At 36.6% G+C, this 72,089-nt stretch overlaps 2 long non-coding RNA genes, 1 other non-coding gene and 1 pseudogene across 3 annotated transcripts; 1 reads left to right on the top strand and 3 right to left on the bottom strand.

Moving 5' to 3' along the window:
- Nucleotides 1-1,710: 1,710 nt before the first annotated feature.
- LOC131169541 (uncharacterized) lies at nucleotides 1,711-3,043 on the bottom strand. Its single transcript, XR_009140477.1, has 2 exons — nucleotides 2,510-3,043; nucleotides 1,711-1,932 (listed from the first exon to the last, which is right to left on the bottom strand). It is a non-coding gene; the product is annotated as an uncharacterized LOC131169541 (long non-coding RNA).
- A 6,267-nt stretch (nucleotides 3,044-9,310) lies between these two features.
- LOC131183796 (uncharacterized) lies at nucleotides 9,311-10,706 on the bottom strand. Its single transcript, XR_009151800.1, has 3 exons — nucleotides 10,618-10,706; nucleotides 10,111-10,169; nucleotides 9,311-9,532 (listed from the first exon to the last, which is right to left on the bottom strand). It is a non-coding gene; the product is annotated as an uncharacterized LOC131183796 (long non-coding RNA).
- A 12,567-nt stretch (nucleotides 10,707-23,273) lies between these two features.
- Nucleotides 23,274-65,651, bottom strand: LOC110652846 (tubulin alpha-2 chain-like; annotated as a pseudogene).
- Nucleotides 42,731-42,838, top strand: LOC131169965 (small nucleolar RNA R71). The gene has a single exon (XR_009140910.1). It is a non-coding gene; the product is annotated as a small nucleolar RNA R71 (small nucleolar RNA).
- Nucleotides 65,652-72,089: the final 6,438 nt, after the last annotated feature.

The raw sequence follows: 72,089 nt of genomic DNA, 5'->3' as shown, positions 1-72,089 counted from the left end.
TAAAAACTTGCAAATACGTTAAAAAGTCTTTCCTTTCTCCCAAATACTAAAAAGTTATGAATGTTTAAAAATTGTGAAAAACTTAACTTTGAAAAATTTTACTTTATAAAATTTTATTTTACTCTACCTCCTTCCAAACGGAATGTCAAAATATGGAAAAAACAAATACTATTTTAAGGAAATTGAGATACTTAAAAATATCATGTATACTAATATATAAACATTATAAACAATTTATAATTCTAAATTATCTCTAACCATAATGGTCAGCAATTATCTCTCCTCCTTATGTACAGTATAAAATTATTTTCTCTACATGTAAAAAATTATTTTTTATATAGAATAAAGAATGATTCAATTTACACATTACTTGAGAGAGGAAAGAGAAATGCTAAATAAGCGCCACATGCTATGATGAAACTGTTTAGATTAGCATTTGACTAGAAAATCGGTAATTGAAAATTAGAGAGATTTTAGTATATAAAATTTAAAAGTTAAAGAGATTTTATATTACATATTTAAATTGAGAAACTGTGATATTATAATTATATAAGCGGTTACTAAAATTTATCCAAATATTGTTTTATTTATTTATTTATATACTGTGAAAATTATTTGCTCTATTTTATAAATTATTTTGGAAAATTACCCACCATGGCAATTTTTGGACACAAGCGATCCTCAATATCATTGAAATAAGTAAAATTGAAAATGACAATATGATTTTTTTTTTTGGGATATTGATAAACACTATTATGTCTTTAATTTCCAATAATCATTCTGTTAGAATTTGATAAAATAGTCGACTCCTCATAAATATTAATTATAAATTCGTCCATAATTTTCTAATTGAAATGTCTTCTGACCAAATATCAATATGACTAGTAAGATCGAATGAAATTAAAATTGGAAAAAGCTGTTCCTTGTTATGTAATCAAACTTGCTTAATCAAATAATAATAACATTGATTTTTGTTTTGATAAATTTAATTTAATTAATGATTTTTGAATAGAATTCCCTTCCATTGTGTTCCATGGCCAGTGAAATCATATATATGTACAATGGACTTCAGAGCGAGGGAATACCAGAAGGTCATTTTCGAAGGTTATTCGGTGACTGCAATCAAAGCAACCCAAGGAGCCTCCAACATTAAGGAATTGTGCTGGATACTTCACACTTAACTGCAGAGTTAATTTTCATCATGTCAATAGGGTAAAAAAAGGCAGCTCATGATTTAGCTAAAAAAATATCCTTCTACTATAATCCTTTGACGTAAATCAGTCTAACAATTTTTTTTTTTTAATCATTTGAAGGTCTTTCAATAAATCTTGCATTAAAAAAAAAAGTCAATTCTTAAGCGTCTGTTCCAAATCCATCAATTGGATCCTTGCGTAATATAATATAATATCATTATATTACTAAAATAAAAATATAAATAGTATAATATAATAATTTTTTTGTCACGACCCAACCTATGGGCCGGACCGGCACTAGGACCTGGGCCAGCCTAAAGCCCCCGAGGCCTTAGTAAGCCTAACTGTTCATTTACCCAATGCTGAGGCCCATTTGGGCCCAATTTCAAGAAAACAAACGGACAGAGTCCGGCCATAAAATGGACTTACCAACGGGGAGTTTTTGACTCACCCGACCTGTAAACACAATAAACAATCCATTGGGGAGCTCAGCTCACCCTCCACATACTCATCAACATAATAATAAATGGGAGCTCAGCTCCCTCATCCAATCCATCAAAACAGACTTAAAATATTAAGTTTACAGATCCAACATGATAATAATATTACAGACCAAATTCAAATAATTACTGCTAACACATGCGGAAATTCTAGGAGTAATTAAAATTACATAAATATTAATAAACAACCTGCGAAGTAGAAAGGCAGGTTAACTCAGAACAAAATATCCTCCTGTGGCCTGTAAAAATTTTTGAACAGGAGTGAGCGTTCGACTCAGAGAGTAAAATATCAATTTTAACCATAATCTCTATAACTATCTCAGAACTAATGCACCTGTAGAGTGAAATGCAACATCAACATCATATTCACATCATAGCATCAAAAAGGTAATTTGGAGCACTCACACACCCTGTAGCATCAATCATAATATATTGGGAGCTGATCCCCTATACAGCTCTCTTAAATCCAACTCGTGCGGCCAAGAACTCAAGTCGGACTTTCGCTTAATAAACCAAATCGAGGGTCCCAGCGAAGAACTCAAGCCGTGACTACCCCTCGAAGGAACGGGTCCCAGCGAAGAACTCAAGCCGTGACTACCCCGTCCTATCCATAGTCCACACCACATCACACGCACGCCAACGCACGCACACTGCTCCAAATTACCACAACAACACTCATGGCACATTAACAGTTATGAATGCAACATAATTCGTGCCTAGAGTTTAACTACATAAATATATGCATATAAGTGATGCATGGGCATGCTAAACATATAATAATATCGAAATTACAATTAAAATTAATATTTTACTCACAAACTTGACGACAAATTACTGTGGCGGCTGGGCGGAGGAAGAAGGCTGTCCCGGCTCACCTGACAATTACATTACATCTATTTAATAAATTTGACTCAATACAAACAAAGAAAAAGATCAAGTACGTCCTAAGTCGTGCCGAAAATCCGGCAGAGTCTCCCCTATACCTAGGACCTACCCAACCTGCAAAAGGGCTAAAAAAACGCACTTCTATATTCACAATCCATATATCAACAGTTCAATCATATCACACAGCCCCTCCTGGGCCCATCAAATCAATCATCCATCACAATACGCAAAATTTCAATTTAGTCCTTATTATTGATCATTTTTGCAAAAACTGCCCAAACAAGCTCTAAAAATTATAAAACTTTGCCCCGCGGTCCTTAGCAATATTACTAAGCTATTGCAAAAAGAATCGTAATTTTCTAAGCTACCACGAATATTTTATGGATTTTTAATCCTATTTAAGCACTAGAAAATTACGAAAAAACAAGGTTCGGGTTTACCTTTGCCGATTCCGACTTCGGGAACGCGCTCGAGACGTCTGACAATGGGGGCTAGCTAAAACCTCGGTCCAATTCGGAGACTTTTCGATGAGTGCATGCGGCACGAAATTTGCGAACCGGTGAATCGTCAATTTCCGAATCGAGGATACCTACACGAAGCCCATAACACGGGGGTTAGTACATAAATTTTTCAGAATTTTCTAAGCTCATTTAATGGTCGAAAATACACTGCGAAGTTCCGTGGGACCCACCGAAAAACGGTGTCGGAAAAATTCGAAATTTATGTCGTTGCGAAGCTCTCGACGAATGGAGCGTGCTGGTGGCCTCGGTTTCCTCGTGGGATTCACGGTTTTCGAGAAATCTAGCCCAAAAGTCGAAATGGGCTAAAATCTTCCCGAGCAAAAATCGGACAATCCGCTCGATGGATTTCGGCGTTCTTGGTGTCTATGGAAAGCTCTCGCCGAGTAGATGATTTTGGACACAAGACCCGGTCCAATCGGTGGCCGGATCGGCCGGATTTGGCCGGGGAAGCCGAAACGCCGCGCGCGCGAGGAAGGGAGATCGCGCGCGTTTTCCGGCCGTTACAGGCGGCTAGTGGCTGGGACGGTGGGGCCGGCCAAGGGAGGACGCAGGAGGCGGTGGCAGGGGAGAGGAGAGAGAAACGAGAGAGAGAAGAGGGGAGAGCCATCGCGCGCGGGAGAAGAAAAAGGAAGAAGGAAAAGGGCCGGTCCGATTCGACCGGTCCGATCCGGTCCGATTCGATTCGGCCGGTTCGATTCAGGATACAAAATTTTGAATTTTTACTCTGCCTCGGGACCGAAAACGAGGTCCAAAAATTCTGAAAAAAATTCCATAAAACTCAGAAAAATACGTAGACTCCAAATATATTTTTAGTTTTGCCACGTGGTCTTTAAATTAATTTTTAAAAATCATCAAAGTTTATATTTTCGGAAAATCGAACCCGATTTTTAAAATCCGAAAAATCTCAGAAAAATTCCAAAAATTCAAATAAAATTAAAATACAAAAAATACTCATAAATAATAAAATTTTGGGGTGTTACATTCTTCCCCCCTTACAGAAAATTCGTCCTCGAATTTTTACACAAGGCAGAATAAAGTACATGATTATACATTGAACAAGTAAGGGTACTTGCTACGCATGTCCCGTTCTGACTCCCAGGTGCACTCTTCCACTGACTGACTCCTCCACAAAACCTTAACCATAGGGATCTGTTTTGATCTCAGCTGTCTCACTTGGTAGTCCACTATGGCTACAGGCTGCTCCTCAAATGTCAAATTTTCTTTTAGCTCTATCACATCCGGCTGCAGTACATGAGAAGGATCGGGAATGTATTTCCTGAGCATGGAGATGTGAAACACGGGATGAACGTGAGAAAGGTTGGGTGGTAGCTCCAACCGGTAGGCAACTGCTCCAACTCTATCCGTAACCTCAAAAGGTCCGATATACCGAGGTGCCAACTTGCCCTTCTTTCCGAATCTCATGACTCCCTTCATTGGAGATACCTTCAGGAATACATAGTCGCCTTTGCAAACTCCACATCCCTCCGTCTGGGTGCATAACTCTTACGCCTCTTGAAAGTTGTTTTGATCGTTCTCGATTAAGGAACCATCTCAAGTGTCTTGCACTAGGTCTATATCATGCACCTTCGCTTCCCCCATTTCTGTCCAACACAGAGGAGACCTACACTTTCTTCCATATAGTGCCTCATAGGGTGCCATCCTATGCCGGAGTGATAATCGTTGTTATAGGCAAACTCCACTAAAGCTAGCCGCTCATCCCATTGACCTCCAAAATCCAAGACACTCATGCGAAGCATGTCTTCGATGTTTGGATTGTCCTTTCTGTCTGATGCATGCGAGGGTGGAAGGCTATCTGAAGTTCAATCGTGTGCCAAGAGCCTCTGCAACTTTCTCCAAAACCGAGAAGTGAATCTGGGCCTCTCATGCGATATTATGGAAGTTTAACTCCATGCAATTTGACTATTTCTCGAATGTAGAGCCGGGCATCTTGTGCCCTGAGAATATGTAGTCTTCACAGTAAGAAGTGAGCGATTTGGTCAAGCGGTCTACAATTACCCATATCGAATCATATCCTCGCGTGGTACGAGGCAACCAGTCACAAAATCCATAGTGATCATTTCCCACTTCCATTACGGGATAGGGAGCTCTTGCAGCTTCACGACGGTCTCGGTGTTCAAACTTCACCTTCGACAAGTCAAGCACTTGGACACAAAGTCCGCTATGTCTCTCTTCATGCCATTCCACCAATAGCTATCTTTCACATCATGGTACATCTTGGTGGAACTCGAGTGGACATCATGCAGTGTGTAGTGTGCCTCTCGCATGATTTCATTCTGAGGTTGTCCACATCGGGCACACATATCCTAGAACCTTGTACTAGGGCACCATCATTGGCAAATCCAAACTCACCACCTTCACCTTCTTGTACTCTTTCTATGATCTTCATCAATTGTTGGTCTCTGTCTTTGGGAAACTCTAACTCTGTCCCTCAAGTCCGGCCTCACCGAAAAGTGAGCCAACAATACCCTCATCCGAAAGATCTAGGATTAAACCTTGATCCATCAACTCATGTACCTCTGAATCAATGGTCTCTTCTCTCTTGAAATGTGCGCCAAAGCTGTAAGATTTTCTCGCTCAAGGCATCTGCTACAACATTGGCCTTCCCAGGTGGTACCGATGGTGCAATCATAGTCTTTCGAAGCTCCATCCATCTCCTCTGTCTCAAGTTTAAGTCCCTCTGTTGGAAGATGTACTTTAAACTCTTGTGGTCGGTGTATATCTCGCACACTTCGCCATACGAGTAGTGTCTCCAGTTTTTGATTGCAAAGATTACAGCCATTTCCAAATCATGGGTGGGGTAGTTACGCTCATGCCTCTTGGTGCCTTGAAGCATAAGCTACTACCTTCCCATTCTGCATCAAAACACACACCTAGGCCAACTCGAGGCGTCACAATACAGTGTATCCTTCACCACTCACGGTAGTGTCAACACAGGCGGTGGTTAGACACTCCTTGAGCTTCGGAAACTCACCTCACGATCATCTGTCCAAATGAATGGAACATTCTTCTGGTCAACTTAGTTAAGGGAGCCGCTATCCTGGAGAAATCTTGTACAAAACGCCTATAGTAGCCAGCTAAACCCAGAAAACTTCGCACCTCAGTGACTGTTGTAGGCCTAAGCCAATCAGTTACAGCTTCAACTTTCTTGGGATCCACTTGAATACCGTCTCTAGAAACCACGTGTCCCAAGAATGAGATGCTTTCTAGCCAAAATTCACATTTCGAAAATTTGGCGTATAGCTGGTGCTCCCTCAAAGTCTGCAACACCATCCTCAAGTGCCACACGTGTTCTTCCTCGGTCCGAGAGTATACCAGAATGTCATCTATGAATACGATGACAAAACGGTCCAAAAATGGCTTGAACACCCTGTTCATCAAGTCCATGAAGGCTGCTGGTGCATTAGTGAGTCCAAAAGACATCACCAGGAACTCATAATGACCATATCTTGTCCTGAAAGCCGTTTTGGACACGTCCTCATTCCTGATTCTCAATTGATGGTAGCCTGACCGCAGGTCTATCTTGGAAAAGAATCTAGCTCCTTGGAGCTGATCAAACAAATCATCGATCCGAGGAAGTGGATACTTGTTCTTCACAGTGACCTTGTTCGGTATGCGTAGTCGATACATAACCTCAATGACCCATCCTTCTTTCTCACAAATAGAACAGGAGCACCCCAGGGTGAAGTGCTCGGACGTATAAAACCCTTGTCCAAAAGCTCCTGTAGTTGCTCCTTCAGCTCTTTCAATTCTGCTGGTGCCATCCTGTAAGGTGGCATCGATATGGGGTTGTACCCGGAATAACATCAATGCAGAACTCTATTCCCCTTTCTGGTGGCAACCCTGGAAGCTCTTCAGGGAAGACATCCATGAATTCTCTGACAACAGGAACATTTTCCATGCTGACATCTTCTACAGATGTATCTCTCACCAATGCCAAATACCCTTGGCATCCACGCCTCAACATTTTTCTGGCACTAATCGCTGACACCAAATTATACGGAGCCACGCTCCTGTCACCATCAAAGCTAAACTCTTCCACACCAGGTATGTGGAAATACACCTTTTTGTTCCTGCAGTCTAAGGTGGCATAATGAGTTGCCAACCAGTCCATCCCCAGGATTACATCGAAATCCATTACTGGTAGAGGAACCAAGTCTGCTGGGAGGATCTTTCCATCCACTACCACTGGGCTACCCGGAAATACCATGTCTACATCTATGTTGTCACTAAGTGGGGTAGCTACTGACAAAGGGCACTCTAAAGTTGTAGGGTTTCTACCCAACCTCATGGCAAACACAGGGGAGACAAATGAGTGCGTAGCACCCGGATCTATCAAAACACGAGCCTCATAAGAACATACCAGAAGAATACCTGCCACAACTGCATTTGAAGCTTGAGCATCCTGGTGGGTCAGGGTGAAAACCCGAGCTTGACCCCTACCCTGAGTGGCGTAACCACGACATCGACTTCTACCTCTGACCGCCTCCAAATCCACGTCCCCCTTGTCCTCGGCCTGTTGAACCGATCGCCTGCCATGTTGGAAGCGCCCGGATACAACTGTCGAGGAACATTCGCAACAGAACCCTGTGACCCCATCTGTGGCTCGCTGAACATGGGGCATTCTCTAGCAAAGTGACCCGGTTGGCCACACCTGAAGCATACTCCTGATCCCATCAAACAAGGTCCTGAATGTCCTCTTCCACACTGTGCACAAGGTGCCAAGGAGGATCCTGAGCCAGACCAGGCTGCATGTACCGAGCTGTGACCCCGCTGGATCCGTACCACAGTGCAGATCCTCGTGGTTTGTGTTTAAAACCACTTTTCTTGTTCCTACTCTTTCCTCTGTAATTACTCTGGCCACCACTATCCAGAGTACCCATGGAAGGGACACCTGAGGAACCCTCTGCTCTGTTTTTCTTTGCTCTTCCGCTGTTATCTACAGCATAACTAATCTCAATCTGTCTAGCTCGATCAACTACCACGTCAAAAGACTGATCAGACATCATGGCCAGGTTCGCATACCTCCTGTCAAGCCCCTTTAGGAATCTTTTCACCTTCATAGTCTCTGTAGATACTGCTGTAGGGGCATATCTGCTCAATTCCAGAAATTCTGTAGCATATTCATCTACAGACCTGCCATTCTGTCTTAAGGCCTCAAAGGCCCACTGCTTCTGATCTCTGAAGCTTTCTGGCACAAACCGATTGATAAAAAGTTCCACAAACTGAGCCCATGTCAAACCCTCCATCCGGGGTAACACGTAGTCATTCATCCATTGCCTAGGCATGGGCCCCATGACGTGCTGCATACACTCTATCAATCTTCTATCACCAATCGTAATCGTTCTGCCGTCATGCAGGAATCCAAAAACCGATATGCATCGTCTGACACATCATAGGTACCAGGCACCAACTTCTTGAAATTTATGATCTGTTTGTAAGATTCCTCTCTTGGTGCGGTGGACTGCTGCTGCTGTGGAGGGTGGACCATATACTGCGCCATCATGTCGATGGTTCTCTGCAGACCAGCTAGAGTAGCTGCCATGGGGTCCATAGGACCCTGTGCCATGAAAGACTGTTCCTGAACTGTGGGTAGCTGCTCTTCTACTTGAGCAGCTCTAGGCCTCCTACCCCGCCTCCTGGGCGCCTCATCTGTCTTGACACCTTGTCGTGCACATCCGCTCGTGCGATGGCGCCTCTCACCTTCTACGCATTTTCCTGAAATTCAGCAGCATTAGCCCACAAAATTCAAAACTGCACATTACATAGCTCTATAGACTCATATTTATACATAACATATGGAGCAGAAACTAGAAGCAAAGATGACAATGCAAGACGAATGTGGACCCTATATTTCCGCATGTGACTCCAAGTAGACTCTTCCCAACACTTTAGACAACATTCCCTAAGAATCGAAAGCCTAAGCTCTGATACCACATTTGTCACGACCCAACCTATGGGCCGGACCGGCACTAGGACCTGGGCCAGCCTAAAGCCCCCGAGGCCCGTAGTAAGCCTAACTGTTCATTTACCCAATGCTGAGGCCCATTTGGGCCCAATTTCAAGAAAACAAACGGACAGAGTCCGGCCATAAAATGGACTTACCAACGGGGAGTTTTTGACTCACCCGACCTGTAAACACAATAAACAATCCATTGGGGAGCTCAGCTCACCCTCCACATACTCATCAACATAATAATAAATGGGAGCTCAGCTCCCTCATCCAATCCATCAAAACAGACTTAAAATATTAAGTTTACAGGTCCAACATGATAATAATATTATAGACCAAATTCAAATAATTACTGCTAACACATGCGGAAATTCTAGGAGTAATTAAAATTACACAAATATTAATAAACAACCTGCGAAGTAGAAAGGCAGGTTAACTCAGAACAAAATATCCTCCTGTGGCCTGTAAAAATTTTTGAACAGGAGTGAGCGTTCGACTCAGAGAGTAAAATATCAATTTTAACCATAATCTCTATAACTATCTGTAACTAATGCACCCTGTAGAGTGAAATGCAACATCAACATCATATTCACATCATAGCATCAAAAAGGTAATTTGGAGCACTCACACACCCTGTAGCATCAATCATAATATATTGGGAGCTGATCCCCTATACAGCTCTCTTAAATCCAACCTGGTGCCAGCGAAGAACTCAAGCCGGAGTTTCGCTTAATAAACAAAATCGAGGGTCCCAGCGAAGAACTCAAGCCGTGACTACCCCTCGAAGGAATGGGTCCCAGCGAAGAACTCAAGCCGTGACTACCCGTCCTATCCATAGTCCACACCACATCACACGCACGCCAACGCACGCACACTGCTCCAAATTACCACAACAACACTCATGGCACATTAACAGTTATGAATGCAACATAATTCGTGCCTAGAGTTTAACTACATAAATATATGCATATAAGTGATGCATGGGCATGCTGAACATATAATAATATCGAAATTACAATTAAAATTAATATTTTACTCACAAACTTGACGACAAATTACTGTGGCGGCTGGGCGGAGGAAGAAGGCTGTCCCGGCTCACCTGACAATTACATTACATCTATTTAATAAATTTGACTCAATACAAACAAAGAAAAAGATCAAGTACGTCCTAAGTCGTGCCGAAAATCCGGCAGAGTCTCCCCTATACCTAGGACCTACCCAACCTGCAAAAGGGCTAAAAACGCACTTCTATATTCACAATCCATATATCAACAGTTCAATCATATCACACAGCCCCTCCTGGGCCCATCAAATCAATCATCCATCACAATACGCAAAATTTCAATTTAGTCCTTATTATTGATCATTTTTGCAAAAACTGCCCAAACAAGCTCTAAAAATTATAAAACTTTGCCCCGCTGTCCTTAGCAATATTACTAAGCTATTGCAAAAAGAATCGTAATTTTCTAAGCTACCACGAATATTTTATGGATTTTTAATCCTATTTAAGCACTAGAAAATTACGAAAAAATAAGGTTCGGGTTTACCTTTGCCGATTCCGACTTCGGGAACGCGCTCGGGACGTCTGACAATGGGGGGCTAGCCAAAACCTCGGTCCAATTCGGAGACTTTTCCGTGCAGTCCGTTCGGCGAAATTTGCGCACCGGTCAATCGCCGAATTTCCGCGAATCGAGGATACCTACACGAAGCCCATAACACGGGGGTTAGTACATAAATTTTTCAGAATTTTCTAAGCTCATTTAATGGTCGAAAATACACTGCGAAGTTCCGTGGGACCCACCGAAAAACGGTGTCGAAAAAATTCAAAATTTATGTCGTTGCGAAGCTCTCGACGAATGGAGCGTGCTGGTGGCCTCGGTTTCCTCGTGGGATTCACGGTTTTCGAGAAATCTAGCCCAAAAATTGAAATGGGCTAAAATCTTCCCGAGCAAAAATCGGACAATCTGCTCAATGGATTTCGGCGTTCTTGGTGTCTATGGAAAGCTCTCGCCGAGTAGATGATTTTGGACACAAGACCCGGTCCAATCGGTGGCCGGATCGGCCGGATTTGGTCGGGGAAGCCGAAACGCCCCGCGCACGAGGAAGGGAGATCGCGCGCGTTTTCCGGCCGCTGGCGGTGTCAGTGGGGACAGTGGGAGGCGTCGGCGAGGGAGGACGAGGGAGGCGGTGGCCAGGATGGGAGGAGAGAGAAACGAGAGAGAGAAGAGGGGAGAGCCATTGCGTGCGGGAGAAGAAAAAGGAAGAAGGAAAAGGGCCGGTCTGATTCGACCGGTCCGATCCGGTCCGGTTCGATTCGGCCGGTTCGATTCAGGATACAAAATTTTGAATTTTTACTCTGCCTCGGGACCGAAAACGAGGTCCAAAAATTCCGAAAAAAATTCCATAAAACTCAGAAAAATACGTAGACTCCAAATATATTTTTAGTTTTGCCACGTGGTCTTTAAATTAATTTTTAAAAATCATCAAAGTTTATATTTTCGGAAAATCAAACCCGATTTTTAAAATCAAAAAAATCTCAGAAAAATTCCAAAAATTCAAATAAAATTAAAATACCAAAAATACTCATAAATAATAAAATTTTGGGGTGTTACATTTTTTATTTGAATATTTAATTTATTTATAATATTAATAATAGGTGGTAATGGTTATAATGATTGGTAGTTAAGTGGTAATGATGACTAAGTGATGATAGTGGTGGCTAAGTGATGGTGATGGTGGCGACAACAATAATTAGATGGTGATGGTGGTGGCGGTGGCGGTGGCAGTGACAGTAAAGTGAGGTGGTGTTGGTGGTAGTGACTAAGTAGTGGTAAATGTGATAATAGCTAAGTAGTGGTTACGAATTTACAGTGGTCAAATTATGGTAATAATAATGTTGATAACAAAATGGTGATGTTGATGGTGGTGGTTGTGATGGTGGTGGTAGTGATAACAGAGTAAGAGCAAGGATGACAAAATAGTAGTGGTGATAGTATTGATAATAAATAAAAAAAATCAAAACAAATAATCATAATTACATTCATTTTATATATAATGAGTTAAATGTAACTAATTATATTACTTAATTATTATTTCATTATATCAATTTTTTTTGTGTTATCAAATACGTAATTAAATATTTAATGTCATGGCTATTACATTGCAACTTTTATTACGTCATACCTTATTTCACTTATGCCTACGCTTAGCAGCATCTTCTTTGTGTTGATTATTCAGTTCATATCACTAAATCAAAATAAAATTTAACTAGAAATGCTCTGCAATTATTCATCCCTTAATGTAAGTAATGGTATTGAATAGCTCAATAATAATAATAATAATAACCCTAGCCAACATGACATATTTAACTCTCCCTCCCCTACATAAATTTTGATTCCTGAAAACCAAAACCCTCTCCAAAACTTGTAACGCATGAAGACTTCTTTCACTCAACACTTGCATGTAGACGAAATTTCTTTTCCCTATATTGTGCATGGACCATTAGAGCCTATTGACCTTGTGTAGCTCAAAATGAGCATTGATTTAATAATAACCAAACTCAACTAGAATCTATCTAACTCAATTTCAAGTGATGTGTAGATTCTTTCTCTTATTCATGAAAAATCTTTGAGGTTGCATCTAAGGAGGAAGGACACTCAAATGCATTCCAAAGATGAGTCCAAGTTGAGAAAGAACAAGATTATGAAAGTTAAGACTCGAAGTGAAGGTATGAAAGTCATAGAGTTAAGAATTGAGTCTTAGAACTTGTGTAAAAAGAATAGATGAAAATTTTAGTTAATTGGAGCTCAAAAATCTTTCTTTTAATTACTTTATAAAATTTTCTTTTATCATGACCTTGGATATTTATATTGGAATATATATATTTCTCTTAAAGTCTAAATCAGATTTTTAAAGATTGAAATTTTTCTGAAAAATTTGAAACAGGTATCTGGTAAATTAGTTTAGTAAACTTATTTGCTAAAATATTAGTTTGCTAATTTTTTTGCTAAAATTATAGTTTGCTACTGTTGCCAAAATTTTCATTAGTTTACTAAATGATCAGAGTTACTCTACTTCATGCAAAAAGACAAAATAACGACTATTTTGCCTAGAATGGAGTGTGTAACGTTCCAAAAGGTTTCAAACAGTCTAAAATGACTTGGGACTATAAATAGACTTTCTTTACTTCATTTTACACTTAATGAAAGCTTACAATTGCAAGTCCAATTTTCATTTTTCATTTATTGCTTTCATTCAAGAGCTTTAACGTGTTTGAGCTACCATTGGCAAATCAACTCATCTCTTCTTTATAGTTTGATTTGTATTGAGTGAAAGTGAGTGTTAAAATATTAAATTGCATTTAAGAGAGGTTGTACAAGTACCTTTTGAAGCTTGTGAGTGTGAGTGCTTGAGATAGCACTTGTTAAGGTTTCAAGCTACCTTTATAAAGGCTTGGTGTTGAAGAATTTGTAAAGGCTTTTAGTTTCTTGCCTTTAAAAGAGCAAATAGTGGAGAGAAGACTCAAAGAGGGTTCTTTGAGAGAGTGGATGTAGGCTAGTTAAGCCGAACCACTATAAAAATCATTATGTTTGATTTCTCTAACCTTAATTTCTTTACTCTTGTGTAATTTAATTTTTATGCATGATATTGAATGTTGATTAAATAGATTGAGTTGATATACTTGAAGATATATTGAATAGGTTGAGAAATTAATTAAATATTTTGTGATGCATGTTATGTCAAAAATTGCTATAAATATTGATTGAGGCTTGAATTGCAATTTAGGGACACATTCTTGAAACACATATCACTTTCACTATATATAGGAGCACCTAGTTGAACAGAGTCATAATTTTTCATTAGGCTACAAGCAAGGGCCGAAATTTTGTTTAAGTCCAATTCACCCCCCTCTTAGACTATTTTGGGACAATAAATTAGTATCAAAACTTGTCTCTCTTGCTTAAGGTGTCACAACCTTGGAGTGATCCCCAATGGCTGGTTCATCTAGCAACACTGCCAGTATACTCGCACCACTAGCTGAAGGCTACTCAATTACTATACCACCACTCTTTAATGGCACAAATTATTCATTTTGGTAAGTTAGAATGAGCAATTTTATACAATCCGTGGATATTAACGCATGGAGAATTATTAAAAATGATCCATATGCTCCACAAAAAGATGGTGAAGGAAACACCAAAGTTTCTAAAATTGAAGATGAATATGATGACAATGATTGGAAAAAATTTTCTGTAAATGCTTAAGCTATTAATATTTTGCATTGTTCACTTGACCTTAATGAACACAATCGTGTTTCAGGATGTCAATTTGAGGTCACTTATGAAGGAACGGATGTTGTTAAGGAATCCAAAGCAAACCTCCTTATCTGAGATTATGAGCTATTTGAGATGAAACCTGGTGAATCAATTGCCGATATGAGTACAAGGTTTACGGATCTTGTCAATCTCCTCAAAGCACTTGGTAAAAGATTTGAGAAAGCTAAACTTGTGAAGAAAATTTTAAGATCACTTCAAAAATCTTGGGAAGCAAAGACTATGGTTATCCAAGATACTAAGGATTTTAGAACATTCACCTATGATGAGCTTATCGGATCTCTTATTGCACATGAGATGGTATATAAGAAAGATGAAGTTGAAAATGAGCAAAAGAAGAAGAAAAACATTACTCTCAAGTCCAACAAGGATGAAGAGAAGAAGAAAGGGGTTGTACTTAAAGTTGACTCAAGTGACAACTCAAGTGCTTCAAGTGATGATGATGAAGAAATTGTTATGCTTGCAAGGAAATTCAAAAGAGCATTTAAGAAGGGAGGAAGTAAATACAAGAAATTCTTAAAAAAGTATACTCCCAAGGATAAACATTTCAAGGAATCAAAAGAAGAGGTTGTATTTTATGAATGTCATAAACCGGGACATATCAAGCCCAAATGTCCATTGCTCAAAAAGAAGAAAGGAAAAGAAGACAAGAGCAAGAAAGCTATGAAAGTTATATGGAGCAATAGTGAAGAATCTTCATATGATGAATCAAGTGACAAAGAGACTGCTCATCTTTGTATGATGGCATTTAAAGAGAAAGCCGAAAGTTCACAAAAGGAAGAAGAAAGTGATAATAAGGTAAATTCTCTTGAACCCCCTAATGTAGAGGAACTTGAACTTGCATTTGCTAAAGTGTATGATGAGTATAGAAACTATAAGAGAAAATGCACTAAAATGAATTTAGAAATTAAATCATTGAGATCACAAAATATTGCTATGTCCAATGTGTATAAAGAAAAAAAATTTTACAAAGGACAAATTGCTTTGTTTAAAGTACTAGATTTGGAGTTGAAAAACTCACAAGAAACTTGTGAAAAGCTCATTAAGAAAAATAAGGTTCTTCAAGCTAAAATAGAATCTTTGACAAATGATTTGGCAAAATTTATGTACTTCTTAGAAACCAAAGAATTTCAAATGAAAAATATGGAATTGGTTTTGACTGTTTCATGACCTATGGTAAATACAAGAATCATTTCATTAAAGCATCTACATCCTCCTTGCTTAATGTCACATGTTATTATTGCAATCAAAGAGGTCATATGATTAGTTCTTGTGCACTTAGGAAAGGTTTCCTTAAGGTAATGAAGATATGGGTGCCAAAGGGAACCTTACCTAAAGTCACTAACCTCCAAGGACCCAAAGTTGTTTAGGTACTTAAAGCAAAATTATTAAATTTCAAGTTTGCTTCAAAGGGATGAAGAAAAGTGAAAAATGGTATATAGATAGTGGTTGTTCAAAACACATGACCGGTGAAAAGGACAAGTTTTCAAAAATCACAATGGTAGATGAAAGACATGTGAAATTTGGAGAAAAAGGAAAAAGAAAATTAATTGGAAATGGCACAATTGGAACCAAACCTTGCATTGAAGATGTGTCACTTGTTGAAGGTTTGAAATACAACTTGCTAAGTGTAAGCCAACTTTGTGATAGAGGTTTTGACGTAAAGTTCACTTCTTCTCATTGTACAATCAATAACCTAGATAATGACACATTGTTCATTGCCAATAGATCTAATAATGTTTACTTGCTTGACATGAATAACTTTGAAACTAATCATGGTACATGTTTAGTATCTTTTGATAATTTTAGTTATTTATGGCATAGAAGATTAGGACATGCAAGCATGCAAACACTTTCAAAATTGTCTAAGAAAGAACTTGTTAAAGGTCTTCCTAAGATTAACTATGAAAATGAATTTCAATGTAGGGCATGTGCACTAGGAAAGCATACTAGAGTATCTTTTAAATCTAAAAATATTATTTCTACTACTAGGCCATTAGAATTGCTTCATCTTGATTTGTTTGGACCCGTGTCTCTTGCTAGTCTAGGTAGAAAGACATATGCTTTAGTTATTATTGATGACTATTCAAGATACACATGAACATTCTTCCTTGCTCATAAATATGAAACTTTTGAGAAATTCACCTCTTTTAGTAAAATGGTTCAAAATGAAAAAGGTTTTTACATGACATCTATAAGTACTAATCATGGAACTAAATTTGACAATCATTTATTTGAAGAATAGTGTGATAAACATGGAATTAATCATAATTTTTCAGCTCTAGAACTTCACAACAAAATGGGGTTATAGAAAGGAAAAAAAGGACTTTGCAAGAGATGACTAGAACCATGTTGAATGAAAATAATTTGCCGAAGTATTTTTGGGCCGAAGCTATTAACATTTCTTTCTATGTTTTGAATAGAATTTTAATCAGACCAATTTTTAAAAAGACCCCCTATGAGCTTTGAAAAGAAAGAAAAACCAAATATTTCATATTTTAGAGCATTTGGATGTAAATGCTATATCTTAAATAACAAGAATGATAACTTGAAGAAATTTGATGCTAAATCCGATGAAGGAATCTTTCTTGGGTACTCAACAAAGAGTGAAGCATATAGGGTGTTTAATAGAAGAACACTAGTTATTAAGGAAACTATTCATGTTTTGTTTGATGAAGCTAACCCTTCTATTAGAAGGAAAGATGTTTTTGATGATAATAATGAGCAGGTGTTTGAAAAAGAAAATGTAAAATCAAGTCAAGAAATAGAACAAAATGATGACAAAGTTGAAAAAACTCAACGAGATACCACAACAGACGTCCATAATGCCAACAATGATCAAATCAATGAAGAAATGCCAAATCTGGAAGAATTACAAGTGTATGAACCCCAACATGAAGATTTACCTAAAGAATGGAGATTCCATAGAAATCATCCCAAAGAAGAAATCATTGATGATCCATTTCAAAGGATGATGACTAGAGCACAATTGAGAAAATATTTTGGTAATGTTGCCTTTATTTCACAAATTGAACCTAAATATTTTGAAGAAGCTAAAAATGATGAGAGTTGGATTCTTGCCATGCAAGAAGAACTTAATCAATTTGAGAGAAACAAGCTTAGGAATTTGGTTCCTAAACCTGAAAATCATTCAATTATTGGAACTAAATGGGTTTTTAGAAACAAAATAGATGAAAAAGGCAATGTTTTTAGAAACAAAATAGACTAGTGGCTCAAGTCTACAACCAAGAGGAATGTATTGATTTTGATGAAACCTTTGCTCCGGTTGCTAGAATTGAAGCTATTAGAATGTTGTGTGCCTTTGCATGTTACAAGAATTTTATGCTTTATCAAATGGATGTTAAAAGTGCATTTTTAAATGGTTATATTGATGAGGAAGTGTATGTTGCAGAACCTCTGGGCTTTGAAAATCATGAGCATCCAAATCATGTTTGTAAACTTACTAAAGCCTTATATGGTTTAAAATAAGCTCCTAGAGCATGGTATGAAAGGCTTAGTAAATTCCTTTTACAAAATGATTTTCAAAGAGGCAAAGTGGACACAACACTTTTTGTTAAAAAGCATCATAATGATATACTCATTGTGCAAATATATGTTGATGATATAATTTTTGGAGCTACTAAAGAATATATTTGCAAGTAGTTTTCCAAGATTATGCAGAATGAATTTGAGATGAGCATGATGGGAAAGCTCACATTCTTCCTTGGTCTTCAAATTAAGCAAATGAAGGATGACATCTTCATAAATCAATCAAAGTATATCAAGGATATATTGAAGAAATTTAAAATGGAAGATCTAAAGAGCATTGGCACTCCTATGAGTTCAAAAATTCAAATGGACAACGATGAAAAAGGTAAAGAAGTAGATACAAAGCTTTATAGAGGTATGATTGGCTCTTTCTTATATCTTACTATATTTGGACCAGACATACATTTTAGTGTTTGCTTGTGTGCAAGATTTCAATCATGTCCAAAAGAATCCCATCTAAGTGCAGTTAAAAGAATTTTCAAATACCTCATTGGTACACATTCAATTGATTTATGGTATCCAAAATGTGAATCATTCAATCTTGTTAGTTATAGTAATTCAGATTTTGCTGGAAGTAGATTGGATAGAAAAAGTACTTCAGGTACTTGTCAATTTCTTGGTTTTGCACTAGTTTCTTGGCATAGTAAGAAACAAACTTCAGTGGCTCTGTCTACAGCTAAGGCTGAATATACAGCTACTGGTAATTGTGTTGCTCAAATTTTATGGATGAAACAAAAATTGGAAGATTTTGGTTTAAAATATAATCTTGCTCTAATCAGGTGTGATAACACAAGTGCCATAAACTTGTTCAAAAATCCAGTCTAACATTCAAGAACAAAACATATTGAGATTTGACACCATTTTATTAGAGATCATGTTCAAAATAGAGATATCAAATTTGAATTTGTTGCTTCTGAAAATCAACTTGCAGATATTTTTACAAAACCACTCAATGAGGAAATATTTTGCAAAATTAGAAGGGAAATTGGCATGAGTGAACCATTTGCTTGAAAATTAATTCATATAGATTTAATATATTTGCATATTGTTTAATTTATGAGTGATTTGCTGTGATATTAATTTGCTATGAAAACTCTATATAACAATAGCTAACTTAATTTTGTACTCGTGAAAATTAGTTTACTAAGTTGTATACTATTTTTGCGTGCCTAAAATTAGTTTGTTGTATCTTATGCTATTCAAATTTTAAGTTTAAAAGTGTCTGTGCTTAGAACTTTCTGCACACCAATCAATGCACTTACTCATTCACATTTTTTTTCTTTTTTACTATATCATATATATATATACATTAAAATAAAAATAAAATTCAAATAAAATAAACTAGAAGAGGGAAAATGCGGGACTCAAGAAAAATTAATTTTATATCTTCTCAAATATGCCCACTGCTACACGAAACCTTAACCCATCAACATTCTATTTCTCTCTCCCTCGCCATACTCGACTCCTCTCTCACCTTTTTATTGTTTCTTGGTACCAATCTTACCCATTTTTTTTCATCAAATTTTTCTTTATTACACTGACCCATCTTCATCAAGCGCCTCTCTCACTCTCTAATTATCTCTTAAAACCCTAATCCTTCATTCATTCCTCATTGCGCCGGAACCCATTTTAAATTCCAGATTCCTCACTGCTTTTGGTTCGCCATCTATGGCTTGCACCAAGCGTAAAACCCCAGCCGCAGCCTCGTCGTCCTCCTCTTCATCTGAAGAAATCCCAGTTGCTGTCTTAAAGAAGAAATTGAAAGAACAGAGGAAAATACCATAAATTGATTCTAATGATGCATCATCTGATTCATTTGAAGAAGTTGAGCCTACAGTCATGGTACAAGAAAAGCGAAAGGGAAGGAAAGTGTGTGGGATTCAACATTCAGCGTGAACAGGCTGCTTCAAAATCCTCTGGTTCTCTTGTTCACAAAGTGCTTCTAGATTGTAAGTACATAAAGTGGGAAAATTTTGATCAGGTTGATTTTCAATTTAAGGAACTCTTTGAATTTCAAGAATGGGTGACTGTGTGTGAATGCACTGATGCTTATTATCCTAGACTAGTCCAAGAATTTTATAGAACTTTAAAAGTTGTTGATGAAAAAGATAGATTTAAGATTTCTTTGAATGACAAATTGTATGTGGTTTCTGTTGAATTGATTGCCAAAGCCTTAAAATTGCTGAATGACGGAAATAGAATTTCTGCTCATAGAGATGTTGCTAGAGTTCCAGGTTTAATTTGACTGAATTTGAGAGAGAAGTCTTTCCTACTAACACCCACATCAGTGAAAAATCCACTAGCACTAAGGCCCTTTAGCACATTAAGATTATTCACAGTATGGAGAATTACGTATTTTTTCCTAAATCTGGGAGCTATGGATATTTGAGTTATTTGGACATGTGCATCATGTGGCATATTGTTAATAAAGTGCGGATGAATTTAGCCTATTTGATTTTCAAAAATATGTGTAAAGCTTATGGAATTGGCAAATTACCATATGCGCACCTCTTAACTGCCTTGTTTAGAGAATTGGATATAAATGTCTCTAAGGAGAGTTCTAGGGCAGATTTAATTGTACTTAGAGAAATTCATTCTGATAATGATGGTAGAAAGAAATGTTTTGAAAAAAGTGGATCTTCTAAAGCCAAAGTTGATTCTGATTTCAAAAATGAGATTATGAGTGAGCTTCAAGGATTAAGAACATTTATTAATGAGAAATTCAGTACATCTAATCAGTCTATTGAACTTCTTAGGAAATTTGTGGATATTGTTGATTACAAAGTAAGTCATTTACTTACTCAAAATGAGGATTTAAAGAAACAGATTGCAGATCTTAAGCAGGCACAGGGAACTGATTTTGCAACTAAAGTTGAGACTGATGCACATGTAGGTAATCATTCTACTCATAATGATAATGCTTTTGATCATGGTAATGTTGAGTGTGGAGGTACTGGGCTTGGTGAGTCTACTGCTGCTATAGAGCATGAAAATGAATAGATTACAGAACCTGCAGTTGAACCTACTGTTGAGCATGATAGTGAACAGATTTTAGAACATTTAGTTGTACCTACTGCTGAACTTGAAAGTGAACAAATTGTAGAACCTGTAGTTAAGTCTACACATAAGAAGGAAGCTTCTCTAAAGGATCAACAGGAGAGTGCTCCACCTGAACTTTCTACAACTGAAGCTTCTCAGGCTAAGAGGAGTAGGAAAAGAGTTAAGTCTATAGTGACAAATCCATATCAATGCCTATCTACTGCTCTCTAAAACCAATCTAATGAGGATGAATCATAGGAGCATGATTCTCGTGATGCTTTGGCTATCCAAGTCTCTCAGCCACCTACTGCCAAACCTTCCAAGAAGAAGATAGTGCCTTCCAAAGCTGTTCGAAGGAGCAGAAGACTTAATGTTTAGATAATGACCTGCTCTTTTAGTTTACTAATATGTTTCCTACTGTTGTTAGATGGTTTTTCAGTTTGCTACTGTTCACTTTTCTGTTTTTCAGTTTGTGCTTACTTGGTTCTTTTTGGATTAATATCTCCTGTTTCCTTTTTGGTTGATGACAAAAAATGGTAGAATGGATGTGTGCTTTTGTTTTGGGAGAATGGATGTGTGCTTATGTTTTAGAAGTGTGTATGCAAACTATTGTGGCTTATGTGTGCAAACTATTAAGTTTAACATTTTTCATATTGAAATTGTGGATATCTTATGAATATTTTTTGTAGCATAAATTCAGGGGGAGTAATTCCCACATACTGACATGCTTGGTTATACATAAACTTACGCACACTTTTATTTATTCTTGATTGATGATTCAATTGAGTTTTGTCATCATCAAAAAGGGGGAGATTATTGACCCTGTGTAGCTCAAAATGAGCATTGATTTTGATGATAATAAAACTCAACTAGAATCTATCTAACTCAATTTCAAGTGATATGTAGATTCTTTCTCTTATTCATGAATTATTCATGAATAATCTTTGAGGTTGCATCTAAGGAGGAAGGGCACTCAAATGCATTCCAAAGATGAGTCCAAGTTGAGAAAGAACAAGATTATGAAAGCTAAGATTCGAAGTGAAGGTATGAAAGTCATAGAGTTAGGAATTGAGTCTTAGGACTTGTGTAAAAAGAATAGATGAAAATTTTAGTCAATTGGAGCTCAAAAATCTTTCTTTTAATTACTTTATAAAATTTCCTTTCATCATGAGCTTGGATATTTCTATTGGAATATATATATTTCTCTTAAGGCCTAAATCAGATTTTTAAATATTGAAATTTTTCTGAAAATTTTGAAACAGGCATCTGGTAAATTAGTTTGCTAACTTGTTTGCTAAAATATTAGTTTGCTAATGTTTTTGCTAAAATTATAGTTTGCTACTGTTGCAAAAAATTTCATTAGTTTACTAAATGATCAGAGTCACTCTACTTCATGCAAAAAGACAAAATAACGCCTATTTTGCCTAGAATAGAGTGTGTAACATTCCAAAAAGGTTTCAAATAGTCTAAAATAATTTGGGACTATAAATACACTTTCTTTACTTCATTTTACACTTAATGAAAGCTTATAATTGCAACTCCAATTTTGATTTTTTATTTATTACTTTCATTCAAGAACTTTAAAGTGTTTGAGCTACCATTGGCAAATCAACTCATCTCTTCTTTATAGTTTAATTTGTATTGAGTGAGAGTGAGCATTAAAATATTAAATTGCATTTAAGAGAGGTTGTACAAGCACCTTTTGAAGCTTGTGAGTGTGAGTGCTTGAGATAGCACTTGTTAAGTTTTCAAGCTACCTTTATAAAGGCTTGGTGTTGAAGAATTTGTAAAGGGCTTTTGGTCTCTTGCATTTAAAAGAGCAAATAGTGGCGAGAAGACTCAAAGAGGGTTCTTTCAGAGAGTGGATGTAGGCTAGTTAAGCCGAATCACTAAAAATCATTAAGTTTGATTTCTCTAACCTTAATCTGTTTACTTTTGTGTAATTTAATTTCTATGCATGATATTGAATGTTGATTGAATAGATTGAGTTGATATACTTGAAGATATATTGAGTAGGTTGAGAAATTAGTTAAATATTTTGTGATGCATGTTATGACAAAAATTGCTATAAATATTGATTGAGGCTTGAATTGCAATTTAGGGACACATTCTTGAAACACATATCACTTTCACTATATATAGGAGCACCTAGTTGAACAAAGCCATAATTTTTTATTAGGCTATAAGTAAGGACCAAAAAATTGTTTAAGTCCAATTCACCCCCCTCTTGGACTATTTTGGGACAACAGAGCCTTTTTCCTACTCTGTCACAACCTAAAATTCTACTCCTTTCTAGCATTCACCTTCAAAACAACCACATCAACGAGTTCCAAATTTCCATGCCTTTCTCTGGCCGTCTCAAAGGCAAACAACACAATATCACAGATGCATTCATTTTCTACCATCAAAATAATGATGCTAGTACAAATATCATCTAAAAGGAACATTCCAACCACAAAATATTACTAGTATAATAGCGGTACAAGCTGATTGAAAAACTTTTGCCGCTTCTTCACTAAATGCAAAACATAACCCATGGTCCATAGCTATTGCAAGATGCAACCACCACAAAGGTGAAGAGCTTTAGGAAAAATAATAGGTAAAAGCAGTATTAAAAATAATAACAATAGTAATAAAGAGGGAGAGAACTAGCAAGCAAACTAACGGTTGATCTCCCCCCAGCACTCCTCGTCCTCACCATTATCACCTCAGCAGATTCAGCTCCAACCTCCTCATAATCCTTCTCAAGGGCAGCAAGATCTTCACGAGCTTCAGAGAACTCACCTTCCTCCATACCCTCACCGACATACCAATGCACAAATGCCCTCTTAGCATACATAAGTGTCGACACCATATTTCGGCCGATCCCTAGAATCAATAAAAATTCTTCTTTGAACAGCTAATCTCGTTTCCGATCCCTCTTTAGGCGGTCACATTTCCGATCTCTCCTCACAAAAATTGAATTAATGCTGAGTCCTCATATTCATTAAGCCTCGCCAAATCATTTACCGACCTCTCAAACCCGTTGTCGAATTTCCGGACCTGTCAAGTGTATTCCTGATCTCTGTTGATAAATAAAATGAACTGGCACTAGATCTTTTCCTACCAGTTTTATTGACGACCTCCTTTTCGGAAGATAAAGAGCTAAAGATTGGGTTAGGTTTAACGAGGGTTCCAATCTTAAGTGTTCAAGTTAAATTTTCAATTTTAACCAAGTCCCGTTCAGCATTTCTCCCCCACCGATCTCATGCTTATTGTGCTTTCCGATCTTTTATACTTAGATTAATAATGGCATTTAGTTCATGTTTCGCTATGCTCATACAATCAAATACTTAGGCAAATTCGAAGATTTTCCAATCACATCCATTCATTGAACAAAAGAGATATTCCATTTCATTTCATAATTTGTACAAGTTATTCGGTGGGGATCACCCCGGCTGATTTACATTCTGCTCGCTCTCTCTCTTCCTCGCCCTCCTCCTCACTATCTTCACCATCGCCCGGGAGCAGTCGTCCATCCAAGAAAAGTCCTCTTGAGGATAGCGCTTTTGAAGTTCGGCCAAGAGATCCTTATGAGCATTCACATAGGCTCCGCTATTCAGACACCATCTCTTCATCCTTTTCCTTGAGCTCTTTTTCTTTCTCCGAAAGCTCTTTATCCTTCGCGTTAAGCTCCTCTACAAGTTGAGCGACTGAGCGGCCGTTGGCACTGAAGTGCGGATTTCTCGAGAGCCGTTCACTTTCGGCCAAGTCACGAGACCTTTCGGCCGGTGGTCTTCATGGTACTTCGCCGTCCCTCGACTTGAGATATATAATCCGGCGGATGAGAGTTGGGATCGGAGGAAGTCAATTCTGATTTTTCTTCCCAACCTCCTTACCCATTGAATCTTTTCTCGAATCATGGTGCGGTTCACGGACACTCCACGTTTAGGCTCATGGTTCGAGTCAAGATATCATCGAGACCATTCAGGATAGCTTTGTCCGATCCTCTTGAAAGAAGATGGTAGATCCGGGACTTTGGCAAAATCGGAGTTCTCCCTAACGATCGGTTATTCTTCAAGCGATCGATCAAGATGTCGGCGCCACGAGAAGAGGTCCTCGAGAAGATTGAGAAGGCTCCTTTCCGTGCTTGGAATAGCGAGAGAGGCGGGGCTGCTCTTCCGATCTAGGAGGAGATCGGCGACCTCAATGGTCGTGGACAGAAGGTTGAGGCGGGTCTCTTTGTATCTCCCGTGTTCGTGGCCGGGTGTTTGAAGACGTTCAACGCTTCATCTCCTTTACCTTAGGAGATCTCTCTTTCCTTATTCCGCTTCCTAGAACCCTCACCACCCGCCATAACTACACAGAAAAGAGGTTAGTGAGATCGCTAAGATCCAGAGAACTGAGATATAGAAAATACCAATGCCGAGGTCAGAGAGCGGAAGTTCGCGATCTCGGCGGTGATCGATTGCATGGTCCAATGGTGCGATTCGGCGATCACCGCATTTGGACAGAATATTTTAGAGTGGTGGCACGACTTTTAGCTCCATCACTATCAAGCTTTCCTCTTGACTCGGGGTAAAGTGCTTGAGCGAGGGCCCTGGTACCACCAACTACGAGGAAAGTCCTCAGCGGCTCGGATCTTTACTCCTCGGAATGAAGAACCGGTTCTTCCAATTCTTAAGGGATGAGGCAGATCGGAAAAGAGTCATAACGAGGCTTCACGAAAGAACCGGTGTTCGTCATCCTTTCGGCGAGTTAGTGCATGCATTTCGGCGAACACCTTAGCCGTAGGTCGATTCCCTTAGCTCGGCATAGACCTCGGAAAGCTACCAAGATCCGCCACGAGTTGGGGTGGATTTGAACAATGGATGCTCGGTGAAGTTTTAGGACCTCCTTATAGAAATCGGCTAGAGGGAACCTCGGGCCGGCCTTTAATCGTTCCTCGTACACCATGACCATGTCATTCTCTTCAAAAGAGTGATCGACACGAAGATCGCCATGGCACTTGATCACTCATATGAATCGGGACAAATATTGTATTCTTGAACAAGCGATTGCAGATCAGATTCCAAGAACCGACGGAAGCTCGTCTATAGGAAGGTCTCTCTCCTTGAAGGTGGTGCAAGCCTTGATGGTATGACCAGGCCAGGCCTAGGCGAGAGACCCTAGGGGTTTAGGTTGCCTGGGCCCGATCGCTTCTTCTTCATCGACGATGACCATGAGAACCGAATGGAAGGAGGGCTCGCCGCTCTCGACCTTCGGCACCGCTCATTTTCAAAAGAAACAAAGAACTTAAACTAAAAGAGGATTAAAGCCCTTACAGAGTCCGATCGTCGGAAGAGCTGGAGAAAAGGAGAGAACTTTGAAGTTGTGAGCGGGGATTGAAAATGGAATGAGAGAACAAGCGGCTAACCCACCCACCCCTATTTATACTAGTCCGAGCATTTAATGCTCGCGAGGTTCTAGGCCGCATCGATTGGTGGGACTCGGCGGTATTACGACACTTTTCTCAAATATCCGAATGTTACGAGATCGGTTAATTGGAGATCGGCATAATAAGTTAAATATTTTGAATAAAGGATCGATTAAGTGTCATTCGGGTAAAGAACCAGATCGGATAACCACATTAGAGATCGGAAAATAATCAATGCAAAAATAATAAGATGATAACAGAAAAAATAAAGTCTTTATTTTCAAAAGATCGGATTACATCATTTGGGCGATCTCTAGGGATCGGATTACACTAACATTGGATCACATCATTTCGTGATCTCTAGGGATCGGATTGCATTGAAAATAAAATACATCATTTGGGCGATCTCTAGGATCGGACTACAATAAAGGTCTAACTACATCATTTGGGCAATCTCTAGAGATCGATTACATTTCGATTACATCATTTGGGCGATCTCTAGAGATCGGTGGAACATCCTATCTAAAAGGCCTATGTCAAAGCCTAGTCTTGTGGTGAATCAAAAGATGTGTTCGATCAGAGACCGGCTATTGACATCGGACGGATGTACGGCTCGATGGGGTGATTATGACTCCCATGAAGATCAGAGACATAGTCACATATGTTACCACTCGAAAACGACCACCTCTAGGAACAACCAATATGGAGGAAAAACGCTGACGGAACACCCAATGAGATGGGAAGCCGAATGAACTCAGTTGAGCGACTCGAGATCGGTACAACCGAGGTCCGCAATACTGGTCGGTCAAATCCAGTTCTCTCACCATCGTAAGTTAAGGTCATGCGATCACCGGATCATAAATTTTCATCGGTAAGTAAAGAAGTTCATCGGAAAAGATCAAAGCCACGTTATAGCGAACTTCCACCGAGCAGATAGTACAGGGAAAGTAAGAAAAGAAGAGAGGAAAGTCAGGTGAAGAAAATGTATCAGTCGACATGGGTATATATAGGGGGAAATGGGAATTTAATTCTGAGGGGATAACGAAGCGGACGCTTCTAGAATCGAGATGTAATTAATGCTTTGACCGAATCCAGGTCGATCAAGGGATAAAAGAGATCGGAGATAGGAAATCAGCATGAGAGATCGGAATAGGAGCTAGGAGGGATCGGAAGACAAAAAGAATAAGACAAATTCCAATAACCGCCGAATCGTGAGTCGAGGTAGTTAAAGCGTGGCGAGATCTCCACCGCACGCCTAAGAATCGCCGCAATCTCGACAGTGCGTGGTATGTCATGTGATCCTGTACATCCCAATCTCCACCGTTGATCTCACTTGTAAGGATGAATCTGGAACCCTTGGATCAAAAGAGAAGACGACAATACCAGCGTTTTTCACTCTTAGCCCTCAGATCGTTCAGGACAAGAGGATTCAAGACCGCGATTAAAAGAGGAAAAGGACAAATATTCGAGAAGCGATCTCGACCATTCGTTTTGATTCTCTTTAATTCCTGAACATCCGATCATGTACTTCAAAATCTTGACCCTCCATCTCCTCAAAATAAATCGACCCTTCATGGGAGCACCCGATTCCTATAAATACTGCATGAAAAAGCTTTCAAGGACGGACAAAAATATAGACAAGAGGTCGCTATTATCGTGGAGGAACTCAAACTTCATTCAGTTTGTTACTCTGCTTTGTTTTGTAGTGATCAAAAAGACTTTTGAAACTAGTTTTGAGTGTTTTCTTGGAAAAGATTTTGAATCTGGAACTCTACATTTCCAGCTTTGTTCATTATCTGGTCATACTCTCGCCATCTCTGCTTTCTTTTCCTCTGCTCAAGCTCAACTTCCTTCCACCGGTTCTTACCGGTTACCTTTTAGCTAAAGCATCTCTCGGTTTCACGCAGGACATCAACTCTCAGTTGGTTAATCCGCCATCTTCATCACTATTTACCACCTCATAGTTATTTCAATACATTTGGCTCCTCACGACATCAACTCTCGGTGATCAATCCGCCATCTTCATCACTATTTACCACCTCACGCTTATTTCAATATATTTGGCTCCTCACGGTAAGAGTTCATATTCTTGTTTTATTAAGTATTTGCGTTTACTTTTCGCACTTTCTTTGTTCTCTTTACGCTGCGGTTTTCTTTAAGTTTATTCTAAGCAAAAATCTCAAAGAACGTTACTCTCGAATTATCTCTTTAGTGATCGGTCCATCATTTCGTCAATTTCGTCATTTCGAATACGAGCTTTTAGCTCCTAATAGCGTGTAAGTGGTCAGGCAAAATATAGGTATCTGAAACATAAGGGCCTCTTTTAAAAGAGAAAGCTTGAATAACACGTCAGGAAAATAGCCAAACTATTAGGCTGACGTGAACGGGAATTCGCAAGATACCATAAAGAGGAATAAAACCAAAATAAACTAGACAGATCGGACATTAATAGGTATGCGTGAAATGACTACATGGAAGGTCGGTAAATCAAGTTTAGTATTACCCATTTAGTCATAGGGTATCAAGAAACCTTATCTCCAGCATTTTTGAATGCCAGAAACCTTAGTTTTAGGTTCTTGTGACATGTAGCTGAAATTGAAATTCGGGAGATCGGCAAAGCCCCTTCCAGGCTCCTGCTAATCCGAAAGAGATCGGAGGAGAGTTCTTATCCGGTCTCAGCTTAAAATTTTAATAAATGCTTAATAGAGATTGGAGGAGAGTTCTTATCCGGTCTCAGCTTAAAATTTTAATAAATACTTAAAAGAGGTCGGAGGAGAGTTCTTATCCGATCCCAAATTAAAATCTCTAATTAATATTTAATAGGGATCGGAAGAGAGTTCTTATCCGATCCCCAACCAAAATTTTAATGAATATCTAAAAGAGGATCGGAGGAGAGTTCTTATCCGATCTTCTAAATTAAATTTTAAATAAAACATTCCTTTTCAAGTAAAATTAACATGCAAAAGTAATTCACTAAGGTTGTCTCATTTACTTATGTATCTGGGTGATCCTAATCAGTGAAAAATCAAACATTCCTTTTACCAAAAGGACTAACATTCCCATCCGAGCCCTTCTAACTAATTTATAAAGGACGCAAAATTAAATCTACCTACCCTTATTAAGGGACGAGGTGGGGTGCCTAACACCTTCCCCACCCGTTTACGGACCCCGAACCTAGAATCTCTGTCTTGAAGTGGTTTCATTCTTTATTTATCTTCTCAAATGGTTTTCTTTAGTTCCCCTCAAAACTAAGGTGGCGACTCCTCACTCTTTCCCACTTCGGTGAGTGATCGTCCGGGCGACCGCAAAATCCCATTGCGACAATGAGGTCAAACTTTTGGTCAATTCTAGTGAGGACCTCAGCAACACTAGTGGAATTTGAGATCATGCACACAGCCCTCTGCACCTTGGCAAGATCAAAACCAGGAACAACAATTGGTGGCTGGTAGTTGATACCACACTTAATGCTAGTTGGGCACCAATCAACAAATTGGATGGTGCGCTTAGTCTTGATGGTTGCCACCGCTGCATAGACATCCTTGGGCACCACATCACCTCTGTACATCAGGCAGCAAGCCATGTATTTACCATGGCGAGGATTGTTGGATTTTTTATTTAAAATTTTAGATTGAAAAAAAATATATAATGATTAAAAAATTCTTTTTGATCCAGTAAAGTCTGTTCCCTATTTTTTGGGAACTAATTCTTTTTAATGTTACTTGTTTGCTACTTTTAAAGATTAGTGGCCTAATATCTCTGATTAGTGGACTAAAACTAGAGTTTTAGTCGTTGAAAAATGCATATATTTTTCAATTCATGAACCACCTATTATCGTCGCATGCTCTCCACTTCCATCTGACTTTTAATCTTGTTTTCTTCTATCTCCCATGAATTGATTGTTATATATTCATTCTATATTTATGTATTTATTACATCTTCCAGCATTGTTTTTTACTCTACTGAATGAAGCAATTTTTCTATCTGATATTTTGGGTATATCGACCAATAAATTCTGAGCATTGAGAATAATCAGTTCAAGGAACTCTTAGTTGCACACAAGAGCTCCAACGGGTTGAAGTATCTTGTGAGAGGAACATGGTTGATTAATTACTTGGTGCAAACGGGCCGTTTCCTCTCAAAGGGTAGTGCCAGAAATCAGTGTGCTTCAATCCACAAATTCACAGGCTACTCTAATATGTTTTTTTCTTTATTTTATATTATTATTATTTGAATTTTATTGTTTGTTTGTGGTCCATATTTGTAGTTTTTTTTTTAATCTGATAGTTAATTTGGTATTAATTTTCTATCAATCTTTGAGAGGAACCGTGTTTGATTGTTGAAATGGATGTGTTGAAATCTTTGTCTAGTGATGCGTCCCTACCGCAAGTGCACGGGTCGTACAAGTAGTATAGAAAATATATCGATCCCACGAGGAGTTGTGTTAATGATTGAATTTTTGATATAAAAAGTTGAGTAAATTGAAGTATTTTTGAAATTGAAGTAATGAATTGATGGGTAATGGAGTATGAAATCTAAATATGCAAAATTAATATTCTATTCAACAATGTATTAATTAAACTAAAATTGCATCAAATTGAAATAAGCAAGTTCAAATATGGCAATATTCAAAATGGCAAGTGATTAAATTCGATTAGAAATTAATAATGGTAAAAAGGCGATTCCGGAGTTCGGGATTTCATATTCGAGCTATTTTGGGATTTTAAATTGGTTATCCAATCTTATGAAACTTATGGGTTTTAAGGAGATTAATTCTTAAATCCTTTGAATTCCCTTTCGAGTGAGACAAAGAGTGCCTTAATCAAACTAATCCTACTTTCGTGGAGTTAGAATTAATTAAGACCCATTAAGTTCTTTAATTAATCTATGAATCCTCTTAATCCTTAGCCTATTTCTAGGTCTAAGTTAATTAAGTCCAATTTCTTGATTATCTATCACAGGGCCTTCTCCTTTCGGTGCTTCAACCATGGATTAAGAACATCACTTAATGGGATCCTACACTAAGCATGTCATTAAGCATACAAGAAATGAATAAAACTCATTAAGACCACAAAATATGGATTACCCAATCAAAATCCACAAAATATCTCAAATATTACAACCCTTACTCCAGAATCAAAGCTAAAACTACTCACTATCCATAATGCTTACAAGATATATTGAGTTTAAATGGAAATAAAGCTTTAATCTAAGCTAAGGAATAAGAAATTAAACACTAGAAATGTAGAAAAATATAAGGAAAGAAAGAAATATGCAAATCTTGGTTGAAAATGGTGTGGAAGGTGAAAGTGACTCCTCAAATTCTGCCTCTCTTCTCCTTTCCTTTTCTGCTCCTTGTCTCTTTTTTCTAAAATGGGAAAATGAGACTATTTATAGCATTTTTCTGACATGGAGCCCTAAAATGGTATGTTCTAGGAGGAATTATTTGAGGGAATCTCCTGCCAGCTCATTAATGAACTCTTTATGGGATTGCATAAGTGGACTGCATAAGTTATGCGATCCCTTATCTGATTTTACTGGTTCTGAGTCACTTATGCGAAACTGCATGACTTGGTGCATAGGTTATGCACAATTCCGTGAAGGTGCATAAGGGAGGCGAGAATGTGCATAAGCTATGCAGTCTCCTTATGCACATTTCGGCTGGTTCTGGAACAGTGATCTTTCTCCTTATGCAGATCTGCATGGCTTATGCGGCAAGTTATGCACAGTTTGGTCAATGCATATTTCAGCTTGAAAACCTGTTTTTGACATCTTTGGCTGTAGAAGACACTCCTCAATGGCAAAATTCTCTTCAGTCCTTCAAAAACACCATTTTTTCCTACAAAACAAAGTAAAAATTACAAATTAATGCAAAGTTAACAACTATGAAAAACTAACTAATTAACTAATGAAATTAGCTAAAAATGACTAATAATCAAATAAAAATGGTTATAAAATTAGACCTAAATGACTATGCAAACTGTATGCATCAAATACCCCCAAACTCAAGCTTTTGCTTGTCCTCAAGCAAACTTTAGAATGTGATGCAAAGTTTTTAGGGGTGCCTTATCCAAAGAGCTATGAAAATTACCAATTGAAGTAACTTAACACACCTTCAGCCATACCAGCAATCCATATACCCATCCTTCAAAATGCAAAGAATTTAATGCTTATCCAAGCTTTCACCGCTTAGCCATCAAGTCAATTATCATTCAAAATCCCCAAACCAATCAATCAAAAGAGAGGGTCATGCTCAAAAGGAATTCTAGAACAATCAATAGTCAAAGTGTCTCTATATGGAATGATGGAATTGAATGAATGAATGAATAGTTTTCCAATCCCATAGGCAAATTCCCTACTCCTATCTCCACTAATGTAGCAAGTACTATCAAGAGATCAAAGGTCTTTTTAGGGATGTAATGGGGCCATGGGATTCAAAAAGAGGCTAAGAAGAAAGATGGGTAAAAAGTATTCAAAGCATGAGAATATTTTCAATCTTGACAACATAAGGTACATTTCTTATTTTATTATACTTTTTTTTTTCTCTTTTTTTTTTATATATATATATGGAGGAGAGAAATACATAATGAGAATTGTCAAGTGCTAGCATAGTTTACAAAACACATAAAAATGGAGGAACATTTTGATACTTTAAACTTGTATCTTGCATTTTCTTTTAATGCTTGTCCCTAGAATTTGCCACCCCCAAACTCATTCCTTTTAATACTTTGGGTGGATTTCTTTCATTTTGAATGACAATGGTGAAAAGCACAAATACTAGCACTTTTTACAAGATGACAAGCATTTCTTCTCCCTTTTATTGTATATTTTTTTTCTTCTTCTTTTTTTTTATTTTTATTTCTATTATTTTTAGAAAGTGTACCTAATATTCAATATTATTCTCATGAAAAGGGTTGGAGTGTTTGGTTCATTGGCTAGGTAGCAATAAGGGTTTCAAGAAAAATTAGGAATAAAAAGGTTCAAAGGGGTTTGCAAGGGTTAATTTTAATTAGGAAAAAGGCCAAAGGTTTAAAATGAGAGGGTTTAAATCAAAGAATGCCTAATCATCTCTCTTTTCAAGTACAAGCTGGTATTTCGCCTTGAAAGGTTTAGAAAATTTGTTCTAGGATTGGTGAGACATCATTTGACTACCTTATATCCAATAACTCCCTCTAAACACTTCCTTCTCCAAATGACTAGTTGGGTGGCTTTTTGGCTAAGAAGATATAGGCAAGGGATAGACACTTCAAAACCTTGCACCTTTTAGGAAACTTTCAATCCACAAACCCAACTAAAGGGTGAGTCAAATCACTCTCATAGGTAACTTTTCAAAACTCAAGGGATTTGGCAAAAGATTTTAATGCATGGTGCATGATTCCTAAAATGAGTAATGCATTAACTAAATGGAGGGAGTCTATTTGTATGCAATGTGTACAATTTCTAAGTGATGTATAATGTGTGTGTAAATGTGTTATGTATATGTATGTGTGGAAATATATGTAAAATATTTACAATATATGTAAATGAAATGGGATGAGATGTTCCTATACTCAAAATGTGAAAAATGAAGCAAAAATCAAAATGTTAAAGCCAAAAATCAAAATGTGCACCCCCAAACTCAAAATTGGACATTGTCCTCAATGTCTCAAGTAGTGGATAACCAAAACTCAAAGCAAATAATATGGACCAGGAATTGTAAAAATTAAGAGCAAAAAGAAAGAGTTACCTAGGTGCAGAACATGTGCATAAGTATACAAAAGCTGCTGCATGGGAATTGGCAAAGGGAAATTTACAACCAGCAGTAGAAGCATTAAAATATATGCAGAGTATGGGCAAATATGTACAAAAGGGGAATAAGTACAATGAAAATCAAAGAAGACTAATGTAATAGCTATCCAATAAAACTTCAAGAAACACAGAATTTAAAACAAACTAATTCAAAAGAAACATAATTCAAAGCAAACTATAAATGTATGAACATATTTACAAAGAAAAGGTCCTACAAGTTTGATCAAAAGTAAAACAGAAGCTAATCTAGTTCTATTGTTTTGCCCTTGTCCAAAGATGTTGCTAAGGGGCTGGTGGCTTCGCTACTTGTCGAAATGATGGTGCTGGAGGAGGTGATGGAGGTGGGGGTGGCATGCCCAGAAAGATCATGAGTTGCTTCACCATTTCCTTCAATTCTTTCTGCTTGTCCCTGGTTTCCATGACAAGGTCAAATAGGTGATCATGACGATCCTTGAGTGTATCAAGACCAGTGTCAAGCTTCCTATCCACAAAGTATATATCATCACTAAGCCTGTCAAGATAGGTGAATAAGGCTTTAGTGTTGAATGCAGGAGGGGCTGTGGAAGAGGAAGGTTCAGCTGTAGGAGGTATGGGCTGAGCAGAGGCTGCTGGGATGTCCTGTGCAGGCTGAGGGGGTGGGGTAGGTGTAGTAGGGTGCTGTGGGACTGATGGGAAAGGTTGTGTTTCTGGTTGTGCAATGGGCCCAGTTTCTGCTGCAGGTTGAGCAGTATCAAAATATGACAAATTGAACCCTGTTTTGGTTAAGTGTGCAGTATCAAAATATAAAGTGTCCACAAGTGCTGGTATTGAGTGCTCTGCAGGATTAAAACCAAAATGCTTGGCTATGACAGTGATGAGCCCACCCAAAACAATGTCACCTATGGATTTGGTGGCAATATGCAGCACATGCTCACAAAAGAAATAACCAGGAGAAACCTTAACTTTGTGAAATGCACACCATAACATAAATAGTTCAGATTTTCCCACAAAGACTGAACTAGTCCCTCTGCCCAATATGGTGCTAGCAATCAGCCTATGAATAAACCTAAGTGCAGGGTCAAGTATTTGGGATGTTTTTGATTTTCCAGCAGAGAAAGTTTGAGGTTGGTTTGTGATGATTCTCCAAAATTGGGCAGCATTCCAAATGCTCTTGTTGGCTACCTCTATTCCAGTATGTGGTACTCTAAATAACCCATCAATTGCAAAACCAAAAATGCTATGAAATTGGTCCAATGACAGCTCTCTATTTTGCCCCAAGCATCTAAATTTTATAATTGGTTTATGGTCTACATCATGCAATTTAAGGGTAGCAGAGAATGAAGAAATAAACTCCAAAACTATAGTTGGATAAACTATCTCCTGTTTATGCACAAATTCCATCCAACCCATACCGTCAAGATATGCAACTACATTGTCAAATAAACCAAGAGATTGTAGAGAATCAGCAGATATATACCTAGTGGGTTGTACCCTTCTATCCTTGAGTCGCTTAAAAGCTGCTTTTTGAATTGTATCAGGAAGAGGCCAGGGTAGCTTTGATACATATGAGGTCACCAAATTGTCTTTTTGCTGGAAGAGGGTGTAGAGGCTGGAGCTTTTGGCTTTTTGGGTGGCGGTTCCGACAATGGGGTGGGTGGGTCTTTGCGTTTGGACAGAGGAGGGGCAGAGGACATGGGTCACACAGATTTTGACCGGATTTTACGTTTGTATGTGGTTGGGGGAGGTGGTGGGGGTGTCGCTTGTGGAGGAGAATTGGGAGTGGGGGGTATCGTTGACAATGGCGAGACTTCGAGAGGAGAAGCTAGACGGGAATGGGGAGGCGACTCCATTGCCGATGAAGAAGATGGAAGAGATAAGGGGAAAAGAAGAATGAGAATTAGGGCAAATGTAGTGAGAATCGAAATGGAGAAGAAGGTGTGAGGAGGAGTTATGCCGGAATGAGGATTGTGAGAGAAGAAGAACAGTGAACAGGGTTTATCGGGGTGAAGGTGGGAAAGAAAAAATTTTTGCCGAAAGGAAAAAAAATTGATTTAAACGGGTTTGTAAAAGACTGCATAAGGGGAAAGTGGATGTGCATAGCTTATGCACCAGCTTATGCAAGTGTTGCCCTGTTTTGAAGTTCAGAAAAATATGTCATGCAGAAGTGCATAGGCCATGCACGCTGCTTATGCAGGTCTCGGCAACTTTTGGTGTTTGGGGAGTGAAGTTATGCGGGAGTGCATAAGTCATGCACTCCCCTTATGCACCTCTCGGCAGCTTTCAAAATTTGGAATTTTCGGTTATGCAGTAATGCATAAGCTATGCACTCTGCTTATGCAGGTCTCGGCAACTTTTGAAATTTGGGTTGGTGGTCATGCAGATGTGCATAAGCTATGCACTCTGCTTATGCACCCCTCGGCAAGTTTGGTTTTTCTGGGTTTCTGGTCATGCAGAAGTGCATAAGTCATGCACTCTGCTTATGCACCCCTCGGCAGGTTTGGAGATTCAAAGTTTTTGGTCATGCGGAAGTGCATAAGTTATGCACCCTGCTTATGCACCCCTCGGCAAGTTTGGTTTTTCTGGGTTTCTGGTCATGCAGAAGTGCATAAGTCATGCACTCTGCTTATGCACCCCTCGGCAAGTTTGGAGATTCAAAGTTTTTGGTCATGCAGAAGTGCATAAGTTATGCACCCTCCTTATGCAGACTTCGGCAGAGAAAGAAAATGCAGAATTTGAAGTTGTGCAAATGTGCATAAGTCATGCACTCACCTTATGCAAGTTTTGACAGATATGAAATTTGACAAAATGAGGTTATGCAGAACTGCATAGGCTATGCACTCTCCTTATGCACTTGCAGTAAGGGTGAAAAATGGCAAGAATTGTGGTTATGCAGGATTGCATAAGCTATGCAGTTGCTTATGCACAATTCAACAAGATTAAGATTGCAATGGAACATGAATTGCAAGGGTGAAAAATACCCTAGAATGAAGAAATATAATTCCATGAAGTATAAACTATGAGAAATTTTCACCAAAAACACATCAATATATACAAAGTTCATCAAAAATGCATCATACAAGCATGTAAAAATGGATCCTACATAAAAGACCTTTGAGAACTATGCCATTTTGACTCAAATTCTGCAAATCAACATTTAGCACATTAAAACTCAATAAAATCTGCATGAAGTTGCATCTATTCACAAGTGATGACCTCTCCAAGTTTTGCCAAGAAAATGCAGCATTTCTACCTTGAATCCTACAACCCAAAGAAGCTCAAAACTGCAAAAATGACTCACTTACCACCATATTAAGATTAAAAGCACACATACTTAAAAGTCACACACCTAACCTCACCAAAAACACAAGGCATTTGCTGCAGACACCCTTTTTGCTGCAGATTCCATTTTTTTTTTTTTTTTGCTCTGCATAAACCAGATAGCAGCCCAAGGACAGAATCTATCTGCTGCAGATTGCACTTTGCCTCTGCATAAACCAGATTGCAGCTCCTGCACAGGTTATGCAGCAAAAACCAATCAGTTCTTTTGAAGGACAAAATTTTCAAGTTAAGAATCACTTCCCTAACAGTTCACCAGCCTTTCTTAATTGAATTACATCTACAAGGGACAAGATTTAACAATGTCAAAAATTGAATTTGGGGAGATTTAAGATAAAAACAAAATCAATGAAAATGAAAGTAAATTAGCAAAAGCAAAATAAAAGGACTTGGGATGCCTCCCAAGAGGGCTAATTTATAGTCCTTAGCTGGACTTTTCATGAATTTCACTGAAAAGAGGTGAGGGATTGGAGAGCTTGTAACAGCTTGCTCCTATTATTGGGTCTCCAGTTATGTAATGTTTCAATCTATGCCCATTAACTTTAAAATTCCCAGATTTTTCACTCTAAATTTCAATTGCTCCATAAGGGAAAACCTTAGAAACTCTATATGGACCAGTCCACCTTGACTTGAGTTTTCCAGGGAACAATTTCAATCTTGAGTTGAACAACAAAACTAAATCACCTTCTTTGAATTCCTTTTTCCTCAGATGCTTATCATGCCAAACTTTAGTTCTTTCTTTATAAATACGGGCACTTTCATAAGCATCCATCCTCAATTCCTCAAGCTCATTAAGTTGTAACAACCTTTTCTCACCAGCTTGCTTAAGATCAAAATTCAAGGTTTGAATGGCCCAATATGCTCTATGTTCTAGCTCCATAGGTAAATGACAAGACTTACCATACACCAACCTAAAGGGAGTAATTCCTATAGGGGTTTTGTAGGCAGTCCTATATGCCCATAAAGCATCATCTAGTTTGATAGACCAATCTTTCCGAGAATTGTTCACTGTTTTCTCCAAAATATGCTTGAGCTCTCTGTTAGAAATTTCAACTTGTCCTGAAGTTTGAGGGTGGTATGGGGTAGCTATCTTGTGCACTACACCATACTTCCTCATTAAGCTCTCAAATTGCTTATTACAAAAATGGGAACCCCCATCACTAATTATAGCCCTAGGAGCTCCAAATCTGCTCAAGACAAATTTCTTCAAGAATTTCACTACCACTCTAGCATCATTAGTTGGAGTTGCAATAGCTTCCACCCACTTTGACACATAGTCAACCCCAACTAAGATGTATCTATTACCATTTGAAGGAGGGAATGGCCCCATAAAATCTATTCCCCAAATATCAAATAATTCCACTTCAAGAATATTATTTAGGGCATTTGATCTCTTTTGACAAATTTCCACTCCTTTGACATTTATCACAATCCGACACAAATTTCCTCATATCCTTAAAAGATTTGGCCAAAAGAAACCAGCTTGCAAAATTTTACTAGCTGTTTAGAGATTCCAAAATGTCCTCCATAATCAGAAGCATGGCAATGATGCATAATACTCTGTACCTCCTCTTCAGGAATACATCTTCTAATTAGACCATCACAACATCTCCTAAAGAGTAAAGGATCATCCCATCTATAAAATTTCACCTCATGCAAAAACTTTTTCTTTTGTTGCCATGTCATACCTAGAGGTAAAACTCCACAAGATAGATAATTCACAAAGTCTGCATACCAAGGTAGTTTAGCAACAAGAGAGAAAAGTTGTTCATCCAAGACAAACTCATCAATAGGATTTCATCCAATTCTTCACCATCCAATTTCAACCTCCTAAGATTATCAGCAACTACATTTTCAGCTCCCTTCTTATCTCTAATCTCCAAATCAAACTCTTGTAGCATCAGAATCCACCTAATGAGCCTAGGCTTAGCCTCCTTTACTGAGCAAATACCGATGGTCGCATGATCTGAAAATATAACTACCTTTGAGTCAATAATGTAAGGTCTGAATTTTTCCAATGCAAAGACAATTGCTAAAAATTCCTTTTCAGTTGTTGCATAATTTGTTTGAGCCTCATCTAGTGTTCTACTAGCATAATAAATAGCATAAGCCTTTTTGTCCTTTCTTTGACCAAGAACAGCCCCAATTGCATAGTTGCTAGCATCACACATAATTTCAAAAGGTAGGCTCCAATCAGGTGGTTGCATGATTGGTGCAGTGATAAGAGCTTGCTTCAACCTGCAAAAGGCATCCAAACACTCTTGGTCAAATACAAATGGTGTTTCATTACTTAACAAATTAGACAAAGGTTTGGCTATTTTAGAAAAATCCTTGATAAAGCGTCTGTAGAACCCGGCATGTCCTAGGAAACTTCGAATTCCCTTGACATTGGTAGGAGGAGCCATCTTCTCTATCACTTCAACTTTGGCTTTATCAACCTCTATTCCTCTGTTAGACACCAAATGTCCAAGCACTATCCCTTCCTGGACCATGAAATGACACTTTTCCCAATTTAACACAAGGTCAGTATCTGCACATTGCTGCAAAACTTTAGAAAGGTTAGCCAAGCATATATCAAATGAAGATCCATAAACAGAGAAATCGTCCATAAAAACCTCCATTATGTCTTCAATGAAATCTGAGAAAATTGCCATCATGCACCTTTGAAAAGTGGCTGGTGCATTACACAACCCAAATGGCATCCTTCTATAAGCAAAGGTTCCATATGGACAAGTAAAAGTGGTTTTCTCTTGATCATTTGGATGGATAGGGATTTGAAAAAAACCTGAATATCCATCTAAATAGCAAAAGTAAGAATGCCTAGCTAGTCTTTCCAACATTTGATCAATGAAGGGAAGTGGAAAATGATCTTTTCTAGTGGCAACATTTAATTTTCTGTAATCTATGCACATTCGCCAACTAGTCACTGTTCTGGTGGGAATTAATTCATTATTTTCATTTTTGACAACTATCATTCCACCCTTTTTGGGACAACATGTCTGGCTCACCCAAGTCTTATGCGAGATGGGATATATGATCCCTGCATCAAGCTACTTCAAAATTTCCTTTTTAACAACTTCTTTCATATTTGGGTTCAACCTCCTCTGACGTTCAATAGATGGCTTACAATTTTCTTCCAAAATGATTCTATGCATGCAAAAGTGTGGCTTATTCCCTTAATGTCATCTATGGTGTATCCTAAGACTTTTCTGAATTGCCTCAACACTCTTAACAACTTATCAGCCTCTAAAGTACTCAAATTTGCATTTACAATTACTGGATAAGTGTTATTAGTGCCAAGAAATTCATACTGAGTGAGAAGGAAGTTGCTTAAGTTCTACCTTAGGTGCATCTTCTTCCTTGAATGATGGTTGCTTAGTTTCGCTTTTTCCTTTTGTGTGAGTTGAAAACCGGAGCGTAAGTGAATGGTGGACTTCCCTCTAAGTGTTGAGCATATGCAGCTACATGAGGGTTGTCATAGTCTATGCCTCCTCCATGAACCAAACAATTTTCAAGTGGATCTTACGGATATTTCTTTCTCAAGTGTTCTTCAACCAGCTCATCAATAATATCAACTCTCAAGCAAGTATCGCTTGTAATGATGCTTTTTCATAGTGTTATTAATATTGAAAACCAATTGCTCTTCACCAACCCTAAGAGTCAGCTTTTCTCCGTTAACATCAATCAATGCTCCTGCTGTAGCTAGAAAGGGTCTTCCCAAGATAATTGGGATATTAAAATCTTCCTCCATGTCCAAGATGACAAAGTCAACAGGTATGTAGAACTTCCCAACCTTCAGAGGCACATTCTCCAAAATCTCTTCAGGATACTTAATTGACTCACTAATCAAGAGAAATGTGGGTTGGTTTAAGATCTCCCATATTGAGCTTCTCATAAATGGAGAGGGGCATAAGGCTAACACTAGCCCCTAAATCACATAAAGCTTTTGTAGAACATGATTCCCCTATGTGGCATGGAATTGAAAAACTCCCTGGATCCTTGAGCTTTGGGGGAAGTTTCCTTTGAAGGATAGCACTACATTCTTCTGTCAAAGCTACAGTTTCATCATCTTCAAGTTTCCTCTTGTTTGAGAGAATTTCTTTCAAGAATTTTGCATAAGAGGGCATTTGTGAAAGAGCATCAACAAAAGGCACATTTATGTAAAGTTTCTTCAAAACCTCTAAGAACTTCCCGAATTGCTTATCAAGCTTGGATTTGTGAAATCTTTGTGGAAAGGGAAGTTGTGGCTTGTAAGGCTCAGGAGGTATATACTTCTCTTCCTTCTCTTCAGTTTTCTCTTTACATTTTTCTGCACTCTCTTGTTTTTCACTCTCATCAGTTTCTTTCTCATTTTCTCTCTTCTCACTTTTTTCACTCTTCTCATTATGTACTATTTTACCACTTCTCAGTGTAATGGCTTGACACTGCTCTCTTGGGTTTTCTGGTTGACTTGGAAGCTTTCCAAAAGACTTGGCACTTGAGGAAGATGCTTGTTGTGCAATCTGATTTTCCAGCATTCTGTTATGTGTTTGCATCTGTTCCAGCCTTGCTTTCATCTCTCTCATCTCCTCATCATGCTTATTTTGGTTAGCAAGAATCTGTTGTAATAAAGCTTCAGTGGTGAAATTTCGTTCTTGCTGTTTTGGTGGAGGGTTCATATTTTTCTGCTGAAAATTAGGCAATGGTTGCCTATTTTGCTGATATGGAACTTGACTTTGCTGTTGTTGTTGAAAATTCTGATTTGGAACTTGACTTTGCTGATTTCCCCATGAAAAGTTGGGATGATTCCTCCAATTTGGATTGTAAGTTTGAGAGTAAGGATTCCCCATTTGCTTGTTTCCATAATTACCAACATATGCTGCTTGTTCTCCATAATCTACTCCACAGCTGGTAGTTTCCTCTGCATAAGCCACTTGTTGTGAACTTCCAGCTGATGATGATGAACTAACCAACATACTCAAATCTTCCATCTTCTTAGCAAGGACATTTGTAAGTGCATCAAACTTTGCATTAATCATGTTGAATGGATCAAGATCATACATTCTAGCAGCTTGCCTTTTTTGAGTTGGAGCTGGTCCTCTTGGACTACTCCAAAGATGAGTATTCTTTGCAATTTTCTCCAATAGCTCATAAGCTTCATCTTCATGCTTCATAATAAATTCCCCTCCTGTTTGAGCATCAATAATCCCTCTAATTGCAGGAGTGACATTTGTGTAAAAATTCTGGTTTATCATCCATTTCGGAATGGCATGATGTGGGCATAATCTCTCTAATTCCTTCCATCTCATCCATGACTCATAGAGAGTTTCATCCTCTCTTGGTCTAAAAGCTGTCATTTGATTCCTCAACTCTTGAGTTTTTCCAGGTGGAAAATATTGTGCAAGAAATGCATCAGTGAGCTGCTCCCAATTTGTAATGGAGTTGTGAGGTAAAGAATCAAGCCAATCCAATGCTCTATCTTTCAAAGAGAATGGGAATAGCTTCAATCTTGCTGCATCATCAGACACTCCAGGTTGTTTTTGCATGTCACAGATCATAGCAAATTTCTTCAGATGTGTGTGTGGATTTTCAGAAGGATGTCCTCCAAATTGAGAATTCTGAATCATTTGAAGAACTCCAAAATCCATCTTGTAGCTATTTGCATCAATTCTTGGTCTTGCTATACTCTCTCTCAAGTCATCAAAACGAGGAAAAGCATGATCCATCATACTTCCCCTAGGCACGTTTGCATTAACAACTTCTTTCCCTTGGGCTGCATCTTCATTGTTTTGACCATTTCCAACATTACCACCGATTCTAATTCTTTCATCAGCCATGACTTCTTCTAATTCAGTTTCTCTCAAGGCTTCTTTTCTTTTTCTGGTTTCTTTCTTGTTGGCTTTACAAAATTTCTCGATTTCAGGGTTGAACAATAAGGATGTGTCACTTGAGCTTCTAGCTCTTCTCATAAAAGATTAAAAGTATCTGAAAAAGAACAAACAAACACAAAATGAAAAGATAACAAAATAAAACTAAAAACAACTAAAATAATCAAGAATTCAATCTTAAACAAACAACTCCCCGGCAACGGCGCCAAAAACTTGATGCGTCCCTATCGCAAGTGCATGGGTCGTACAAGTAGTATAGAAAAGATATCGATCCCACGAGAAGTTGTGTTAATGATTGAATTTTTAATATAAAAAGTTGAGTAAATTGAAGTATTTTTGAAATTGAAGTAATGAATTGATGGGTAATGGAGTATGAAATCTAAATATGCAAAATTAATATTCTATTCAAAAATGTATTAATTAAACTAAAATTGCATCAAATTGAAATAAGCAAGTTCAAATATGGCAATATTCAAAATGGCAAGTGATTAAATTCGATTAGAAATTAACAATGGTAAAAAGGCGATTCCGGAGTTCGGGATTTCATATTCAAGCTATTTTGGGATTTTAAATTAGTTATCCAATCTTATGAAACTTATGGGTTTTAAGGAGATTAATTCTTAAATCCTTTGAATTCCCTTTCGAGTGAGACAAAGAGTGCCTTAATCAAACTAATCCTACTTTCGTGGAGTTAGAATTAATTAAGACCCATTAAGTTCTTTAATTAATCTGTGAATCCTCTTAATCCTTAGCCTATTTCTAGGTCTAAGTTAATTAAGTCCAATTTCTTGATTATCTATCACAGGGCCTTCTCCTTTCGGTGCTTCAACTATGGATTAAGAACATCACTTAATGGGATCCTACACTAAGCATGTCATTAAGCATACAAGAAATGAATAAAACTCATTAAGACCACAAAATATGGATTACCCAATCAAAATCCACAAAATATCTCAAATATTACAACCCTTACTCCAGAATCAAAGGTAAAACTACTCACTATCCATAATGCTTACAAGATATATTGAGTTTAAATGGAAATAAAGCTTTAATCTAAGCTAAGGAATAAGAAATTAAACACTAGAAATGTAGAAAAATATAAGGAAAGAAAGAAATCTGCAAATCTTGGTTGAAAATGGTGTGGAAGGTGAAAGTGACTCATCAAATTCTGCCTCTCTTCTCCTTTCCTTTTCTGCTCCCTTTTTTCTTTTTTTCTAAAATGGGAAAATGAGACTATTTATAGCATTTTTCTGACATGGAGCCCTAAAATGGTATGTTCTAGGAGGAATTATTTGAGGGAATCTCCTGCCAGCTCATTAATGAACTCTTTATGGGACTGCATAAGTGGACTGCATAAGTTATGACTTATGCAGTCCCTTATGCAGTTTTCGGCTGATTCTGAGTCACTTATGCGAAACTGCATGACTTGGTGCATAGGTTATGCACAATTCCGTGAAGGTGCATAAGGGAGGCGAGAATGTGCATAAGCTATGCAGTCTCCTTATGCACATTTCGGCTGGTTCTGGAACAGTGATCTTTCTCCTTATGCAGATCTGCATGGCTTATGCGGCAAGTTATGCACAGTTTGGTCAATGCATATTTCAGCTTGAAAACCTGTTTTTGACATCTTTGGCTGTAGAAGACACTCCTCAATGGCAAAATTCTCTTCAGTCCTTCAAAAACACCATTTTTTCCTACAAAACAAAGTAAAAATTACAAATTAATGCAAAATTGACAACTATGAAAAACTAACTAATTAACTAATGAAATTAGCTAAAAATGACTAATAATCAAATAAAAATGGTTATAAAATTAGACCTAAATGACTATGCAAACTGTATGCATCATCTAGCAAACAAAAAAAATTTGCTAGACAAAATTTCCTTTGTTGGCAATAACAAATGAAATTTTGGCTTACTGAATTACGATTGTTTTCTATGATTTTGACTGGATTTAAGAATAGTGAGTCTTCCTTTCCCACTGAAAAAACTGTTGCAGTTGTTTTGTCATGACCCAACCTATGGGTCAGACCGGCACAAGGACCTGGGCCAGCCTAAAGCCCCCGAGGCCCGTAGTAAGCCTAACTATTCCTCAACCCAACTCTAAGGCCCATTTGGGCCTAATTTCAAGAATTCAACTGGATAGAGTCCAACCATAAAATTGACCATTCAACGGAGAGTTTTTGACTCGCCTGACCTATAAACACAATATATAATAAATTGGGGAGCTCAGCTCACCATCCACATAATCAAAATATCATAACTCAAATAGGAGCTTAGCTCCCTCATCCAATTCCATCATGCATACAGTTAATAATTTTACAAGTCAAACATAACTTTTATAATACAGGCCCAAAATAAAAATAAGTGCTTCTAACACATGCGGAGTCTAAAATTTAACTCAATTGTACAAAATATATTAAATACTATTAATGGACCTATGAAGAAGAAGAACAGGTTAGCCACAATAAATAATCCTCATGTAGCCTGAAAAAATAAATAAACAGGAGTGAGCATTCAACTCAGAGAGTAAAATACTAATTTTAATCATAATCTCTATAACTATCTAAAGCTAATGCACCCTATGGAATGAAATGCAACATCGTCATAATTTTCGTATCATAACAGCAAAAAGGCAATTTGGAGCACTCACACACCCAACACTGTCAAGCAATACATATATGAGAGCTGATCCCCTATACAGCCCTCTTAATCCAATATCTGCCAGTGAGTGTCTCTCAATCGGACTTTTGCTTAATAAACCAAATGTGGTGTCCCAACGAGTGTCTCTCAAGCTGTGTCTATCTCGAAGGATCGGGTCCCAGTGAGTGTCTCTTAAGCCGTGTCTACCCATCCTGTCCATATCCAATACCATACCACACACATGCCACGCACACACACTACTCCAAATTACCACAAATAACATCTGTGGCACTTCAGCAATATAAAACGTGTCTAGTGTTTAACTACATAGATATATATTTATAAGTGATGCATGGGCATGCTTGAATATATAATAATATCAAAATTACAATTAAAATTAATATTTTACTCACAAACTTGAACCGAGGTCACTGCGGCTGCTGGGCGGAGGAGAAAGGCTGTCCCAACTCACCTGATAATTTCATTGTAATTATTTAATATATTTGACTCAATACAAGTTTAGAAAAGACCAAAGACACCCTAAGTTGTGTTGAAAATCCGGCAGAGTCTCCTCTATACCTATGACCTACCCAACCTGCAAAATGGTTTAAATAACACTTCTAAACTCAACCCATATCTCATCATCATTATATGGCCCTTCCTGGGCCCCCCAAACTAAGCAATAATTACAACATTAGACAACTCAATTATAAGACTTCAAAACTAATATTTTTCAAAAACTATCCAAACTAATTTAAAAATTCTATAAACCTGCCCTGCGGTCCTTAATAATATTATAAGGCTATTGTAATAGGAATCGTAATTTTCTTATCTTCCATGAATATTTTATAAATTTTATTCTAACCCAGTACAAGGCAAAAATTGAGTAATGTAGAGTTCGAGTTTACCTATACCAAATCTGATAACTGGAATGCGTCCAGAACGTCTGAAAATGGTGGGGTAGCCTATAATTTTGACCCGATTCTGAAATGGATGCAGCAGCTTATCTGCTCAGCCCGAAATTACAGATTCGGGCAACGATTAAATTTCCACGAAATGAAAGTACATACGCGAAGTTCACAATACCAGGGTTAGAATTATATATATATATATAAAATAATTATTTGAAAATTAGGGATGTTACATTCTTCCCCTCTTATAGAAAATTTGTCCTCGAATTTTACACAAGGCAGAACAATGACACATAGTTGCATATCAAACTTATGAGTACTTGCTGCGCATATCCTGCTCTAACTTTCAAGTGCATTCCTTCATAGATTAACTCCTCCATAGGACTAACCATAGGGATTTGCCTTGACCAAAGTTGTCTCATCTGATAGTCTATTATGGCTACTAGTTGCTCCTCAAAGATGAAATTCTCATTTAACTCCACTGTTTCTGGTCGCAACACATGAGAAGGATCGGGAACATACTTTCTAAGCATGAAAATGTGGAATACTGGGTGGACATGAGAAAGGTTTGGTGGTAACTCTAATTGATAGGCAATTGCTCCCACTCTATCCATGATCTTAAAAGGTCCTATATAACAAAGTGCCAATTTGCCTTTTCTTTCCAAATCTCATAACCCTTTTCATAGGAGAGACCTTCAAGAACACGGTCACCCATTGCAAATTTTACATCTTTCTGCCTTGGATCTGTATGGATGGTTAAAAATTTTTATGTCTATCTGCCCCTATAGTAGTATGCCAGCTACCATCCTCCTTCTGAGTCTAAACCATCACATCTGACTACTCGTTTACCCCTCTTTTTTTTTGTCATCTCTAGTACTCATTATAACTCCACTACTCTCGACTTGATATTTGATAACTTTAATCAACTTTGGCACTTACCTCACTTTTATTATGCCCTAACGTGTCTCTTGGTGACTTCAATCCTCATTCCATTGTTTTAGTAATCTTTGTTCCCCAAAAACATGACTTATGTTCCTTACCCTAGAGTATCCTATGAAATGTTTTCCTATAACACCTATCATATACATCTCATTCGAAACCTTTACTTGTCCTATGACCTCAATGGTCAATACCTATAAATCTTCTCACTCCCATGATACTTCAAATTTCCAATCTCTTTTGTGTCATTACTAAGGTCCTTAGACCAGCTCCTGTCCATCTTATGTAACTAGTTATGTAGAGCTCCATCCAAGTGTCAAGTGTACCCTATGCCACTTATCAATATTTGAAAGTGAACTAGGTCTCTTCTCTTATAGGACAAATGTATTTGTATTCCTGACAACCCAGTTAATGCAACTTTATCGTTTCCCACTCCTTCTCTGGAATGAAAATATCTAGACTTCTTCCTAAAGCTTCTTAGTATGTGGCCTACTTCTGACACATTGGCACTTAAATCGAGGCTCTACTACTTCTTTAATCTATCATCTCATAATAACTTGTTTCAAACATCTCTTAGTGAGTTCCTAGCATACCTATTCCTTCTTATCATCATCATTATAACTAGCTCTACCGAGCTTTCTTCCTGTCCTTTGGATCTTATCCACTTTCTTTTCCCATTTCTGCTATCATTGATATCTTTTCAACATGCTGTACTTATTCCTTAATCATAGTCCTATCTCACCCTTACACCTTTTCCTTCAAGGATGTCCATCCCATCATCAACTTTAACTTTTTTTTTATTATTATTATTTCTTAGTCTTATTTGGATTACTAGTTCCATTACTTCGAGAATTCTAACTTTATGATTGACTGCTACCAGCACATTCTTCACATTACATAACACTTGTAATTAACCATAGAAAATTCTTTTTGCATCCCCTTTCCCAACTTACCTATCAGAACATTATCATTCCCTACCAGCCTTAGTAGGAAATTGCTTATCCTGGATGGATAGGAGTCCCATAAATTATAAGTTCCATATGAACTAACACGGCTGTGGGAAATATGTGCCATGCCTTAATTCTGAATAAGATACTTCACGTGTTCATTCTCCTTAATATAATCACATATTCTGCCCATAGCTTTCCAAACTTTAGCCTCAACTTTTCCCATTAGTAACAATTTCATTTGCTGTAACTCATTAGCAAATAACACTTCCTCCAACTTATAGTTCAAAAGGGTTGTGAGCCTTAGTAACTAGCTCGATTTAACTCCTGTCGCCTCTCTAATCATTCTTTCATACTTAACATTAGATACACTATTATCGTCATTTTCGCCTCAAAAGATTGGATATGTACTAACGCCCATCAAATTTTCAATTAATTGGGTTACTTTGACACGACCTCTCTTCTTAACATAATCTCCTAGAATCGAAACACGAGCCAAATTGAAAAGAAGGAGAAATGTTCTCCCACCATTTATGGTATACCATTGTTTAATAAACAAGATTTAGCTCATACCCCTTAGTCTCCCTTTTTAGTTTCATTATTTCTTTGTAATTATTGTGCATTATTACTATCAGCTGTATCTACCATTTGTTATACTGTTGTCCTGCCTGATCTATCATCTTAGAATTTACTATTTTCTTTTTACTCTCCATTTATCTTCCATACTTATAATTATTTCTTCAATGCTCCTTATACTTGGTTATATTCTAGAAAATAAAAGCACTCACAGATTCTTTCAGATTTACTCCAATCTTACCAACAATCACTCCTCTAATCCATGTGCTTCTCAATATCTTATAATTACATCTATACCTATCTTGTCCTATTCTGACCATTATTAGCGTTCTGCTACATATTATCATACTATTATTTATTTATTTATTTATTTATTTATTATTACTTTTTTTATATATAATTATTCTATCGATCACACTGAAAATATATGTCTAACTTTAATTTTTGATTCTAGGTCTCACCACTCTAAATTTTAATATCAAGCCTCTGTGACATTATCCCTCATCTTGCATATTTATATCCCTTATGTTGACTTTTATCCAACTTACTCCTACTGATCTTGCTTCTTTATCTGACAATACAATTCAAGTTACCACAGTACGCTCAACAGTTACTACCTACTTTGATCGCACACCTCACCTAATTTCCATTATACTGTCAATAACCAAAAGGATTCTTATGTCATTGCCCCATTATCTGACAATACAATTCAAGTTACCACAGTACGCTCAACAGTTACTACCTACTTTGGTCGCACACCTCACTTAATTTCCATTATACTGTCAACAACCAAAAGGGTTCTTATGTCATTGCCCCATTATCCTACATTAGGGGTAGAAAATAGATAAGGTCTAATCCAGATCATATAACTCTAAGCTCTAGGCTCAGGCTCCTAACACTACATCAATTATGACCTGCTCTACGTCCTGTACTTCTAGGTTCCATAACTTAACAATGTTCTTCCTAATGCCATCCTTTTCTACGCTCTCTATCCTTTTTTTTTTTTATCTTGTTTACCCTTCCTATAACCACATTCACCTCCTCAGTATTTTGGCTCTATTCTTCCAAATCTGTTTTTCTAGTTTATTCTTTAGCCAACTCTTTTTGTCTTACCCAAATCTGAACTTTCACTCTTCCATCCTTTAGCTCTATTTTCTTTTTGAACCTGATTGTAATATCAGAGACTTATACCTTTCCACTATCCCTACCACGTCATCTATACCTCAATGTTACTCAGAATTGATCCTCTAACTACCCTAGCTAGACTTGTACTGGCATTCAAGCTATCTCTCCTACTGCATTTGAACTGCACTCCATCTATATATATATATATATATATATACTATGATTTATCAATGCTAACTTTTGTCCTTTTTCTTTTACTTTATTTGGAGTATACTTTAGTCTTAAGCATTAAGAAGCTAAGGATGAACTTAGGGAATAGCAGTCATACTTCTCCTGCATGATCTCTATTCTTACCCTTTTAGACTGCATACTACCCCTTACTACCTTAGGGAGGGGATTTATAGCAACTCTAATTTTTCATATCCATTTAATTAGCTGGAACTTAAAATACTAGGTATCTAAACCTGTCATTCAATTTAAAGGCTTACATACATCTTGATCTTACATATTATAATTCCTACATAGAACTTGTACCCTCTTCAGAACACCTGAGCTAACAACTTTCTATCTCACGCTACAATCCCATCTGGGACACTACTCTATAAGTCATCATTATTAGTAATAACCTTCGATCCCTTCTGAAAAGATAGGACTATACCCTAACTTACTGCAACAAAGGTACTACATTTACCACCTTGCCAAAACCATGTCAAATTAATGACTCTCTTATCACATCATAGCTCTGTAAATCATCAATTCATAGTTCCGACCTTCCCTAGGTAGTAGGGTTGCACTTTACACATTGCTGATACACACAAGGTATACTATTCTCACTAAGCTCTAAGCAAAACGTCTGTCGTATTGCAAAAACCATCCAAAATTCCATACCGAATACTAGATGGTCTCACTCTATAGAAGTCACCCTTACTTTGCAACTAATCCGCAACCTCTAGTCTGATGGCAACTCTTGATGTAACTCGAGCTCATGCTAGGGTAACCGAGTTACTGACTCTAGTTACCACCCAACTGTGACCTTTTGATATTCTAGCTCTAGATCCCTAACCAGGAGTTCTCAACTCCTCTACAGATATAGAACTCTGTTCTGGCATAATTGTACCAAAATAGAGGCCATCCGCAAACACCCTCATTATGGAGCACCACGGGGATGCACGCAACTCTACACAATAATCTCATGTCAGTACTGTAATCTGCAGCTTACAGAGCAGACATAGAGAACATTGTATAGTTACTACAATACGTCCTGACAGACTAGGTCTTCTAATCTTTTATCTCTCTTGAATCTACTATTATCATAAACTTACTCTGACTGGGTCATCCACTGACGACTGCCAGCAGCGGTATCCTCACCCTTATCTAGTGCAATTATGCTATCAAAACTCACCTTTATGTACTCGTGCCTAGCACCAAATAGGCATAACACTTACACCCATACTGATAGAAATATAGTGTTTCTTAGAGAATTTATTTCCATGGCAAACCTCAACATGTCTGCTAACTCTATTTCACACTTCTATGTACTTCACAAAACTGAAGTACTATTATATTAATCGAGGAATAACTCAAAATCTAGAAACGAAGAATTACAAAAAAAAGACGAAACATAATCCTATACTCTGTATGTGACAACTCTAGGTGCACACTTTCCCATGAATCTAAAGCTTAAGCTCTGATACCACCTTTTTCATGACCCAACCTATGGGCTAGACCGACACTAGGACTTGGGCCAGCCTAAAGCCCCCGAGGGCCATAGTAAGCCTAACTATTCCTCAACCCAACTCTAAGGTCCATTTGGGCCCAATTTCAAGAATTCAATCGAACAGAGTCCGACCATAAAATGGACCATTCAATGGGAGTTTTTGAATCGCCCGACTTGTAAACACAATATATAATAAATTGGGGAGCTCAGCTCACCCTCCACATAATCAAAATGTCATAACTCAGTTAATAATTTTACAGGTCCAACATAACTTTTATAATATTGGTCCAAAATAAAAATAAGTGTTTCTAACACATGCGGAGTCTAAAATTTAACTCAATTGTACAAAATACATTAAATACTATTAATGGACCTGCGAAGAAGAAGAACAGGTTAGCCACAATAAATAATACTCCTGTAGCCTGGAAAAATAGATAAACACGAATGAGCGTTCAACTCAGAGAGTAAAATACCAATTTTAATCATAATCTCTATAACTATCTAAAGCTAATGCGCTATGTGGAGTGAAATGCAACATCGTCATAATTTTCATATCATAACAGCAAAAAGGCAATTTGGAGCACTCACACACCCAACACTGTCAAGCAATACATATATGGGAGCTGATCCCTTATACAGCTCTTTTAATCCAACCTTTGCCAGCGAGTGTCTCTCAAGCCGGACTTTCGCTTAATAAATCAAATGTGGGGTTCCAACGAGTGTCTCTCAAGCCGTGTCTACCCCGAAGGACAGGGTCCCAGCGAATGTCTCTCAAGCTGTGTCTACCTGTCCTGTCCATATCCAATACCATACCACACACACGCCACGCACACACACTACTCCAAATTACATAGATATACATCTATGGCACTTCAACAATTATGAATGTAATATAAAACGTGCTTAGTGTTTAACTACATAGATATATTTATAAGTGATGCATGGGCATGCTTAAACATATAATAATATCGAAATTACAATTAAAAATAATATTTTTCTCACAAACTTGAACCGAGGTCATTGGGCCGACTGGGCGGAGGAGGAAGGCTGTCCCAGCTTACCTGACAATTTCATTGCAATTATTTAATATATTTGACTCAATACAAGTTTAAAAAAGACCAAAGACACCTTAAGTGGTACTGAAAATCTGACAGAGTCTCCCCTATACCTATGACCTATTCAACTTGTAAAATGGTTCAAATAACACTTCTAAACTCAACCCATATCTCATCATCATTATATAGCCCTTCCTGGGCCCTCCAAACCAAGCAATAATCACAACATCAAACAACTCAATTATAAGACTTCAAAACTAATATTTTTCTAAAACTATCCAAAGTAACTTTAAAAATTCTATAAACCTGCCCCGCGGTCCTTAACAATATTATAAGGCTATTGCAATAGGAATCGTAATTTTCTTATTATCCACGAATATTTTATAAATTTTATTCTAACCCAATACAAGGCAAAAATTGAGTAATGTAGAGTTCGAGTTTACCTCTGCCAAATCTGACAACTGGAACACGTCCAGAACATCTGAAAACGGTGGGGTAGCCTATAATCTTGACCCGGTTTTGAAATGATTCCAACAGCTTATTTGCTCGACCCGAAATTGCAGATCCGGGCGACGATCGAATTTTCACGAAATGAAAGTACATACGCGAAGTCCACAATACCAAGGCTAGAATAAAAAAAAGATATATAAAATAATTATTTGAAAATTAGGGATGTTACATGTTTCATCCACTAGTCAGTCTACTACTGCTAAGGATGATTTAACTGATAAAGATATTTTACGTTATGGAAAATTCTTAAGTGCCTTATCTGATAATATTTATCATATTTTCTGTCATACCAAAACTGCTCTTGAATTGTGGGAAGCTTTAGATTATAAATATGGCACTGAAGAAAAGGGTTTGAAAAGATGTTCAATTGAAAAATGGCTTGACTTTCAAATGGTTGATGGAAAAAGTGTTTCTGACCAAATTCATGATTTTGAAAATATTATTTTTGACATAAAAATAAAAGATGTTTCAATTGATAATTCTATTTTGGTTACCTCTCTTATTAAAAAAATACCACCTCATGGTCTGATTTTGCTAGAAGCTTGAAATAAAAACATGAAAATTTCTCTTTTGATGAATTATTTGTGTGACACCCCTTACCCGACTACAGTGTAGCCGAGCAAGTTATGCCACTCAGTGTGCCGAGCACTCTATTTTATCTTAATTAATTTATATCATGCTTTTGAATATAATTTGTGAAATATAATTTATTTAAGTCATTTATCAAAATCATAATTTATTTGAGGTTCCGAGAATTTTATAGAACATCCGTGAGTAGGCTAAAAATAGAGAAAAGCAGTTCTTGGAACTGTTAAAAACACTTCCTATGATCATATTCAATCATCTCATCACTCTCAAACTTCAATATCAAAATCTCAACATTTTTCACCATTCATTTCTCAATCATTCATCTCATGTGATAATCATGTACAAGTCACAGTTATGTATTCACTTTTCCTTTCACAAACACAATTTTCTTAACAATTCCTCTATTTGTCATTCATTCATTTCACATCATCATTAGACTCAAATCATAAATAAATTCTCACATGTGATTTATAATCACAATTTACAAGTACTTACATTAATACAAAATTATATTACATTTGTTTCAAATACACATGATAAAATAAGAGTTTAATTACAAAATTTACAAAAACCTCAAAATACAAAATGGGACCTAGTGTCCTACCAATGCACTGTGGATGGTGAGGTGACACGGACGCTATGCAGAACTGTGAACTGCCTTACCGAATCTGTAGTCTACTGGGCCCTCTGTCCAAATCTTCAGTACCTACGCGTTGCAAAAGCGACGCGCTAAGCATAAAGCTTAGTGGTGCCAATAATACAAGAAAATATAATATGCAAATAAAGATAATAATTTCCTTGCTATTGTGTTCATAATAAATGAATAATTACTAACTTATTGTTTAGTCGAGGGCTATTCATGTTTTATGATATTAACTTCTTCATGCATTTCGTTAATTATTTTCTTCATGATCTTGAGCTTCTTTGTATTTTTGGTAATCATTCCTGATACTTAATTTTCATATTTTCTTTAATGATCAGTTCAATCACAGTTATACTTTTCCATGCCCAAGTAACCTATACTGGACGACTGGACTGGATAACGGGTCGTTGGCACTGGACACCGCGGTGCCTCGGGCCGTCATACCATGGGACGCAGAACGTCTACCACGTATGCAGTCAGTATGGCTAAAAAGCCATGATATCACATAATCGGGCATAAAAGCCATGAATACGGGCATAAAAGCCATGAATACAGGCATAAAGCCTTTCGCAGTACTGCTAAAACAATACCCTATTGGCATGCCAAACTATCCAAACCAATCTTGTTAGGAATACTAGGGCATTTAATACTTTAAAATGTTAATATATTGTGCTTTATGACTTCATTATTTCATGATAAATTTCAATCATAATTCATACATTCATTTGATCATTTATATGATCACAATTCACATCAATTATTCTTTTATACCATTGTACTCAAAATACTTCTCCTCTTTACAATAATGAGAACTAATGTCTCATTCATACATTAATATGGTTTATTTATCCATTCATTATGTTATTCATATTGATCACAATTCTAAACAATGGTTCACATGTACCATTGTATTCAAAACATTTTTCCTTTCTCATTTATACATTCAAGAATCTACTTATGTAATTACAAATTTTATATTTCAAGTTGAGTTACTAATATTTTATGAATTCCATTTGTGATGGGCATATATGCCCTAACTATCTATTCACATCAATTAGGTGACTTATTTTTCATGTTTCAAGTAATCCATGAATATTTCATGGATTTCAAATTTATGGCCTAATTTCTTTTTAACAATTTTGACTAGGATGCATAGTCCATATTTGTCATACAATTCTAAGCATTTAAGCTTAGAATTGGTTCTAGGTCTTCATCTTAATTCACTAATCATTTTGATTACTATTCACCATACTAGTCAACCAAAATGTTTACCTTTTATACATAATGTATATATTAATTCTAATTACACCAAGATCCCACATTTTGAGTTTTACATTTACTAGTATTAATTGCCAATTGCAATTTAAAGTCCCTAGATGCATTTCTAATTTCAAATTTTGAATTTCAAGTTTTGGTGTCACTATTCACCTCATTGGTCAACAAAAATGTTGACTTTTGCAGACAATAGGTACATTGGTTTTAACACTCGATGTACCACATTTTGCATTTAAAACTTGTTGGAATCAATTACCAAATCCATTTCCAAGCTTATTTCAAGTTTTCATGTCACTATTCACTTCATTAGTCAACTAAAATGTTGATTTTTGCATAGAAAATATGTACATTGACTTTGGCACTTCAAACATACTACATTTTTCATTTAAAACTTGTTGGTTTTGGTCACTTTCTCAAAGCTTAGGTCATTTTGGCAAAATTGCCAATTTTAGCTTTAGTGCTCGAAGTTGCACTGTTTCATTGGTCGATTTACTGTTGGAATTTGACAAAACTTCCTTCATAAAAAATGTTCCTTATTTTGTCTAGTTTAATTTCTTTTTTTGAATCACTCCATTTGGAGTTTTGTAACTCAAGTTATGGCCAAAATAAGTTTCTGTTCACTTGTCTTTATTCATGCTGAGATTTTGGGTCTGGCAGATTTTTGGTCCAACTTTGGTCAGTAATTTGATGAAGTTAAGTTCATAATTTGGTCTAACTTTCTTCTTATGAAATGTTCTACCATACCTTAGGTTTCCATCGGTTCAAGAATCGCCTAAATCTGAGTTTTCTAGAGAGAGTTATAGTCCTCCAAACATTGCTGCTCAAATGAAAATCTGCAAAGTTGCAGGTTTGAACAGTAACTGTGACTGCCATTTGGGTTAGGTTCTGGTTATAATTTGGGGTAGGTTTCTTCATGAAAGTTGTTTTTCTATGTCTTAACTTGTTTCTGTAAAAATTTCAGGTCAATTAACCAAATCTACAGTGAGTTATGGCCAAATGAACAGTTACTGTTCATTTGGTCATTCTGCAGGGGCTGTTTGCAGGGTATCCGGATTGGGGTCAATTTTTGGTCCTCTTGCTTTGGTCTTTTGGGCATGGTTTCTTCAGCAAAAATGTGCCATTATAAGCCTAGTTTCATGTTCAATTGGCCAAACACCAATTGAACCTACACAGCCAAAGATATGGCAGTCCAAACAGGCTGGATTCACAGCCTCCCTGCTGCTGTCACTAGGCAGCCTACCAATTTGGTTTGTAACACTCTAGTTCACTTCAAATTATGATTAACTTACCTCAAATGGTCACTAATTGACCATTAGAATGTTCACTAATCATTTCATAAGCCAAGTCCAATTTTTACTCCTAAACCCTAGCTCAAATTCATGGTTTTGTACAAACTACCCTAATTAACTAACTAATTCAATATCCTTGTATTTATATACTTTAAACATGATTTCTAGTTCACTCCAAGTCCATCAAAAACACTCAATCATATTCCTTCCTTAGGACAGCCGAAATTCATGGTATACATACACATAAATTCCATTCATTTAATTCACAAATTCTTGCTTATTTTAGGTCTCTAATCATGGAAAGAGAAAGATGTATGCATAATAGGCACTAACCTCACTTTAACCTCTTGTAGGGCAGATTTCTCCAAGCTAAAACTTCACTTTCCTTCCTTTTCTAGGCTGCCAAACACTTCCCAAGAGGTAGAGACAAGTTTTTAGTGAAGGGACTTAGGGTTTTATAGTGCAAATTCATGGGAAAATGGAAGTAATTAAAGAAAACTTCCATGGAGGGTTATGGAGGAGAGGATCACGTTTTGAAGAAGAAAATGGCTGCTTGTTTTTGGTCTTCCTTGGTCTTTATTTATCTCTTTTATTAATTAGTCAAATGGTTACTTAATTGTGATTGGTTATGGCTTTTAAATGACATCATCAAGATGTCATAAATTGTTTTTTATTTCATTTTCCTTTTCTTTTATCCACTACTCATTTCCAATTTCATTTTTAGTAATATTTATTCATATTTTATTTCATATTAATTATTTACTTAACTGGACAAGTCGGCCAAAAATCACCTCTGAAGGCGAAATGACCAAAATGCCCTCCGTTTGGCTTAACTGGTCAAAATTGTCTGTACCAATTGAAAAATTTTTCTAAATATTTTCTTGGCATTCAAATGCCATAGGAACCTCAATGACCCTTCTCTGGAGTCCCAAAAATTATTTTATGAATTTTTTCCTGGGTCTAGGGCTCTCGCAGTAGAACCGCAACTTCCCTCTGGGTTACCCATCGCTTGGGCACCGGCTCGTGTGACTTAGTTGTATTTTATTTCTAAAATTTTTACTAAATTTTTCTTATTAATATTTGAGTTAATTTTGGTTCTTGACTTTAGTTTAAATATTTTTCCAGACGTTCTAGCTGTCCGGACCGACACCGGTCACCGGAACAGTAGACTGTACGGAGTTGCTACCGGGAGGGTGTTACAACTTGTCTCTTTGAGAATTGAATATAGGCATCATCTTACACAACCCCAAAATAAAAAAATTGATTTCAAGCCAAGGCACATGTTGTTGAAAAATTTTACAAACCAAAACCTAAGAGTTTTAAGAAGTTTCCATCCAAAAAGAATTTTAATGGGAACAACAACAATGAAATGAAAGGTAACAATTTTAATCGGAAAAATGGTGTAGAATGTTAGGTTTGTGGAAAGACCAATCATGTTGCCAAAAATTACTCCAAGCATCATGGTCAACACAGTAAGGCGCCTTCTAGTTAAAAACCACAAGCTAATGTAGTGACAATTGGAGATAGCTCCCAATCCCCATCTCACGGGTACTTTGTCTCTAACCTAGAGTCTAGTATAATTTTTTCAAATGAGTGGTGGATAAACTCTGAGGCTAATGTTCATGTGTGCGCTGATAGAAATTATTTTGCTTCATATAAGGTATCAAGCACAAGATCTGTGAGAATGGGGAATGGGAGTGAGGCTTAAGTCTTAGAAGACGGCCAAATAAAACTGGAATTGTCTTCTGGAAATTTTCTTGTATTAGATGAAGTCTTTCATGTTCCTTCTATTAGGAAAAATTTAATTAGTGCATCTTTGTTAGATTAGTATGATTTTAAACTTGTTCTTGGTTCTAATAAAGTTGTCATTAGTAAACATGGTAATTTTATTAGTAAAGGTTATTTGGTTGATGGACTTTATAAGTTGAATGTAATGTCTTCTTCTATTAATGCAGTTTCTTTTACTTCTGTTACAAATATTGAATGTGATACTTTTTGGCATGGTAGACTTGGGCATGTAAATTTTGATACTATGAAAAGAATTATGAATTTGGATTTAATTCCAAAACATGAAATTAATAAAAAGAATAAATGTCAAATTTGTGTTCAAGCAAAACAACCTAGGAAACCTTTTAAATTTGTGGAAAGGGAAACATGCTTGTTAGAATTGATTTATAGTGATATTTGTGATAGTAATAATGTTTTGACCCGTGGTAGTAAGAGATATTTTATTATATTTATTGATGATTTTTCAAATTTTGCTATGTGTATTTAATTAATTCTAAAAGTGAATTATTTGATAAATTTAAAGTTTATAACGTAGAAGTTGAAAATCAACTAGAAAGAAAAATAAAAACTTTACGTTCTGATAGAGGTGGCGAGTATTCTTCTAATGAAATGAATGATTTTTGTGAATTGATGGTATTATTCTTCAAGTTACTGCTCCATACTCACCTCAATCTAATGGAATAGCAGAAAGAAAAAAGAAGACCTTAATGGATATGGTTAATGCTATGTTGCTTAGTTCTGGTTTGCCTAATAATTTATGGGGTAAGGCTTTGTATTCTGCATATCTTATTTTAAATGAATTTCTTATAAAAATTCTAGTAAAACACTATATGAATTATGGAATACTAAGAAACCCTCTTTGAAATATTTCAAAGTGTGGGGGTGTTTAGCTAAGGTTAATATTCCTACTACTGAGAAAAGAAAAATAGGTCCTAAAACTATTGATTGTGCTTTTGTTGGATATTCTTTGAATAGTAATTCATATCGTTTTCTAGTATTACATTATGATATTCTTGAAATTTCTAATAATATTATTATGGAATCCAAAGATGCATGTTTCTTTGAAAATATATTTCCTGTGAAAAATATGTTATCTAGACTTGTTAATGAGGGTTCTTCTAGTTTTGATCATAATAATGTGAGTTCATATGAAACTAAAAGAAGAGAAGTAGAAAAACTAAAGTTTTTTGTGCTGATTTTTTCACCTTCTTGCTTGAAGATGAACCTTAAACATATAATGATGCTATGATTTCTGTTGATGCTCCATTTTGGAAAGAAGCAATTAAGGTTGAGATGGATTCTCTTACTTCTAATAAAACTTTGATTTTATCTGATCTTCCACCTGGTTGCAAAATAATAAGGTGTAAATGGGTTTTTAGGAAAAAAATTAAGGATTGATGGTTTCATAGTAAAATTTAAAGCTAGGTTATTTGCTAAAGGTTTTAAACAAGAAGAAGGAGTAGATTTCTTTGACATTTATGCACATGTTTCTAAAATTACAACTATTAGGTTTTTGATCGCTTTAGCTTCTATCCATAAGCTAGATATTTATCAAATGGATGTGAAGATTGGTTTTTTAATTGGTGAATTAGAAGAAAAAATTTACATGGATCAACCAGAAGGTTTTGTAGTACCAGGACAAGAGAGAAAAGTGTGTAAGCTTGTAAAATCCTTATATGGTTTGAAACAAGCCCCTAAACAGTGGCATGAAAAATTTGATAAGGTTATGTTATCTGATGGTTTTAATATTAATATTGTTGATAAATGTATTTACTTTAAGAAATTTGGTGATGCTTATGCTATTCTTTGCTTGTATGTGGATGATATTTTAATTTTTTATAGTAATATCCATGTTATCAATGCAACCAAATCTTTTTTTATCTAATAATTTTGATATGAAGGATCTAGGTCAGGTTGATGTAATTTTAGGTATTAAATTATTGAGAAATGGTGATAACATTGCTTTCACTCAATCTCACTATATTGAAAAAATATTGAAAATGTTTGATTATGCTAATGTGTCACCTGTATCTAGTCCTTTTGATCCAACAATTAAATTGAGAAAAAATATTAGAGAAAGTATTTCACAATATAAATACTCTGAAATAATTAGAGCCTTATTGTATTTAGCTAATCATACCAGATTTGATATTGCATATGCAGTTGGTAGATTAGGTAAATATACTCATAATCTAGACTCTTTACATTGGCATGCATTGAAAAGTGTATTTAAATATCTTAAAGGAACAATTGATTATGCTATTTATTATTGTGGTTTTTCTACTGTAATGGAAGGTTATAGTGATGCTAATTGGATTTCTGATTCAAAAGAAACTAAATCAACTAGTGGTTATGTTTTTACCATTACTGGTGGTGCAGTCTCATGGAAGTCTGCAAAACAAGCAATAATTTCTTACTTTACTATGGAAGCAAAATTAGTGGCTCTACATGCTGCTAGTACTGAAGCAGAGTGGTTTCAGAATTTTATGAATTGACTTGCCTTTAATTGTTAAACCTTTACCTTCAATTTCAATATATTGTGATAGTCAAGCTACTATAGTTAGAGCTAAAAGTAAAAATTTTAATAAAAAAAGGAGGCACCTGATGGTTAGACATAAATCTATATGTCATTTGATTTCTCACGGCGTGATTTCTTTGGACTTTGTCAGGTCTAAAAGTAATGTTGCGGGTCCGCTCACTAAAGGACTGGCACGCTAGCAAATTCTTCAAACATCAAGGGGAATGGGACTGAAGCCTATAAAGTAGTTGCCACAGTGGACACCCATCTTTAGAGGTGTGGTGATCCTATGAATAAAGTTCAACAGGTAAAAACGAAACTGTATGGTAACGAGAGAGAGCACATAATATTTTTATTATTGCGAAAAAATTCTAGAGTTCCGTTCCTATGGCGTAGTGCTCTCTACTGTGATGTATACGAAGAATTAAATTTTGAATGAATCCAATGGCATATTTTTTGTGGGATAATGATCACAGATTACTCTTGGAGGGTTAACCTAGTGAGTGTGGTGTTGGGGTCGCTACTGTGAAAATTTGGGCAATTTTCTAATGACACTCATAAAATGGATACGTGTGCATGACCGTAAAGCATAATACTGATAGAACCTTGATGATTTCTCACACTGTGTGTGTGGTGAATTTTAATCTGGTTCAAAAAGGACTAGTTCAAAATATTTATGTTACTATGTTCTTTCAGATTAAAACTCACTAACACTAAGTGTAAGTTCAAACCCTGAAAGTACCTGATGCCTATTACACAGTATTATATACTTAGAATTAATTAAATTTTAAATCATGTGGGGGAATGTTGGATTTTTTATTTAAAATTTTAGATTGAAAAAAAAATGTGATGATCAAAAAAATCTTTTTGACCTAGTAAAGTTTGTTCCCTATTTTTTGGAAACTAATTCTTTTTAGCGTTACTTGTTACTTTTAAGGATTAGTGGCCTAATATCTCTAATTGGTGGATTAAAACTAGGGATTTTTAGTCATTGAAAAATGCATATATTTTCCAGTTCATGAACCACCTATTATAGCCACCCATTATCGTCGCATGCTCTCCACTAAATCCCATCCGACTTTTAATCTTGTTTTCTTCTATCTCTCACGAATTGATTGTTATATATTCATTCTATATTTATTTATTTATTACATCTTCCAGCATTGTTTTTTACTCTACCAAAGGAAGTAATTTTTTTGTCTGATATTTTGAGTATATCGACCAATAAATTCTGAACATTGAGAATAATCGGATCGGGAAACTCTTAGCTGCACACAAGAGTTTCAACAGGTTAAAGTATTTTGCGAGAGGGACGTTCTTAATTGATTACTCAGTGCAAACAGACCGTTTCCTCTCAAAGTGTAGCGCTAGAAATCAGCATGATTCAATCCACAAATTAATTCACAGGTTACTCTAATCTTTTTTTTTTTCTTGATTTTATATTATTATTATTTGAATTTTGTTATTTGTTTGTGGTCCATATTTGTTTTTTTTTTTAATCTAATTGTTGATTTGGTATTAATTTTCTATCAAGGATCACACTTGGCCATCATGGAAGAAGGCTCAAAAGCACTGTTGGTGATTTCTGCAACCGAAAGCTCCTCATGGTAGGCCTTCTCAGCAGAAATGACAGGAGCATAAGATGAAAGCATGAAGTGAATCCTGGGGTATGGCACCAAGTTAGTCTGAAATTCAGTTACATCCACATTTAGGGCACCATCAAGCCTCAGAGATGCGGTCAGGGAAGAGATCACCTTAATCATCAAACAAAGAAAGAGTGAGTCACAGACCCCTTGAGTGGGATAATTGGGTCTATGTTTCAAAAGAAAAATGTGTATACCTGAGAAACCAATCGGTTAAGGTTGGTATAGGTACGGCGCTCAATGTCAAGAGAGCGCCTGCAAATATCATATATAGCCTCATTATCGAGCAGCACAGCAACATCAGTGTGTTCCAGAAGGGAGTGGGTAGAAAGGACACTGTTGTATGGTTCAACAACAGATGTTGAAACCTGTGGTGAGGGATAGACTGTAAGCCAAGCTTGGATTTCTTGCCATAATCCACTGACAGACGTTCCAACAGGAAGGGAGCCAAGACCTAACCCAGTGCCTCCACCGACAGCATTGAACACCAAGAACCCTTGGGAGGCCAGTGCAGTTGTCGGCAAGCTTTCGGATACCATCCAAGCAAAGTTCAACAATCCCTTTTCCAACTGCAAGACAGAGAGAGAGGAAAGAAGTCAGCCAGTAACGATAAACATCGGTAAGAAGATCCCAAAGCATAAAAGGGGGATATAATATTACTAGTATAGTGGCCACGTGCAAAGTTGTTAGCTGCATCTTCCTTGCCACTAAAGAGCTGGCGATATGCACCAGTCCTAACTTCATCAATAACGGCGGGCTCTAGATCAACAAAAATTGCACGTAGAACATGCTTCCCAGCACCAGTCTCACTAAAGGTATTGAAGGCATCATCACCTCCACCAATGGTTTTATCACTTGGCATCTGGCCATCAGGCTGCACAGGACATAACATACATGCTTAGCGGTGATCTAACAAGAAAAAGAAGGATCTACTAAATTAGTACTCATATATTCAGAAAGAGGTTTTCCTTCAATTGCCAAATGTCCAAATCTAAAAGAGTAACTAATACTGCCCATGTGATATTAAACAAGAAAGCTAGAAAGTATTATTTATTGTGCATAAAAGAATATCGGAGATACACTGAAGAATACAGGTATGACAGCCATATTCAAAACATAGACAAAACTTTACAATTTTCAGAAATGCATAAATAAAATGCATTTTTACATTTATTTCCGCACTATACTTACCAATATAAAATGTGCAACCAAAATAAATATTCAATTACTCAATTTTTTAGTAATTTAATGATCCTTACTTTCTTTATGAAAAAATGAGCTCTATATGCCCGAACACTTCAAGAAAAATGCTTGCAAATAACTTCTTGGCAAATGTCAGGCTACAACTTAGATCAAGTACCCACATTTAAAATACAGAGACAGCAAAAAATTATTTAGAATAAAGAAGTATAGCAATTAAAACACCAAATCAGGAGTATAGCTAATGAGAAATCAGCGCAAAAAAAACAATAAAGAAGCTAGCTGGAGCACAAAATTCACAAAAGGAACACAGAAGCAAAGCACACAAATAATACGAACAGATCCTGTGAAATGTTGACTGGATAAATGTTCATTTGCAATCATTGATTATCAAATAAAGCCATATGGAATTTCAAATGCAACACAGATTCAAGGAAATACAACATTAACAAGCATACATGACACTAATTTAGCACTGTGGAAAGCATTCCTCGATATAACAAACTAATTACAAAAAATACAAAGAAATTAAGAAAAAATAAAAAATTACATTAGATCAGGTAAAACGGCAGCCACTTAAGCGTTTAATAACTGTCAATGAATATGAACCTATGCCAAAGGTACATCAAAGAAAATGAAATTTGAACCAAATCCAGCAGCAAGTATACACCAGAAAGGAAAGTGAAAACCTAAATCTAGAATATGAAGTAGATTTTCTACATGAAAGAGATCATCATATAAATATAAATCAGAAGCGAAAGGAAAAGAAATGAACCTGAATGCCGTGCTCGAGGCAGTAAAGTTCCCAGCAAGCATTTCCGACCTGAATACCGGCCTGGGCAATGTGGATCGAAATGCACTCTCTCATTTTTGCAGGGAAGGAATGGTAAAGGTTTTCCGGAAGCTGGAGGAGAAATGGCGTTCGAAGGAGGTCCGTCCTCTATCTTTGTCGCTTTGAGTTTATAAGGGAGCGGAAATGTATATATATGTATTCCTGGTGAGGTGGGATCTAACTGTGGTTGGTTGAATTGTGGTCAAATTCAGGTGCCGGTTACAACTTATAACCTTGTTCTTATTGGCCAGATATCCAGATCTAACCACACTAAATTTAACCGTAGTTTTTTATTTTAATGAACTGTCTTTAAGTTGAATAAATTGCAATTTTTTAAGATGAAAAATTGAGAACATACCAAGACAAAATTAAAAAAAAAACATTTAATAGATCACCTTCAAGAATAAGACCAAGTTTTTTTTTAAGAAAATAATTCATATATAAAAAATTTATATATATATATTAATAAGATTATTAAAATTAAGAAAATAATTTTTAAAAAAATTAAATATTTAATTTTTAAAAAATATTTTTCCGTTAACCCATATTTTGAGCATTCTAAAGGACAAATGGAGAAAAATTACAAAAGATTTATCTATTGCTATTTCTTTTCCAAATTTTTAAGGGCTTTAGTGATAGATAATTTCTTTTTTGTAATTTGGGCTCTGCTTGTTTGTGTTCATTTTCTAGTATTTAGAAAATTTAGAAAATATGTTAAAAGAAAATGTATTACTGGTTAAAGAAAAATTTAAGTAATTTTAAAGAAAATAACAAAAAGAAGAGAAAGCCATTTTTTAAATTTTAATAATTTTATTAAAATTTTAAAATATTTATACATATATTATATAAAATATCTATCATTAGTGTAATATTATAATCAGATAACATTTCTTTAGAGAAATAATTTTTATAGAAAAAAATTTTCATATATATGAGAAATAAATGGAGTTTTAGATTTTAATTTTTAAAAAAGTAAATTAAATAATATTTTAAATTATAAATTTGACAAATTCTATGCATTTTGATTTTAATAAATCTCATATTTATATCTGCTTAGAATAAATTTTTAGTGTATTTTTTAGATTTATTATTATGACAGATTTTTTTAACTTTTAATTTTATTTTTATATAAATATTTTTTTTTGTAAAAAAATATAATACATTGATTTATATTTTTTTATTCTATTTTTATTACAAAAAAAAACTCTTAATAAAACAAAAACAGAACCATATAAGCTCTAATTTGAAACCATTTTCCTTGCATTTTCCATCTATGTTCGCTCATGGCTTTCACAAAAAGAAAAGAGGAAGAAGTTCTGAAAGAAAATAAAAAGCAAAGCAGAACAGCGAGTGCAGGAAAATTATTCTCAAATAGCTTTGAGAAAGAAAGGACGAAACAGAGTAACATGCAATCTGAGTTCTGGTTGCATGAATCGGCTTGATGTTTCCTGTAAGTGATGATTTTCCAAATGGCATTAAGAAAATCGTTTAAAAAATGTGTAAAAATTTTATAGGAACATGCACGCGCACCTTCTCGGGAAGAAACATCTCCTTTGTGACACCTAAGTTTCCCATGGATCCTTTTGACACGTCACTGATAAGGTAAAATTGCGATTATTTATTATAAATTTTATTTATTTTTATATTTATATATTTATATAAAAAACATAATAGAATTTTTAAAGAAATATTGTATGATATTTTTTTTTAAAGTTTATTATGTATAATCAGTGACTCTCTTTTATACTCTTTTATAATAATAATTATTTAATTTTTTTATTTTTTAAATATTAATATTATTTACAATTTTACTTAACATTTATGATTTAAATCATTATTTTTCTTTAAAATTTGATTTTTAAAAATTAAAATTTTTTGTGATTAAATATAATATTTAAAAATTATTTATATTATTATTTTTATAAATTTATTTATATAAAAATATTATTTATCACATGTCACCCTCCATAATAATATTCAAGTGTACGTATATCTTTACCTCATGATAGAAAAAAAAAACCTTTATAATAACAATAATAATAATTCCTTGAAAAACTTACCGCTTGTCACATTTCATTAATAATTTTTTTTTATTTTTTTATAATAATAATTATTTAATTCTTTCTTACTCTTTTAATTATAAATATTATTTATAATTCTACCTTAATATTTATAATTTAAATTATTATTTTTTTTAAATTTAAATTTTAAAAATTAAAACATTTTGTGATTAAATATAATATTTAAAAATTATTTATATTATTATTTTTATAAATTCATTTATGCAAAAAGATTATTTACTACATATCACCCTCAATAATAATAATAATAAATAATTTAACAACAACAACAACAATAATAATAATAATAATAATAATAAATAATTTAACAACAACAACAACAACAACAACAACAATAATAATAATAATAATAATAATAATAATAATAATAATAATAATAAAAGGTTAGTGATGACCATTAATTTAAAAAAAATTAGTCATTAATTTGTTGTCACGACCCAACCTATGGGCCGGACCGGCACTAGAATCTGGGCCAGCCTAAAGCCCCCGAGGCCCGTAGTAAGCCTGACTATTCCTCAACCAAACTCTAAGGCCCATTTGGGCTCAATTTCAAGAATTCAACAGGACAGAGTCCGACCATAAAATGGACCTTTCAACGGGGAGTTTTTGACTCACCCAACCTGTAAACATAATGTATAATCAATTGGGGAGCTCAGCTCACCCTTCATATACTCATAACAACATAAAAATAAATGGGAGCTCAGCTCCCTCATCCAGTCCAACAAACATACATATAATAATAAGTTTACAGGTCCAACATGATAATTATATTACAGACCCAAATCAAATGAATATTTATAACACATGCGAAAATTCTAGGAGTTAATAAAATTACACCAACATTAATAAACAACCTGTGAAGGAGAAAAGCAGGTTAACCACAACAAAATCCTCCTGTAGCCTGAAAAATAATGAACATGAGTGAGCGTTCGATTCAGAGAGTACAATATCAATTTTAACCATAATCTCTATAACTATCTAAAGCTAATGCACCATGTAGAGTGAAATTTAACATCAGCAATATTTTCACATCATAACAGCAAAAAGGTAATTTGGAGCACTTACACACCCGATAATGTTAAATAATACATATATGGGAGCTGATCCCCTATACAACTCTCTTATTCCAACCTGTGCCAGCGAAGAACTCAGCTCGGACTTCCACTTAATAAACCAAATCGGGGTCCCAGCGAAGAACTTAAGCCGTGTCTACCCCGAACCCGAAGGACCGGGTCCTAGTGAAGATCTCAAGCCGTGTCTACCCGTCCTATCCATAGCTAACACCACATCACACGCACGCCAACGCACGCACACTGCTCCAAATTACCACAACAATACCCATGGCACTTTAACAGTTGTGAATGCAACATAAAACGTGCCTAGAGTTTAACTACATAGATATATACATATAAGTGATGCATGGGCATGCTTGAACATATAATAATATCGAAATTACAATTAAAATTAATATTTTACTTACAAACTTGACAGTAGTCACTGTGGCAGCTGGGCGGAGGAAGAAGGCTGTCCAAGTTCACCTGATAATTTTATTACAATCATTTAATAAACTTGACTCAATACAAACTAAGAAAAAGACCAAAGACGTCCTAAGTTGTGCCGAAAATCTGGCAGAATCTCCCCTATACCTAGGACCTACCCAACCTGCAAAAGGGCTCAAAACGCACTTCTATATTCACAAATCATACACTCACAACTCAATCACATCACACAGCCCCTCCTAGGCCCATCCAAACACTCATCAATCACAATATGTAAATTTACAGTTTAGTCCCTATAATTGATCCTTTTTTCAAAAACTATCCAAATAAGCTCTAAAAATACTAAAACTTTGCCCCGCTATCCTTAGCAATATTACTAGGCTATTGAAAAAAGAATCATAATTTTCTGAGCTACCACGAATATTTTATGGATTTTTAATCCCATTTAAGCACTAGAAAATTATGAAAAAGCAAGGTTCGGGTTTACCTATGCCGATTTTGACTCTTGGGATACGCTTGGGATGCCTGATAATGGTGGGGTAGCCAAAATCTTGATCCAATTCGAAGACTTTTTCAATAGCCAGTCTGTCTGGCCAGAAATTCACAGACCCGGACAACTGTCGAATTCTCGCGAATTGAAGGTACCTACACGAAGCCCACAACACAGGGGTTAGTATAAAATTTTTACGAAATTTTCTAAGCTCATTTAATGCTCAGAAAAACACTACGAAGTTCCGTAGGACCCACCGAAAAATGGTGTCAAAAAATTTTGAAATTTATATTGCCGCGAAGCTCTCGACGAGAGGAGCGCTCTGGTACTCTCGGTTTTCTCGTGGGATTCAGGTTTACGAGAAATCTAGCCCAAAAATCAAAATGGGCTAAAACTTCCCGGACAAAAATTGGACAAACCGCTCGATGGATTTTGGTGTTCTTGGTGTCTATGGAAAGCTCTCGAGGTGTAGATGGTGTTTGACACAAGACCCGACCCAATTGGTGGCCGGATCTACCGAATTTCGGCCGGGAAGCCGAAACGGCGCGTGCGCGCAGAGGGAGCTTCACGCGTCGTTTCCGGCCGCTTGGAAGGCCGGCTGGTGGTGGGGAGGCGTCGGGGTGGTGCGCTGGCAAGGTGGGAAGGCTGGGGAGGCAGTGGCGCAGCCTGGGGGTGAGGGAGGAGAGAGAAAATGGGAGAGAGAGGAGGAGGGATGGGACGCGTGGGGGAAGGGAAGAAAATTAGAAGAAGGCCAGTTCGATTTGATCGGTCCAATCCGATCCGGTTCGATTCAGCTGATCCGATTCAAGATACAAAATTTTAAATTTTTACTCTGCCTTAGGACCGAAAACGAGGCCCAAAAATTTCGAAAAAAATTCTAGAAAACTCAGAAAAATTCGTAGACTCCAAATATATTTTTAGTTTTGTCACGTTGTCTTTAAATTAATTTTTAAAAATCATCAAAGTTTTATATTTTCTGGAAATCAAAACCAATTTCGAAAATCCGAAAAATTTCAAATAATTTCCTAAAATTTAAATAAAATAAAATATTAATGTTTATCCATAAAATAATAAATTTAAAACTTAGGGGTGTTACATTCTTCCCCCCTTATAGAAAATTCGTTCTCGAATTTTACACAAGGCAGAATAAAGTACAGAATTACACGTTGAACAGATAAGGGTACTTGCTACGCATGTCCCGTTCTGACTCCCAGGTGCACTCTTCCACTGACTGGCTCCTCCACAAAACCTTAACCATAGGGATCTGTTTTGATTTTAGCTGCCTCACTTGGTAGTTCACTATGGCTACAGGTTGCTCCTCAAACGTCAAGTTTTCTTTCAGCTCTATTACATCCAGCTGTAGCACATGAGAAGGATCAGGAATGTATTTCCTGAGCATGGAGATGTGGAATATAGGATGAACATGAGAAAGGTTGGGTGGTAGCTCCAATCGGTAGGCAACTGCTCTAATTCTATCAGTAACCTCAAAAGGTCCAATATACCGAGGTGCCAACTTACCCTTCTTTCCAAATCTCATGACTCCCTTCATCGGAGAAACCTTCAGGAATACACAGTTGCCTACTACAAACTCTACATCCCTCCGTTTGGGGTCTGCATAACTCTTCTGCCTACTGAAAGTTGTTTTCAATCGTTCCCTAATTAAAGGAACTATCTCTGAAGTGTACTGCACTAGGTCATAGGGTGCCATCCCTATGCTGGAGTGATAACTGTTATTGTAGGCAAACTCCACCAAAGGTAGCTGATCATCCCATTGACCTCCAAAATCCAAAACACTCATGCGAAGCATGTCTTCCAGTGTTTGGATTGTCCTTTTGGACTGTCCATTCGTCTGAGGGTGGAAAGCAGTACTAAAGTTCAACTGTGTGCCAAGTGCCTCCTGCAACTTCCTCCAAAACCAAGAAGTGAACTGGGGTCCTCTGTCAGATATTATGGAAGCCTGAATTCCATGCAATCTGACTATTTTTGGAATGTAGAGCTGGGCGTACTGTGCAACAGAATATGTGATCTTCACAGGCAAGAAATGAGCTGATTTAGTTAGGCGGTCTACAATTATCCATATCGAATCATATCCTCGTGTGGTATGAGGCAACCCAGTCACAAAATCCATAGTAATCATCTCCCATTTCCATTCTGGGATAGAGAGCTCTTGCAGCTTCCCTGACAGCCTCTAGTGTTCAAACTTCACCTTCTGACAAGTCAAGCACTTGGACACGAAGTCTGCTATGTCTCCCTTCATGCCATTCCACCAATAGCTATCTTTCACATCATGGTACATTTTGGTGGAGCCTGGGTGGACATTGTACAGTGTATAGTGTGCCTCTTGCATGATTTCATTTCTGAGATTGTCCACATTAGGCACACATATCCTAGAACCTTGCACTAGGGTGCCATCATTGGCAAATCCAAACTCACCACCTTCACCCTGCTGTACTCTTTCTATGATCTTC

Source organism: Hevea brasiliensis, chromosome 10 (genome assembly GCF_030052815.1).
Source record: "Hevea brasiliensis isolate MT/VB/25A 57/8 chromosome 10, ASM3005281v1, whole genome shotgun sequence".
In the NCBI taxonomy this organism is placed as follows: Eukaryota; Viridiplantae; Streptophyta; class Magnoliopsida; order Malpighiales; family Euphorbiaceae; genus Hevea; species Hevea brasiliensis.
This window is presented reverse-complemented; position numbering and strand designations above follow the sequence as displayed.